Raw genomic sequence first — 72,089 nt, forward strand, 5'->3', positions numbered from 1 at the left:
TCGTGTGACCGGGTGACAACACACAGGATCCAGGCAGACGCCAGGTTAACCCTCTGAGCACCAGAACTTTATGCTCACACACTTCGTCAGCTCTGCTATGTCACTTGTAAAGCCTCGTTGCTCTGAGGGTTAAATACTGATGACTGATCCACAAGTTTCTCTTTGTTAATTTTCTATTCTATTTTCTGCACATTATTACTGGGGCGGCCATATTGCCTGAGTTGTCAGCAGCGTTCAGAGGTTTGCTTTACAGCAGCGGCAGGAACCTGCAGTGCGGAGATGACTCACTGATTTCTGGGAGTGTGTTGTGGGCATGCTCTGTGACCTGTGAAGAGGTCATTGTGCAGGGAGGGGGAGGAGGTGAGACAAGACATCATCTATTGTGCCTCTTGTGTTAGCTATAGATAGGTGTTATCCGTCATTGTAATCCTGTCTGTGCGAATAAAGAGATGATTGCTGAGCCAACATATCCTGGAAGATTTAATCCCTGCCCCCGATACAGTATAGCTCCACCCACTGGACTCTGGGGACAATTTGCACAAACCCTACCCCCATCCATCCTTCTTCATGATCAGTCTCCTCTTCCAGGACTGCGGATTCAAAAATGAGCCGTAAAGGATTAGAAAAACATGGTTTCTGACTTCCAAAACAGGGCCGTCCCTGTCCATGGCTTGTGTTTAGCCCTGCAGCCCCTGTCCAGTGAGTGAGTGTGGCAGGCGCAGCGCTATGAAGTGTCTTTGGCGCTGTGGCATTAGAAGAATTTGATATCTCTGACTTTTAGTCTAACCAGACTGTCTGTTACTCTGTAATTCCTCTAGCGCCGTTCTATGGAAACAGTAGGTGTAAAGAGCACAACAAATGCTTGAAATAACTTCTTTATTAACTTTAACTTTTCTTCATATATAACACTGCCGCCTCCGCAGCAGATAGTCCATGTACAAAACACGTGTTCAAAAGATATCACAAAGTGGCGGTATGTATAAAATGGTGGTTCAACTGTTCAATCTTGTCATTCAACATAAATGGTGGATATATTTCTCTCTTCAGTATCTGTACTCTCACTATAAGGCTACTTTCACACTCACGTTTGGTGCGGATCCGTACAGGTTATACAAACGTCTGCATCCTTTCAGAACTGATCCGTTTGTAGTAACTTTGACATAGCCAAGACGGATCCATCTTGAACACCATTGAAAGTCAATGGAGGACGGATCCGTTTTCTATTGCCATCCCGGCCTGGCATCCTGCTGACAGCAGGAGCGCACGGCGTCATTGGTTGCTATTAAACCGATAATGCTCGGTTTGTACGGTTTGCGATATGATTTGCGCAGTTTGGTGGAACTGTAAATGAACATATACAACTGGTCTCAGTATACAGCTCTGATCACAGTATTAACAATATGAACATCATATAACCGTTCTAAATACCTATTTGACCTCTTGTTCCGATAAAACGCAGCTCTGACTGGAAATGTCTGTCTATATTGACTCCAGGAGCAGGGGTCAGCAACCTTCCGCACTTCAGCTGTTGTGAAACTACAATTCCCAGCATGCTCCATTCATTCCTATGATATTTCATAGAAGAGCAGAGCAAGTATGCATGCTGGGAGTTGTAGTTTTACAATAGCTGGAGTGCTGGAGGTTGCCTACCCCTGTACTAAGGGATTTCCCACACAGGCTGTGTGTGAGACTGGCTGTGATTGGTCAAGACTCCTGCCCAGCAACAACAGTTTAACTCTATGCTTTCTGTTGCTAATTCTGCTGTGTCACTTAGTGAATCTTAAAGGGATATTATCTTTTCTGCTTCTGTGAACACAACATATAACTGTTATATGACGTCCAGAACATGAAGTCACTGCACATAACTCTTTCTGTCTCTAATATATAAACATAGGAACTGTATTAAAATTATTGCCAAGTCTAGCCATATAAACATGTAAGTCATATTAGCAGTCTAGGACAGGTCTTAGCTGGCAGCTACAGTGGGGCAGAGCTGCATTACCGCACACAGCCTGTGGACAGATGTGGCGCTGTTTATGGAGAAAGCAGCCAGGTTTTTGTAATCCTGTGCAGCAAGGGGTTAATTGTGTAGTGCACGACCAGAGGTACGTGGAGGGAGAGAAGCAGAGGAACTCGTCTTACTTTCACTTTCAGTTGAGAATATATAATAAGGGCGAGCCGGCAGGTGACGACCAGAGAGCTGAGCACGGAGCGGGCGACCTACCTGCACGGTGAGCACGGATTTTATTTGCAATCCATTTTATTTTTGAGAAAAGTCTCATTAGAATTTGCGTCGTGTAAAGTCACGTAAGTCACCGCATTCAGCCACGAGACATAACTCTGCAGCAGAGGCACCGCTTAACCCCTGGGCTGGGGCTTCTTACTTTACCCTTTAGGACTGAAGGAATTTCTTCAAAGAGAAATAACTTTTTTAATTTTTCCGTCGATTTTTCCACGCAGGTATTTTTGTGGGAATCAAGTTTGTAATAAGTTTGTAATCGTCCATTCATATAGTCACATGAGGGGACAAGTTAGATTTTTATGGCACCATTTCATTTACTGTGTCTTGTATTGGAAAATGGAAAAAAAATTCTTTATGGAGTGAAATTTTAAAAAAAAATCCACAATTCCGACAGTTTTTTGGGGTTTTGATTTTACAGTGCTCACTGTGCAGGAAGCCTGACATGACGTCCTTATAATGTGGCTCAATATGATTACGGCGATACCAAATTTGTATAGTATTTTTTTCTGCTTTACTATAAAAAAAAAATTTACATTTTGAAAAAAAAAAATCTTTGTATCGCCATTTTCTGACAGTCATACCTTTTTTATATTTCTGTGTGAGGGCTTGTTTTATTGCAGGACGGACAGTAGTGCTTATTGATACAATTTTTTGATCAGTGCACAACTCTGGGCTTGTTTACACGAACGTAAGGACGCCGTGCCCGTGCTGTGGACCGCAAATTGCTGTCTGCAATGCACGGGCAACAACTGTGGGGCAGATCGCAGACCCTTTCACTTGAATGGGGTCTGTGATCCGTCCGTTCCGCAAAAAGATAGAACAAGTTCTATCCTTTTTACGGAACGGAAGCACGGAAACGGAACACCACAGAAGCACTCCATAGAGCTTCTGTGCGGTTCTGTTCCGTGCTTCCGTTCCGCACCGCATTTCCGGATTTGCGTACCCATTCAAGTGATGCGGAATGCACACGGCTGGTGACCCGTTTATTGCGGAACCACGTATGCGGCTCGCAGCATGGGCACGGAGCCCTTACGTTCGTGTCAGCAATCCCTATCCCTGTTATTACATTTTTTTGGGGGGTGGATACGTTGACCAAAAAATGGTGAATCATGAGTTTTTATTTTTTTCTGTTACAACGTACACCATGCAGGAAAAATATTTTTATATTTTAATAGTTCCAACATATTTGGTTGCGGCGATACCTGATTTTTTTTAATTGTTTAATTTTTATATGTAATATTAAAAAGGGGAAATTATTTGAACTTTTAATATTTTTTTTTTTTTACTTTTCACACAATTACTTTTAGCCCCCTTATGGGGCAAGAACCTGGGATCTTTTAATCACTTGTCTCATAAATCATAACAATTATGGTGAATGGGATTCTGCGGCTGCGCAGTGCCTCATGCACAGCTTAGCAGGCATCTTACTGTGACAGACCTGGGAACCTTCAGCAGCAAACAGGTTGTCATGGTAACTGATTGGAGCCCCAGTATTTTACTAAGGGGGCTCCTATCAGAAGGCAGTGGGAGCCTTCTTCCTCTACCTAACTCCATAGATGCCGCAATTGCTATTAACCGCAGCATCTGAGGGATTAAATGACAAGGTTCGGCGTCATCACCGATCCCAGTCATTGTGGCCGGGTGCTTGCTGTATTATATAGCCAGCACCCGCTGCGTATGGAGCAGGCTCACCTCAGCAGCACGCTCCATATATTCCCACAGGTACGTTATGGTGGCTGAAAGGGTTAATGATTAAACTTTTTCAACTCTTTCTGGGGGGAAATGGAACAAAAACAGCAATTTCGCCCTTGTGTTTTAGAGTTTTAAATTCTGAGCTGTTCGCGGTGTGGCACTAATGATGGGGGTCATTTCTTATACCGACTGTTTTTTAGAGCGCGATTAGACCGGCGCAGTTGATTAGACTGTAGTATTTACAAGGAGTCGCGCAGCAAGTGATGAATGAGGCGTCTTTGTATCCGTCAGGGCGCCCGGGGGGGGGGTTAACGACTATGTGTTGGTGACTCATAAATTAGGTGCAAAACTGCAGAGAAAAAGTTGCAGCCATATCGCCATGGTTTCTGTTTGTGAAAAGGCGCTCGTCTCCCTGATAATAACACAAAGGGGATGGACAGAACTGCGCCACCGCTGGACAGGAGTCAAAATTACTATGTTTTTGCACCTAATTCATGGGTAAAAAAGGCGCAGCTACATAGATAGGCCGAAAAAAGGCACAAAAAACCAACGTCACCAAAATTAGCCTAAAACTGAAAATTGTGGAATGAGGTGCAAACGCTTCGGAAGCAGCAGCGCTTTCATCAAATGCGCCTAAAAAATGAGACCGTCTAAAATAGGAAAAATTATACTAAAACAGGGCAAAACACTATAATAAATGACCCCTAATGTGATTCCTTTACTCTATGGGTTGGTGCGAATGCAGCGATACCAAATATGTATAGTTTTTTTACGTTTTACTACTTTTACACAATGTAAACACTTTTTGTTTTTTGTGGTATTTGTTGTTTGTGTCCTCACATTCAAAGAGTAGTAACTTTATTATTTTCCCGTCGATGCAGCCGTATGAGGGCGTTTTTTGTGGGATCGATCATGTTTTTAATGCGACCATTTTGAGGGACATATAAATTATTAACCACTTTGTGTTTTTTGTTACTTTATTCGATACCCTGTATCGGCCGCACTGTCAGTACCTGAGATATGATAGGACGAGGGAGGGGAGTATACAGTATATACAGGGCAGTGGAGGACTTTTTTGCTGTTCTGGGGACCGCACTTGGGACATCTTGCGAGCTGCGCCCTGACCCCATTCAGTTCACTGGCTATGCTGCTACACAGAGATCTCTGGTCATGTGACAGGTGTCTGCGGACAAAGCCATCGGGTAGCCTCAGACCAACCGCTTCTGATCCTGGAGCCTAAAGCAATAACATCCCTGCAGCCATATCTGCACAGGATCCCCGAGATCACCAGGGGAGGGTAACACTATGGCAGTACTGAAGACTGGCGAATGCAAGCTGCCGCATTCCAGGAAGCACGACTCTGCTATACATCGGGGGCACGGCTCTGCTATACATCGGGGGCACGGCTCTGCTATATTCCAGAGGCACGGCCTTACTATATACTGGAGGCACGGCTCTGCTATACACCAGAAGCACGACTCTGCTATATACCGGAGGCACAGCTCTGCTATATACCGGAGGCACTGCCCTACTATATACTGGAGGCATGGCTCTGCTATATACCGGAGGCACGGACCTGCTATATACTGGAGGCACTGCTATAGTGGAGGCACGGCTCTGCTATACACCAGAAGCACGACTCTGCTGTATGCCGGAGGCACTGGCCTACTATATACCGGAGGCATGGCTCTGCTATATACTGGAGGCACGGACCTGCTATAGCGAAGGCACGGTCTGCTATATACTGGAGGCTCTGCTGTACACCGGAGTCACTGGTCTGCTGTATACCGGAGGCACGGCTCTTCAATATTGGAGGTAACTTCTATTTCCTTCATTCATAGATTTTCCGATAATGGAGCGTCTAGTGTGTCTGATAGAGAACCATGAGGATGGGACCATTCGGGTGAATCAGGAGGCCCTTCAAATCTTATCCTGCTTTACTCAGAAGGTGGTTGTTGTGTCCGTAGTCGGGAAATACCGGACCGGGAAGTCCTATCTGATGAACATACTGGCGGGATGTAAAAATGGTGAGAGGTGGAATGTGTGCTGGAGATTTCTATTCTGTCGAAAGACATAAAATGATAGGACCAGGTCCTGGGCCACCTCCTCATGGAGACAATGGAGCATTGGGGGAAGCGTCTACCACTAATGGCCTCCACCCTCCTTTGCTGACCATGGTCATCTCCATGTTGATGATGGGCACTGCCCTTTGTTTCTTCTTGTATAACCGTTCCTATTAACTCTGTGTGTTTGTCCATTCAGGCTTCTCCTTGGGCTCGACAGTCCAGTCCATGACTAAAGGTATCTGGATGTGGTGCGTTCCTCACCCTGTGAAACATGGGCACACCCTGGTGCTGCTGGACACAGAAGGCCTGGGTGACGTGGAGAAGGTCAGTGTGAACATTCCTGAAGCTGGAGTCATCGCTGCCGTATATACAGCATAGAGCTGGTGGTGTGAGGTCCATCTAGGGTGGCCACTTTCATAGGCCTTCTGTTGCATTGATTGGGCTGAGTGCCGGATGCTCCTCACGTGCTCAGTCAGGTTCTCCTGCTCTGTGCCTGGCCGAGTGGGATGATGCAAGCTGGGCACTCACCTCTGGACTGGTTCAGCAGACAGGGAATAGCTCACATCACTCCAGTCACAGAGCGGGATGTCCTGTTGGCCCCGGGCCTCTAATGACTAAGTGTGAGAGCCACAGAAAAGGAGGACTACAGATGGAGGGCAGGGAGCCAGGAAGCTGGACTGTTTGGCCTAAAACCAGACATCTGGCCAGCCTAGATCCATAATCTGTTATTATCTGTACAGGATCTCTGGTATAACTCCCAGCATCCTATCTGTCTGAGCGCAGTCATCCCTACAGCGGCCGCTATGAGCAGATGCTGCAGATGACTGGTGCTTCTGACCCTAAACCAGATACAACAATGCAGAGCTAGAGGAATCCATAGACTGACCACACTGCCACACTTCTAACACTGATACCGTGTGATCGGAGCACATGTGCATTAGAGGTCATACATTAGAGGTCGCACATTAGAGGTCACACATGTACTGTATTAGAGGTCACAGATTTATTAGATGTCACACATTAGAGGTCTCACATTTGTTACAGATCAGACATTTATTGGGGTCACACATTAGAGGTCATACTAGTGTTAGGGACTAGGGATGAGCGAACTCGAACTGTATAGTTCGGGTTCGTACCGAATTTTGGGGTGTCCGTGACACGGACCCGAACCCGGACATTTTCGTAAAAGTCCGGGTTCGGGTTCGGTGTTCGTCGCTTTCTTCGCGCTTTTGTGACGCTTTCTTGGCGCTTTTTGAAAGGCTGCAAAGCAGCCAATCAACAAGCGTCATACTACTTGCCCCAAGAGGCCATCACAGCCATGCCTACTATTGGCATGGCTGTGATTGGCCAGAGCACCATGTGACCCAGCCTCTATTTAAGCTGGAGTCACATAGCGCCGCCCGTCACTCTGCTCTGATTAGCGTAGGGAGAGGTTGCGGCTGCGACAGTAGGGCGAGATTAGGCAGATTAACTCCTCCAAAGGACTTGATTAACTGATCGATCTGCAGCTGTGGATCATTGAGCTGCTGATCCTCAATTGCTCACTGTTTTTAGGCTGCACAGACCGTTTGTCAGTCTCATTTTTCTGGGGTGATCGGCGGCCATTTTGTGTCTTGTGGTGCGCCAGCACAAGCTGCGACCAAGTGCATTTAACCCTCAATGGTGTGGTTGTTTTTTGGCTAAAGCCTACATCAGGGTGAAGCTGTCACACCAAGTGCATTTAACCAGCAATAGTCTGTTCATTTTTTGGCCATATACAAAATCAGGGGCAAGCTGCGCCTGTCACCAAGTGCATTTAACCCTCAATGGTGTGGTTGTTTTTTGGCTAAAGCCTACATCAGGGTGAAGCTGTCACACCAAGTGCATTTAACCAGCAATAGTCTGTTCATTTTTTGGCCATATACAAAATCAGGGGCAAGCTGCGCCTGTCACCAAGTGCATTTAACCCTCAATGGTGTGGTTGTTTTTTGGCTAAAGCCTACATCAGGGTGAAGCTGTCACACCAAGTGCATTTAACCAGCAATAGTCTGTTCATTTTTTGGCCATATACAAAATCAGGGGCAAGCTGCGCCTGTCACCAAGTGCATTTAACCCTCAATGGTGTGGTTGTTTTTTGGCTAAAGCCTACATCAGGGTGAAGCTGTCACACCAAGTGCATTTAACCAGCAATAGTCTGTTCATTTTTTGGCCATATACAAAATCAGGGGCAAGCTGCGCCTGTCACCAAGTGCATTTAACCCTCAATGGTGTGGTTGTTTTTTGGCTAAAGCCTACATCAGGGTGAAGCTGTCACACCAAGTGCATTTAACCAGCAATAGTCTGTTCATTTTTTGGCCATATCCCAGTCTAATTCTGTCACTAAATCCATACCGGTCACCCAGCGCCTAAATACTAGGCCTCAAATTTATATCCAGCTAAATCTGTCCCTAGTGCTGTAGCTGGGCGAGTTATTTAGTGTCCGTTCAAGCACATTTCTTGTTCTGGGTTGAAATACAATTCCCAATTTAGCAATTTCATAATTTAGTGGTTCCTGCTATATCAGAGCTATTTGAAATCTATCCCAAAAAGGGTATATAATATTGAAGGTGCACATTGGGTCATTCAGAATAACTTCACACACACCCGCTACTGTGTATTTCCAAGTCTAATTCTGTCACTAAACCCATACCTGTCACCCAGCGCCTAAATACTAGGCCTCAAATTTATATCCAGCTAAATCTGTCCCTAGTGCTGTAGCTGGGCGAGTTATTTAGTGTCCGTTCAAGCACATTTCTTGTTCTGGGTTGAAATACAATTCCCAATTTAGCAATTTCATAATTTAGTGGTTCCTGCTATATCAGAGCTATTTGAAATCTATCCCAAAAAGGGTATATAATATTGAAGGTGCACATTGGGTCATTCAGAATAACTTCACACACACCCGCTACTGTGTATTTCCAAGTCTAATTCTGTCACTAAACCCATACCTGTCACCCAGCGCCTAAATACTAGGCCTCAAATTTAAATCCCTCTAAATCTCTCGTTACCCACCGCTGTACTGTTGTTGCTGGGCAAGATATTTAGTGTCCGTCAAAGCACATTTTTTGTTCTGGGTTGAAGTACAATTCCCAATTTAGCAATTTCATAATTTAGTGGTTTCTGCTATATCAGAGCTATTTGAAATCTATCCCTAAAAGGGTATATAATATTGAAGGTGCACATAGGGTCATTCAGAATAACTTCACACACACCCGCTTCTGTGCATTTCCAAGTCTAATTCTGTCACTAAATCCATACCGGTGACCCAGCGCCTAAATACTAGGCCTCAAATTTAAATCCCTCTAAATCTCTCGTTACCCACCGCTGTACTGTTGTTGCTGGGCAAGATATTTAGTGTCTGTCAAAGCACATTTTTTGTTCTGGGTTGAAGTACAATTCCCAATTTAGCAATTTCATAATTTAGTGGTTTCTGCTATATCAGAGCTATTTGAAATCTATCCCTAAAAGGGTATATAATATTGAAGGTGCACATAGGGTCATTCAGAATAACTTCACACACACGCTTCTGTGCATTTCCAAGTCTAATTCTGTCACTAAACCCATACCTGTCACCCAGCGCCTAAATACTAGGCCTCAAATTTAAATCCCTCTAAATCTCTCGTTACCCACCGCTGTACTGTTGTTGCTGGGCAAGATATTTAGTGTCTGTCAAAGCACATTTTTTGTTCTGGGTTGAAGTACAATTCCCAATTTAGCAATTTCATAATTTAGTGGTTTCTGCTATATCAGAGCTATTTGAAATCTATCCCTAAAAGGGTATATAATATTGAAGGTGCACATAGGGTCATTCAGAATAACTTCACACACACCCGCTACTGTGTATTTCCAAGTCTAATTCTGTCACTAAACCCATACCTGTCACCCAGCGCCTAAATACTAGGCCTCAAATTTATATCCAGCTAAATCTGTCCCTAGTGCTGTAGCTGGGCGAGTTATTTAGTGTCCGTTCAAGCACATTTCTTGTTCTGGGTTGAAATACAATTCCCAATTTAGCAATTTCATAATTTAGTGGTTCCTGCTATATCAGAGCTATTTGAAATCTATCCCAAAAAGGGTATATAATATTGAAGGTGCACATTGGGTCATTCAGAATAACTTCACACACACCCGCTACTGTGTATTTCCAAGTCTAATTCTGTCACTAAACCCATACCTGTCACCCAGCGCCTAAATACTAGGCCTCAAATTTAAATCCCTCTAAATCTCTCGTTACCGTTGTCCTGTTGTAGCTGGGAAAGTTATTTAGTGTCCGTCAAAGCACATTTTTTGTTCTGGGTTGAAGTACAATTCCCAATTTAGCAATTTCATAATTTAGTGGTTCCTGCTATATCAGAGCTATTTGAAATCTATCCCTAAAAGGGTATATAATATTCAAGGTGCACATTGGGTCATTCAGAATAACTTCACACACACCCGCTACTGTGTATTTCCAAGTCTAATTCTGTCACTAAACCCATACCTGTCACCCAGCGCCTAAATACTAGGCCTCAAATTTATATCCTGCTAAATCTCTCGTTAGTGCTGTAGCTGGGCGAGTTATTTAGTGTCCGTTCAAGCACATTTCTTGTTCTGGGTTGAAATACAATTCCCAATTTAGCAATTTCATAATTTAGTGGTTTCTGCTATATCAGAGCTATTTGAAATCTATCCCTAAAAGGGTATATAATATTCAAGGTGCACATTGGGTCATTCAGAATAACTTCACACACACCCGCTACTGTGTATTTCCAAGTCTAATTCTGTCACTAAACCCATACCTGTCACCCAGCGCCTAAATACTAGGCCTCAAATTTATATCCTGCTAAATCTCTCGTTAACGCTGTCCTGTTGTGGCTGGGAAAGTTATTTAGTGTCCGTCAAAGCACATTTTTTGTTCTGGGTTGAAATACAATTCCCAATTTAGCAATTTCATAATTTAGTGGTTTCTGCTATATCAGAGCTATTTGAAATCTATCCCTAAAAGGGTATATAATATTCAAGGTGCACATTGGGTCATTCAGAATAACTTCACACACACCCGCTACTGTGTATTTCTAAGTCTAATTCTGTCACTAAACCCATACCTGTCACCCAGCGCCTAAATACTAGGCCTCAAATTTATATCCAGCTAAATCTGTCCTTAGTGCTGTAGCTGGGCGAGTTATTTAGTGTCCGTTCAAGCACATTTCTTGTTCTGGGTTGAAATACAATTCCCAATTTAGCAATTTCATAATTTAGTGGTTTCTGCTATATCAGAGCTATTTGAAATCTATCCCTAAAAGGGTATATAATATTCAAGGTGCACATTGGGTCATTCAGAATAACTTCACACACACACGCTTCTGTGCATTTCCAAGTCTAATTCTGTCACTAAATCCATACCGGTCACCCAGCGCCTAAATACTAGGCCTCAAATTTATATCCCGCTGAATTTGAATACAATACATTGGGCCAAATAATATATTTGTTGTTGTGGTGAACCATAACAATGAGAAAAACATCTAGTAAGGGACGCGGACGTGGACATGGTCGTGGTGGTGTTAGTGGACCCTCTGGTGCTGGGAGAGGACGTGGCCGTTCTGCCACATCCACACGTCCTAGTGTACCAACTACCTCAGGTCCCAGTAGCCGCCAGAATTTACAGCGATATATGGTGGGGCCCAATGCCGTTCTAAGGATGGTAAGGCCTGAGCAGGTACAGGCATTAGTCAATTGGGTGGCCGACAGTGGATCCAGCACGTTCACATTATCTCCCACCCAGTCTTCTGCAGAAAGCGCACAGATGGCGCCTGAAAACCAACCCCATCAGTCTGTCACATCACCCCCATGCATACCAGGGAAACTGTCTCAGCCTCAAGTTATGCAGCAGTCTCTTATGCTGTTTGAAGACTCCGCTGGCAGGGTTTCCCAAGGGCATCCACCTAGCCCTTCCCCAGCGGTGAAAGACATAGAATGCACTGACGCACAACCACTTATGTTTCCTGATGATGAGGACATGGGAATACCACCTCAGCATGTCTCTGATGATGACGAAACACAGGTGCCAACTGCTGCGTCTTTCTGCAGTGTGCAGACTGAACAGGAGGTCAGGGATCAAGACTGGGTGGAAGACGATGCAGGGGACGATGAGGTCCTAGACCCCACATGGAATGAAGGTCGTGCCACTGACTTTCACAGTTCGGAGGAAGAGGCAGTGGTGAGACCGAGCCAACAGCGTAGCAAAAGAGGGAGCAGTGGGCAAAAGCAGAACACCCGCCGCCAAGAGACTCCGCCTGCTACTGACCGCCGCCATCTGGGACCGAGCACCCCAAAGGCAGCTTCAAGGAGTTCCCTGGCATGGCACTTCTTCAAACAATGTGCTGACGACAAGACCCGAGTGGTTTGCACGCTGTGCCATCAGAGCCTGAAGCGAGGCATTAACGTTCTGAACCTGAGCACAACCTGCATGACCAGGCACCTGCATGCAAAGCATGAACTGCAGTGGAGTAAACACCTTAAAACCAAGGAAGTCACTCAGGCTCCCCCTGCTACCTCTTCTGCTGCTGCCGCCTCGGCCTATTCTGCTGCTGCCGCCTCGGCCTCTTCCTCCGCCTCTGGAGGAACGTTGGCACCTGCCGCCCAGCAAACAGGGGATGTACCACCAACACCACCACCACCACCTCCGTCACCAAGCGTCTCAACCATGTCACACGCCAGCGTTCAGCTCTCCATCTCACAAACATTTGATAGAAAGCGTAAATTCCCACCTAGCCACCCTCGATCCCTGGCCCTGAATGCCAGCATTTCGAAACTACTGGCCTATGAAATGCTGTCATTTAGGCTGGTGGACACAGACAGCTTCAAACAGCTCATGTCGCTTGCTGTCCCACAGTATGTTGTTCCCAGCCGCCACTACTTCTCCAAGAGAGCCGTGCCTTCCCTGCACAACCAAGTATCCCATAAAATCAAGTGTGCACTGCGCAACGCCATCTGTGGCAAGGTCCACCTAACCACAGATACGTGGACCAGTAAGCACGGCCAGGGACGCTATATCTCCCTAACTGCACACTGGGTAAATGTAGTGGCAGCTGGGCCCCAGGCGGAGAGCTGTTTGGCGCACGTCCTTCCGCCGCCAAGGATCGCAGGGCAACATTCTTTGCCTCCTGTTGCCACCTCCTCCTTCTCGGCTTCCTCCTCCTCTTCTTCCACCTGCTCATCCAGTCAGCCACACACCTTCACCACCAACTTCAGCACAGCCCGGGGTAAACGTCAGCAGGCCATTCTGAAACTCATATGTTTGGGGGACAGGCCCCACACCGCACAGGAGTTGTGGCGGGGTATAGAACAACAGACCGACGAGTGGTTGCTGCCGGTGAGCCTCAAGCCCGGCCTGGTGGTGTGTGATAATGGGCGAAATCTCGTTGCAGCTCTGGGACTAGCCAATTTGACGCACATCCCTTGCTTGGCGCATGTGCTGAATTTGGTGGTGCAGAAGTTCATTCACAACTACCCCGACATGTCAGAGCTGCTGCATAAAGTGCGGGCCGTCTGTTCGCGCTTCCGGCGTTCACATCCTGCTGCTGCTCGCCTGTCTGCGCTACAGCGTAACTTCGGCCTTCCCGCTCACCGCCTCATATGCGACGTGCCCACCAGGTGGAACTCCACCTTGCACATGCTGGACAGACTGTGCGAGCAGCAGCAGGCCATAGTGGAGTTTCAGCTGCAGCACGCACGGGTCAGTCGCACTACAGAACAGCACCACTTCACCACCAATGACTGGGCCTCCATGCGAGACCTGTGTGCCCTGTTGCGCTGTTTCGAGTACTCCACCAACATGGCCAGTGGCGATGACACCGTTATCAGCGTTACAATACCACTTCTATGTCTCCTTGAGAAAACACTTAGGGCGATGATGGAAGAGGAGGTGGCCCAGGAGGAGGAGGAGGAGGAGGAGGAGGAAGAGGGGTCATTTTTAGCACTTTCTGGCCAGTCTCTTCGAAGTGACTCAGAGGGAGGTTTTTGGCAACAGCAGAGGCCAGGTACAAATGTGGCCAGCCAGGGCCCACTACTGGAGGACGAGGAGGACGAGGATGAGGAGGAGGTGGAGGAGGATGAGGATGAAGCATGGTCACAGCGGGGTGGCACCCAACGCAGCTCGGGTCCATCACTGGTGCGTGGCTGGGGGGAAAGGCAGGACGATGACGATACGCCTCCCACAGAGGATAGCTTGTCCTTACCCCTGGGCAGCCTGGCACACATGAGCGACTACATGCTGCAGTGCCTGCGCAACGACAGCAGAGTTGCCCACATTTTAACCTGTGCGGACTACTGGGTTGCCACCCTGCTGGATCCACGCTACAAAGACAATGTGCCCACCTTACTTCCTGCACTGGAGCGTGATAGGAAGATGCGCGAGTACAAGCGCACGTTGGTAGACGCGCTACTGAGAGCATTCCCAAATGTCACAGGGGAACAAGTGGAAGCCCAAGGCCAAGGCAGAGGAGGAGCAAGAGGTCGCCAAGGCAGCTGTGTCACGGCCAGCTCCTCTGAGGGCAGGGTTAGCATGGCAGAGATGTGGAAAACTTTTGTCAACACGCCACAGCTAACTGCACCACCACCTGATACGCAACGTGTTAGCAGGAGGCAACATTTCACTAACATGGTGGAACAGTACGTGTGCACACCCCTCCACGTACTGACTGATGGTTCGGCCCCATTCAACTTCTGGGTCTCTAAATTGTCCACGTGGCCAGAGCTAGCCTTTTATGCCTTGGAGGTGCTGGCCTGCCCGGCAGCCAGCGTTTTGTCTGAACGTGTATTCAGCACGGCAGGGGGCGTCATTACAGACAAACGCAGCCGCCTGTCTACAGCCAATGTGGACAAGCTGACGTTCATAAAAATGAACCAGGCATGGATCCCACAGGACCTGTCCGTCCCTTGTCCAGATTAGACATTAACTACCTCCCCATAACCATATATTATTGGACTCCAGGGCACTTCCTCATTCAATCCTATTTTTATTTTCATTTTACCATTATATTGCGAGGCTACCCAAAGTTGAATGAACCTCTCCTCTGCCTGTGTGCTAGGCCTAAATATATGCCAATGGACTGTTGCAGTGGTGGCTGACGTGAAGCCTCATTCTCTGCTATGACATGCAGACTGATTCTCTGCTGTCATGAAGCCAGATTGTCTGTTACGGGACCTCTCTGCTCTGCCTGTGTGCTAGGCCTAAATATATGCCAATGGACTGTTGCAGTGGTGGGTGACGTGAAGCCTCATTCTCTGCTATGACATGCAGACTGATTCTCTGCTGACATGAAGCCAGATTGTCTGTTACGGGACCTCTCTGCTCTGCCTGTGTGCTAGGCCTAAATATATGCCAATGGACTGTTGCAGTGGTGGGTGACGTGAAGCCTCATTCTCTGCTATGACATGCAGACTGATTCTCTGCTGACATGAAGCCAGATCCTCTTTTACGGGAGCTCTCTCCTCTGCCTGGGTGCTGGGCCTAAATTTATGACAATGGACTGTTGCAGTGGTGGCTGACGTGAAGCCTGATTCTCTGCTATGACATGCAGACTGATTCTCTGCTGTCATGAAGCCAGATTGTCTGTTACGGGACCTCTCTGCTCTGCCTGTGTGCTAGGCCTAAATATATGCCAATGGACTGTTGCAGTGGTGGGTGACGTGAAGCCTGATTCTCTGCTATGATATGAAGACTGATTCTCTGCTGACATGAAGCCAGATTGTCTGTTACGGGACCTTTCTCCTCTGCCTGGGTTCTGGGCCTAAATTTATGAAAATTGACTGTTGCAGTGGTGGGTGACGTGAAGCCTGATTCTCTGCTATGATATGAAGACTGATTCTCTGCTGACATGAAGCCAGATTGTCTGTTACGGGACCTTTCTCCTCTGCCTGGGTTCTGGGCCTAAATTTATGAAAATTGACTCTTACAGTGGTGGGTGACGTGAAGCCTCATTCTCTGCTATGATATGAAGACTGATTCTCTGCTGACATGAAGCCAGATTCTCTGTTACGGGACCTCTCTCCTCTGCCTGGGTGCTGGGCCTAAATTTATGACAATGGACTGTTGCAGTGGTGGCTGACGTGAAGCCTGATTCTCTGCTATGACATGCAGACTGATTCTCTGCTGTCATGAAGCCAGATTGTCTGTTACGGGACCTCTCTGCTCTGCCTGTGTGCTAGGCCTAAATATATGCCAATGGACTGTTGCAGTGGTGGGTGACGTGAAGCCTCATTCTCTGCTATGATATGAAGACTGATTCTCTGCTGACATGAAGCCAGATTGTCTGTTACGGGACCTTTCTCCTCTGCCTGGGTTCTGGGCCTAAATTTATGAAAATTGACTCTTACAGTGGTGGGTGACGTGAAGCCTGATTCTCTGCTATGATATGAAGACTGATTCTCTGCTGACATGAAGCCAGATTGTCTGTTACGGGACCTCTCTCCTCTGCCTGGGTGCTGGGCCTAAATTTATGACAATGGACTGTTGCAGTGGTGGCTGACGTGAAGCCTGATTCTCTGCTATGACATGCAGACTGATTCTCTGCTGACATGAAGCCAGATCCTCTGTTACGGGACCTCTCTCCTCTGCCTGTGTGTGTGCTGGGCCTAAATATATGCCAATGGACTGTTGCAGTGGTGGGTGACGTGAAGCCTGATTCTCTGCTATGATATGAAGACTGATTCTCTGCTGACATGAAGCCAGATTCTCTGTTACGGGACCTCTCTCCTCTGCCTGGGTGCTGGGCCTAAATTTATGACAATGGACTGTTGCAGTGGTGGCTGACGTGAAGCCTGATTCTCTGCTATGACATGCAGACTGATTCTCTGCTGTCATGAAGCCAGATTGTCTGTTACGGGACCTCTCTGCTCTGCCTGTGTGCTAGGCCTAAATATATGCCAATGGACTGTTGCAGTGGTGGGTGACGTGAAGCCTGATTCTCTGCTATGATATGAAGACTGATTCTCTGCTGACATGAAGCCAGATTGTCTGTTACGGGACCTTTCTCCTCTGCCTGGGTTCTGGGCCTAAATTTATGAAAATTGACTCTTACAGTGGTGGGTGACGTGAAGCCTGATTCTCTGCTATGATATGAAGACTGATTCTCTGCTGACATGAAGCCAGATTGTCTGTTACGGGACCTCTCTCCTCTGCCTGGGTGCTGGGCCTAAATTTATGACAATGGACTGTTGCAGTGGTGGCTGACGTGAAGCCTGATTCTCTGCTATGACATGCAGACTGATTCTCTGCTGACATGAAGCCAGATCCTCTGTTACGGGACCTCTCTCCTCTGCCTGTGTGTGTGCTGGGCCTAAATATATGCCAATGGACTGTTGCAGTGGTGGCTGACGTGAAGCCTCATTCTCTGCTATGACATGCAGACTAATTCTCTGCTGACATGAAGACAGATTCTCTGTTACGGGACCTCCCTCCTCTGCCTGGGTGCTGGGCCTAAATATATGCCAATGGACTGTTGCAGTGGTGGCTGACGTGAAGCCTCATTCTCTGCTATGACATGCAGACTGATTCTCTGCTGACATGAAGCCAGATTCTCTGTTACGGGACCTCTCTCCTCTGCCTGTGTGTGTGCTGGGCCTAAATATATGCCAATGGACTGTTGCAGTGGTGGCTGACGTGAAGCCTCATTCTCTGCTATGACATGCAGACTAATTCTCTGCTGACATGAAGACAGATTCTCTGTTACGGGACCTCTCTCCTCTGCCTGGGTGCCGGGGCCTAAATATCTGAGAATGGACTGTTCCAGTGGTGGGTGACGGGAAGCCAGATTCTCTGCTATGGAACCTCTCTCCAATTGATTTTGGTTAATTTTTATTTATTTAATTTTTATTTTAATTCATTTCCCTATCCACATTTGTTTGCAGGGGATTTACCTACATGTTGCTGCCTTTTGCAGCCCTCTAGCTCTTTCCTGGGTTGTTTTACAGCCTTTTTAGTGCCGAAAAGTTCGGGTCCCCATTGACTTCAATGGGGTTCGGGTTCGGGACGAAGTTCGGATCGGGTTCGGATCCCGAACCCGAACATTTCCGGGATGTTCGGCCGAACTTCTCGAACCCGAACATCCAGGTGTTCGCTCAACTCTATTAGGGACCCATCTGCAGAAGCCACCTTGACGCCTGGTAGATGGGCCCGACACACGTTTGATCAAATATGTGCGCTAAGAGCTTCTATTAACTCATTTATAGTCGGTACGATACCACTTTTATTTAGAATGACCCCCATTTCTTAGCTCTATTGTTTGTATGTATAATGGTGTGCAGACTTTTTATTTTTTATAATCATGCTTGCTTCATGGATATGCACCTGTGATCCTGAAGGTTCTAGTCTAAATTTTCTTGTAGTACACATTAGGGGTCACACATTAGAGGTCACACATTTATTGGGGTCACACTGGGGTCACACAGAGGTCATACATTTATTGGGGTCACACATTTGTTGAGGTCACACAGAGATAATCACAGCCTGATGAACGTTTAAAATAAAAAACCAAAGCTTTATTTAAAGTCTGTTTAAAAAGAGGGTGGGGAAACCCATATGTCACAATCTGTGACCATCAGGCAACTAATCTTAGAAATGTATACAGAGAGGGGAGCAAATATCTCTGCACATTAGGAAGATTAGGGTAAGACCCGACTTGCTAGCTGGAATAGCTATGTATCTGCAGGTCGGGATAAATGGACACTAAAGTCAGTGTGAATGGATGCACTATGTGTGTATCATCGGTGATCCTGTAGGATGTATATACACAGATAAGGTTGTGCCACCTGGTATATGTAACCAGGAATGTTCAATACATTAGATCGCACTGCCTCTGTCATATAACAGTCTCAAAGGACTTGCAGCCACTAACTGTAGTGCAGATGACAGATCAGTCTTTAATGTGTATTGCTGATGGTAAATACCTAGGTCACAGCCTTATATCCGCAGCCAGTATTGGCTAGATACAACCACTCAGAGCCAATTGATTAAGCTCCATTCACACACATAAAAGCCAGTATATTTTGGCTCATCCATTCATCACATGCATACTCCAAGGCTGACTAAAGGGTTAAATGCATCTAGTGCAGTCCTGCCTAAAGGGCTGTATCCTGATACAATGTATTAGCTCTACGCGTTTCCACGTGACCTGTTATTATCACGCATCTTCAGGAGCTTATTGTTTGCTAATGTCAAAACAGTAGAGCCGCACTGTGGTGTGCTATGGCTAATGGCGCTGTAATGGCCGCACGCGGCCGATAGAACGCCGAGTTCATATGGACGAGGCCCCGCCCACCAGGAGGCGTGTCCCAGTACCGTATCCAATCAGAAGTAGGGGCGGGCTCTCTAGCTCCGCCCCCTGACCGGCCGATGCCGAAATTGATTCCAACACTTCCTGACATGAATTGCGTTATACGCAGTGACAGGGGGAGTGAGATTCGCAGCCCATATACTGTCATTCCAGACCGGAGCAAATCCACACAAGGGGTGCCCTCATGATTCATAACCAGAAAAAAGACAGGTACCGCTCACACCCATGTCGTGTGACATCAAAGGGGAGGGGTAAATTACAGCACTGATAGATTCAAAAGAAGCATCACTGTTGCACGCAGCTCAGGTTGGACATGCACATATACTATACATCCAGATTGTATAGATGCACATCGATATGTACATATACAGACCCTATTATACCAAAAATGGAACAAACAAGATGCAACTTACATCATGTTATGTTATATTTATTAAAGATTTTTTCTTCCTTTTGTTTCAAAGGGCAGCATATACATGTGTGCAGATCAACTCCACGGTTTAAATATAAAGGGCAGCATATAGGTATATGCGACTCCAAAATCAGACGTGCTCCAATATCAGACGTCCAGCTCTAATGTAGACCATCCCATGTATAATGGGGCTACTGTATTAGATGAAACTGGCGAAAGATATGGACTCGTTGAGCCCTAATGGTTGAACTGTCTGCAACTTGTATGTCCACATCGCTTCTTTTCGTAATAGGGGTATATCAATATCCCCTCCACGGACTGACATCTTTACTAATTCAATCCCTTGTACTTTTAACACATCAGGGTCACCGTCATGCATTTCACATACATGACGTGCCACTGATGTGTCCCGTTTGTTACGGATGTCCGACATGTGTTCGCCGAATCTGCGTCTCAACTCACGTCTTGTTTTGCCGACGTATTGTGACCCACATTGGCAACTGATTAAATACACAACACCCGCAGAAGTACACCTGATAAACGCCCGTATCTTGTACCTTTTATTTGTTATGTGGCTGGTAAAGAATTCTCCTCTCAGGATATTCCTGCAGATGATACACGAGCCACAGGGGAAGGTACCTTTGAGGGTATTTTTTAACCAGGTCTCAGGTTTGGGTTGTGTATATAAACTCTTCACCAAGTGGTCACGTAGATTTGAACTACGTCGGTACGTGATTGAGGGAAACTCTGGAATAAGCTTCCCAATATCTGGGTCAGATTGCAGAATAGACCAGTGATTTTGTAAAATGTCACAAACATTTTTGTGGGCCTTATCAAAAGTTGCGACAATTCTGGGCGTAGAGTCCGCAGTGTTTCTTGGTTTTGGAACCAGCAATTGGGTACGGTCTGTACTCATGGAGTGATGGAACGCTTGTTTCAAAGCATATTGTGGGTATCCCCGATTGATAAATCGGCCTCTAAGGTCAGATGCAGCAGCCCTAAAATCACCTAGGCCTGAACAGTTCCTCCTGGCCCTGAGGTATTGTCCCTTCGGGATACCTCTTTTCAGGGCCAGGGGATGACCACTCTGCCAGTGTAGAAGGCTGTTAGTCGAGGTTTTTTTCCTAAACAGATTTGTGGTTATCTTTCTGTCAGTGCCGATGGTGATCATCAGGTCCAGAAATGCTATCTGTTGTTCTTGTACCTCAGATGTAAAAAATAAACCCATCTGATTCACATTTAATGCTGCCACAAATGCCGCAAATTGTTCTTGTGTCCCCTTCCACAGGATCAGTACATCATCGATGTACCTGATCCATAGTTGCACCTTATTTTAAACGTTCATCAGGCTGTGATTATCTAAGTATTATAGGAACGTCTATCAATCCAATTGTTTTTGTGTGTTTTGAGGTCACACAGAGGTCACACATTTTGGGGTTCGGCTCTGTCGTGTAAACACTTCTCCTTTCTGACCCGGTTTGATTGGATAAAGAAGCCTCTTGTTGTATTTCAGGGGAACAGTCAGAATGACTCCTGGATTTTCGCCCTCGCCGTTCTTCTCAGCAGCACCCTGGTATTTAACAGCATAGGGACAATCGATCAGCAGGCCATGGATCAGCTCCAGTATCCTTTACATGAGCATGATGGGGGTTGTAGCATCTTACCAGTGGAAGCTGGAGAAATACTAGAAGACTGGCTCTTGGCATCGTGCACACTGCGGTGTCATTGTGGCGCCATACAACGTCATACATCTCCATATAAGTGATTAACCCTATGAGGTGCTTTCACACCAGGAGTGTGAAGAAGGGCACAGGACGGAGTACTGGACTAATTCTCGAGACAGGTGTGAGTCCCACAGGTGGGACCTGCAACTATCAGACGTTTATAGTATATCTTGTGGCTATGCCATACAGATTAAAGATGGGAATACCCCTTTAAAGGGGTTATCCGATTTCTGAAACACCCCCACCCCCCCATGTACCGGGCCCCTCAGAGATGATATACTTGCTCCACTCCTGGTCCCCGCACTGCCACTGCTGCTTCTCCCTGCAAACGGATGAGGACATCCGGTGTCGAAGGGGAGCAGCCAATGGCAGGCAGGGACAAGGATGAGCCTCTGTAGCATCGCAGAGCAGCCAATGGCAGGCAAGGACGGGGACGAGTCTCCCTAACATCGCAGAGCAGCTAATGGCAGGTGGGGACGAGGATGAGCCTCCCTAGCATCGCGGAGCAGCCAATGGCGGACAGGGATGAGCTGTCTCCGCCTGCCATTGGCTGCTCTTCACACCGGATGTTTTTATCCGTCTGCAGGGAGAAGCGGCAGCGGTGGTGCGGGGACCAGGAGCAGCGCCGGGAGCAGGGTAAGTATATTACCTGTGAGGGGCCCGGCACATGGGAGGCATGTTTCAGAAATCGAATAACCCCTTTAACTTAAAGGCTATGTACACCTTCGGAGGCATTATTTTGTATGATTGCATGTTACTCATTTTGGCTAAAAATCCTTTTTTTCAATTGGCCTTTATTAAAAATATTGAGCTGTTGGGTTTTCTAGCTGCGTGACTGATACTTTCACTTTCACTTTGTGCCATCTAACAACCCTCATCTCTAAACACTTATTTAAGCCACATTCTTATCAATATCAATAAGATAATAACTGAGCTATAACGAGTGTTTATAATGTCAGAGATAAGGAGCCCATCAGCCCCTGGTCTGACGGAAAAGAGAGAAAATCCAGAGGGTGTTACTAGAGCATCTCAGCTCTGTACAGAAAAAAGGATTCCATATTTTTAATGAAGACCAATTTAAAAAAATATTTTTGGCTCAAAATGTGTACAATGCAGCAATAAAAAAAAATGCCCCCAAAGGTGTACATAGCCTTTACAAATAAAGGTTGGTGTGACTTTTGTCCCTCCTGTTAGCATGTGTTAACCCTCAATTCACTGCTCAAAAGCATCTTCCGTGAAGATGGGCTGCCTGCTCACTGAAGGAACAGATTACATGGAAGTGTATTAGAGGTGAGGAGGAAGAGAAGGGACGGTCTTCTGGAGACAGAGAGGCTGACACATGGTTTGTAAGTGATTTACGTGTAAGCTGCTTAGCTCTGCTGCATAATGGCCTCTATTAATGCGGTTTTGGCCTCATGTGACAGCCGCCCTGTGTGAACGCAGACTGAGAAACAAAGGAAAGGGAGAATGGAGGGGAAATTACTTAGCGTTGTGCCCATTCATTGGACATCCTCTTTGGGTCCGGGGAGTAGATCTCCTAGAGAAACCATAGATACTGCAGATATTACTCCTTACCTTCTCCTAGTTATGTCACTGAACTGACTGAGAAAATAAAAGTGAAATCCACCGAGCAAGCAGAGTTAGAAGATGATTCATCAGAGTTCAAGAGATTTTTCCCGTCCTTCGTATGGTGTGTTCGAGATTTCAACCTTCAGCTGCAAATAGATGGCAATGACATCACCGAGGACGAGTATCTGAAAAATGCCTTGAAGCTGAAGCAAGGTACAAACCTTACACTGAAAATGTTTATTATGATGAAACCAAATTCTGCGGATTGCCATGGGAACCAGTCGACACTGCGCTGACAGACACTCCCCTAAAAGTAATGCCTTCTGTTGCACTGCATTTTGGAATACTTTACTGTAGTGCCCTGGAGCATAGGTACTTTAGAATATGGATGCTTGGGGACATCGGCAACTATCAACTCCCTACTTTATTACACTTAAAGAGGTTGTCCACTTTTTTTATATTGATGTCCTAGGATGGGTCATCAATATCAGATCGGCGGGAGTCTAACTCCCAGCACCCACACTGATCAGCTGTTTGAAGAGAAGGTCACGCTTAACGCTAACGCAGCTTTCTCTTCCTTGTTTACCTGCTTGTTGTTGCAACCTCCATGGTGAGAAGGTGACATTACAAGAAGCCGTCCCAATCACTTCTATGGGACGGCTTCCTCCTATTCTGTTCAAACAGCTGATCGGCGGTGTGGACGCCGATCCAGTGCAAGGAGTCATTAATAGGAAAAGGATAGGTCATCAATAGAAAAAAAGCGGACAACCCCTTTAAGGGTTAAAGTGTGATTTATGTTGTTCTTTATAACTATACTGTTTTATATTGTTGAACTGCACTTTATATGTTTATTGGTTTATTGTTATACAGTGGATATAAAAAGTTTACACACCCCTGTTAAAATGTCAGGTTTCTGTGCTGTAAAAAAATGAGACAAAGATAAATCATTTCAGAACTTTTTCCACCTTTTAATGTGACCCATAAACTGTACAACTCAATTGAAAAACAAACTGAAATCTTTTAGGTGGAGGGAAGAAAACAAAAAAAACTAAAATAATCTGGTTGCATAAGTGTGCACACCCTCTTATAACTGGGGATGTAGCTGTGTTCAGAATTAAGCAATCACATTCAGAATCCTGTTAGATAGCAGTCCTCATACACCGGCCACCATGTAAAGGGCCTCTGATTAACCCCAAATAAAGTGCAGCTGCTCTAGTTGGTCTTTCCTGAAATGTTCTTAGTCACCTCCCACAGCAGAAGCCACGGTCCACAGAGAGCTTCCAAAGCACCAGAGGGATCTCATTGTTAAAAAGTATCAGTCAGGAGAAGGGAACAAAAGAATTTCCAAGGCATTAGATCTACCATGGAACACAGTGAAGACCGTCATCATCAAGTGGAGGAAATATGGCCCAACAGTGACATCACCAAGAACTGGACGTCCCTCCAAAACTGATGAAAAGACGAGAAGAAAACTGGTCTGGGAGGCGACCAAGAGGCCTACAGCAACATTACAGGAGCTGCAGGAATATCTGGCAAGTCCTGGCTGTGGGGTTCATGTGAAACAATCTCCCGTATTCTTCATATGTCTGGGCTATGGAGTAGAGTGGCAAGACGAAAGCCTTTTCTAACAAAGAAAAACATAAAAAAAAAAAAATAAAAGCCAGGCTACATTTTGCAAAAACACATCTGAAGTCTCCCAAAAGCACATGGGAAAAGGTGTTATGGTCTGATGAAACCAAGGTGGAACTTTTTGGCCATAATTCCAAAAGATATGTTTGGCGCAAGAACAACCCTGCACATCACCAAAAGAACCCCATCCCCACAGTGAAGCATGGTGGTGGCAGCATCATGCCAAGGGGCTGTTCTTCTTTAGCTGGAACTGGGGCCTTAGTTAAGCTAGAGGGAATTATGACCAGTTCCAAATACCAGTCACTATTGGCCCAAAACCTTCAGGCTTCTGCTAGAAAGCTGAACATGAAGAGGAACTTCATATTTCAGCATGACAATGACCCAAAGCATACATCCAAATCAACAAAGGAATGGCTTCACCAAAAGAAGATTAACGTTATGGAATGGCCCGGTCAGAGCCCAGACCTGAATCCGATTGAAAATCTGTGGGGTGATCTGAAGAGAGCTGTGCCCAGGAGATGCCCTCACAATATGTGGGATGATCGGAAGAGGGCTGTGCCCAGGAGATGCCCTCGCAATCTGTGAGGTGATCTGAAGAGGGCTGTGCCCAGGAGATGCCCTCGCAATCTGTGGGGTGATCTGAAGAGGGCTGTGCCCAGGAGATGCCCTCGCAGTCTGTGGGGTGATCTGAAGAGGGCTGTGCCCAGGAGATGCCCTCGTAATCTGACAGATTTGGAGTGTTTTGCAAAGAAGAGTCAAAATGTGCCGTGCTGATAGACTCATACCCAAAAAGACTGAGTGCTGGAATAACATCAAAAGGTGCTTCAACAAAGTATTAGTGTAAGGGTGTGCACACTTATGCAACCATATTATTTTATTTTAATATTTCTTTCTTCCCTCCACCTAAAAGATTTCAGTTTGTTTTTTGAGTTGTACAGTTTATAGGTCACATTAAAGGTTGAAAAAGTTCTGAAATGATTTATCTTTGTCTAATTTTTTTTACATCACAGAAACCTGACATTTTAACAGGGGTGTGTAGACTTTTTATATCCTGTTCATTTGCACTGGCATTACACTGTATTTACACTGCAGTGTGGAAAGGGTTAATTCACAGCCAGCTAAGGCTAGTTTCACACTAACGTTAAAATCTTCTGGCAGGCTATTTCGGCAGAGTAACAGCCTATGGGAGTTCATTGTATCTAGCATAGCCAAAAAGGAGCGAAGCACAGCCAGGCCCTATTGACTATAATGAAATCTGTCCTGTTTCCGGCATTAGTGGCAGCATTCAGACGGATGAAAAACGTGATGCTTGCAGCATTTATTTTTTTGGCTGAACCCTGGCACTAATGCCACAAACAGGCCAGCTCCCTGCTGGGTCCCAATATACTCAATGGGCTCTGGCGGGGAAGGGCAGCATCCGGCTATGCTGATACAATGAAGTCGGGCGGGCTACTACTCCTATGGAACAGCCTGCCGGGAGATTTAAAAGCTAGTATAAAACTAGCCTAATACTGAGAGACTTTGGGAATTTCTAGTCTGTACACTGAGAAGCTAGTCATTTTCCACAGTTAAGATACATATTTATGCAGAGATGACTTTTGGAGGGGGAAAAAACAGACACAGTGATCTTTTGATTGTCTGTTTTAACTCTGTCAGAAGGATGTTTATGTCTGGAAACTACTTAGTTATTCACATTGACTTGTATTGAGGCACCGTACAAATCCATGGCAGCCGTGAACTGCAACATTGTATCTGTTTAGGCTGTAATTCTCCAGCTTCATCCCTCCCACCAGGAGGTTTCAGATCAGTTACAAACAGTAGAAAAGTAGAGCATTCAGAACCCCTAAAGTTCTGCAGAGAGGTATCAGTGATAGGAAAGACTCTGACAGAATGTACACCTCGAGGTGGATACTGAGACAGGGATACTCTGACACAGATCTTGGGTCACCATGTTGTGGCCAGGGTATCAGTCTTCTAAGAGAGAGAGGGACAGCTAGCTCAGGCATTTCCTCAGCACAGAACCTTCTTCTGTCTGGGAGGAGAGTGGAAAAGCCAGCCCAGTGCCTTGTCTGTATAGTTTTGCAGTTGAGTTCCTCCAGTAAGAAGCATACTGGTTCACTGCAGACCCTGACTTTCTGGACTTATTTCTCATTGGGGTGCACCATGCTTTACCATCCCCTCCGGAGAGCAGAATCATGTAGTGATGCCTCAACAGTGTCTGGTGGACCCAGCGTAGAGTTGGGGCCACCTCAAGTCTGATCACTACCATCACATTGCTTACATAATGGCTGGTGTAAGGACTGTCTGAGAACAAATTTTCTAAGTACAGTCTGTGTCACTGAACCAGCAGGGAGTTCCTATAAGATAGTTACATAGTTACCAAGGTTTAAAAAAGACATAAGTCCATCAAGTTCAACCAAGTGATAGGTGGGGACGCGAATCCCAGAAGGAAATGAAACTAAGATTTCTACACATTTTCATAAGCATTAATGTTGTTTACTTTCCAAAATTAATCTAAACCCTTTTTAAAACCGTCCACTGTTCCTGCTGCGACCACGTCCTGAGGTAGTCTATTCCACAGATTCACCATTCTTACAGTAAAGAAGATTTGACGCTTCTGGAGATTGAACTTTTTCCTCTCCAATCAGAGGAAGTGCCCCCTTGTCTTTTGGGGGCATTTTACATGGAACAGTTTTTCACTATATTTTTTGTACGGCCCATTTATATATTTGTATAGGTTAATCATGTCCCCCCTTAGACGTCTCTTCTCAAGACTAAATAAATTCAATTCTGTTAATCTTTCTTCATAACTAAGACCCTCCAGGCCCCTTATCAGTTTAGTCGCTCTTCTCTGTACTCTCACCAGCTCCAGGGCATCCTTTCTATGGACTGGTGCCCAGAACTGAACTGCATATTCCAGATGAGGCCGCACCAGCGCTTTTTAAAGTGATAGTATTACATCCCTGCCCCGCGACTCCATGCCTCCTTTAATGCATGACAATATCCTGGTGGCCTTAGAAGCAGCTGATTGACATTGTATGCTGTTATTCAATCTACCATCCACAAGGACACCCAAATCCTTCTCTATAAGTGACTCTCCCAGTGTCACATCCCCTAGGACATATAATGCACAGAGATTATTACTACCAAGATGTAGAACTTTACATTTATTCACATTGAACCTCATTTGCCAAGCTGATGTCCAATCACTCAGATTGTCCAAGTCAGCTTGTAGTTTATGGACATCTTCCATAGACTGCACAGTACTACACAGCTTAGTGTCATCTGCAAAAATGGAAATGATGCTATTAATCCCGTCCTCAATATCATTACTGAATAAATTAAATAATAGAGGACCCAGCACTGAACCTTGGGGTCACCACTTATAACCTGGGACCATTCTGAATAGGAATCATTGACCACAACTCTCTGGACACGGTCCTTCAGACAGTTTTCAATCCAATTACAAACTATACTTTCCAAACCTACAGACCTTACTTTACCTATTAAACGTCTATGAGAGACAGTATCAAAATCCTCTGCAAAATCCAGAAACACTACATCCACAGCCGCCCCTCTGTCCAGGCTTCTACTCACCTCACTACATCCACAGCCGCCCCTCTGTCCAGGCTACTACTTACCTCACTATATCCACAGCCGCCCCTCTGTCCAGGCTTCTACTCACCTTACTACATCCACAGCCACCCCTCTGTCCAGGCTTCTACTGACCTCACTACATCCACAGCCGCCCCTCTGTCCAGGCTTCTACTCATCTCACTACATCCACAGCCGCCCCTCTGTCCAGGCTACTACTCACCTCACTACATCCACAGCCGCCCCTCTGTCCAGGCTTCTACTGACCTCACTACATCCACAGGCGCCCCCTCTGTCCAGGCTACTACTCACCTCACTACATCCACAGCCGCCCCTCTGTCCAGGCTTCTACTCACCTCACTACATCCACAGCCGCCCCTCTGTCCAGGCTTCTACTCACCTCACTACATCCACAGCCGCCCCTCTGTCCAGGCTTCTACTCACCTCACTACATCCACAGCCGCCCCTCTGTCCAGGCTTCTACTGACCTCACTACATCCACAGCCGCCCCCTCTGTCCAGGCTACTACTCACCTCACTACATCCACAGCCGCCCCTCTGTCCAGGCTTCTACTCACCTCACTACATCCACAGCCGCCCCCTCTGTCCAGGCTACTACTCACCTCACTACATCCACAGCCGCCCCTCTGTCCAGGCTTCTACTCACCTCACTACATCCACAGCCGCCCCCTCTGTCCAGGCTTCTACTGACCTCACTACATCCACAGCCGCCCCTCTGTCCAGGCTTCTACTCGCCTCACTACATCCACAGCCGCCCCTCTGTCCAGGCTACTACTCGCCTCACTACATCCACAGCCGCCCCTCTGTCCAGGCTTCTACTCACCTCACTACATCCACAGCCGCCCCTCTGTCCAGGCTTCTACTCACCTCACTACATCCACAGCCGCCCCTCTGTCCAGGCTTCTACTCGCCTCACTACATCCACAGCCGCCCCTCTGTCCAGGCTTCTACTCGCCTCACTACATCCACAGCCGCCCCTCTGTCCAGGCTTCTACTTGCCTCACTACATCCACAGCCACCCCTCTGTCCAGGCTACTACTTACCTCACTACATCCACAGCTGCCCCTCTCTTCAGGCTTCTACTTGGCTCACTACATCCACGGCCGCCTCTCTGTCCAGGCTACCAATCAACTCCTCATAAAAACAAATCAGGTTAGTCTAACAACTTCTGTCCTTGGTAAACCCATGCTGGTTATCACCTATTATATTATTTATAGTCACATACTCCTGTATTAAGTCCCTTAAGAGTCCTTTAAACATTTTCCCACAACAGACGTTAAACTGGTCTATAATTACCTGTGGAGGACCTAGATCCTTTTTTCAATATGGGCACCACATTTGCGTTGCACCAATCACTTGGCTCTGTACCAGTACCAGTATAAACCAGGGCACAGCAATGACTGAACTGAGCTCTTTAAGCACTCTTGGGTGTAATCCATCTGGACCCGGAGCCTTGTTCACATTTACCTTATTTAACTTATCTTGGACCATATCTACAGTTAGCCAATTGAGTGTATAACTGGATGTACTAACAGCCTCAGCACCACAGATATCAGCTCCTTTCTCTTACGTATATACAGAGCTAAAAAAAAACATTTAATAACTCTGCCTTTTCCTTCTCTTTAGTTACTAACCCCCTTACCACTATTTAGGGGACCTACCTGCTCAGACCTTGTTTTTTTTTAGCATTTATATATTTAAACAATTTTTGGGGATTTGTTTTGCTCTCTTTTGCCACCTGCTGCTCGTTTTGTATTTTTGCTAATTTTATCTCCTTTTTACAGATTGTATTAAGCCCTTTGTAAACTTCAAACCCTACAGCTCACCCCTCAGATTTGTATTTTTTAAATTCATTTTTTCTTGTCATCTATTGCCCTTTTTACAGTAGCTGTAAGCCATGGGGGGGAGGGGGGGGGGGGGCATTTTAGAAACGAAAATAATACTCTTCTTCTGTGATGTAGCCTTGTTCCAAGAGGAGAGCAATGTCCTACATGATTTCTCAAGGACAAGCAGAATCTGTGAGGCCTACAGTAGGTAGGAGTCATTATAGTGATGAGGATCCCATCGCCATTGACTTGTATTTCACCAAATTCTGCCAAGGAACCTGATGATGAAGTGTCTGCAACCCTGATAAGTATCCATCTCTATAATCTATTTCCAGGAATGAGTGTCGCAGTGCGGAATTACAACCTACCCCGGGAGTGTATCCTCCATTACTTCCATTCACACAAATGTTTTGTGTTTGATCGTCCGGCATCTAAGCTGGATCTCCAGAACATGGATAAAGTGCAGGACTCTCAGCTGGACCCTGCCTTTATACAACAGACGAAGAAGTTCTGTGAGTACATTTATGAGAAGAGTCCAGTTAAAGCCCTATCAGGCGGGTACACGATAACCGGGAGAGGTAGGTCCTTGCTCTATTGTGTGACTTTCTCTACATCATCTTCTGCAGATGGTCTTATTCTTACACTTCTATATCATTAGGTCTTGGGGACGTCGCAGTCTCCTATGTAGAGGCGATCCGCAGCGGTTCCATTCCTTCTATGGAGAATGCAGTTATTGCTTTGGCGATGATTGAGAATTCTCGAGCCGTAGAAGACGCTTTATCTAAGTATGACGAGATGATGGCTCTCCATGTCAGCAGATTTCCAACTGAGACACAAGAGGAGTTTCTGAACCTGGACAAGGAATGTCACGCTGAAGCGGTGAAAGTCTTTATGAAACTCTCCTTCAATGATACAGATCAAGAATACCAGGCCAGGCTGATAGTAAGTGAGGTGGACGAAAAATATCCTTATTGCAAAAAGTTTTTGGAAAGAAAATGGCTGTGTTCTGCACATAACAAGAGTACTGTCTGTAAGAGCTCATGTGCAGTGGAGAACAGTCTGCATATGGACAGCTCCTGTAACAGACACTGTACACGGACTGACCCATCCTGTCCCTAATGATAAAACCTGACTTTCAATCGCGTCATTCAATCAACCTAACTAAATCTATCTTCACAATCCCTATGCTGTCCATAAACTTCCCTATGTCTGCATCTCCCCTGACCAGTTTCCCACACTTGTGTTCTTAATTAGAAATGTCAAATGGGGGGCAGCATTTTGCCCAAGTCGAATCGTCAAAATTTCGTATTAGTTTGGAATTCGATTTTGTTTTGAAATTTGTAACAAATTTGATACATTTTGAATAATTTTGCTTATCTCTACTGTCTATAACAATGGGCAATGATATTATGGGGGGGGGGGGTCGGTCTTTAACTATGCCATAGCTGAAAAACGTCCCCATAGATCTAATGTCTGTGAAGGTAAATGACAGAAAAGACGACTGGAACGTTCCAAGGAATGACCTGAATTTGCTATGGGAACCATTTATTAATGTTATTCTCTTGTAGGAAGCGTTGGGTAATAGAAAGGCAGAGTATCTGAAGAGAAATGAAGAGGCGTCTGAGAGGAGGTGCAGAGCTATACTGCAGGAGCTGAGCGCGGGGCTGGAGAAAGGAATCAAGGAAGGAAGGTTCTCTGTGCCCGGGGGATATAAGATGTTCACTGATGAGAAGAGATCTCTGGAGACGGAGTATCTGAAGGTCAAAGCCAAGGGGGTAAAGGTAAGCTGCTCCTAACTACCTTTGTAATCTTTAATATGTCCTATAGGGGGGGCATTTACATGACAATCTCCCACTTCTGTCACTCTGGGCTTGACTTATTAGGAGGGAAGATTCCCTCCGGCTGATGCCCTACACCCCCCAGCCATACAGAACACACAGAGACTCTTTCTTTGGTGTAAGGCCGTAGCAGCCAAGTTTATTAACAAAGTAAACCATTATGAAATATATTAAATTGCAACAACTTGTATATCTATATATTATATATTAGAGATAGAGCCGTAATATTCCAATCCAACATTGCCAAACCTAAATGTTATAACCCACAATAGTGGGGAAGGATCCAAGAAGGCATTCCAACCAAATATTGCAGTCTCCACTCGCAACCTCCACTTGTATTCCAAACCTTACTCTTGGCCGCACTTACTGACCCAAGGGCACCAAATCATCAAATACATACCCGTGCAGTCCAAACAAGAGCCCCAGCCTTCAACTTATCAAACCTCATGCCCCTAACCCTCACCTTTTCTAAATAGTTTTGCCTCTCGGGATCCCCCCTTTTAACAAACGAACATCGGTCACACCACACCTATGTTTGTCCTGCCATACCTTCAGGGCTTTCTCTAAACCTCCCTGAAGCTCCTAGGACCACAAATCCATACCCACATCATTAAGGTGCGCGCCGTCCACCCACAAGAATTGAGCTGGCGCCACTTCCAGCTCCCTTTGATGTACCACAAACCCCCCATGGTGCCACACAAAACGCCCCATCTCCTTGTTCAACTTTGCCTGAGCCTTATTAAGACAATCAACAGAACTGAAGAACCGACATGACCCCCGAGCCACCACATCGGACCAGATAAGTAACAAAGCTGCAAAGTCCACCCATAAGTGCAATAAGTCCAATTTAACATCCCTTATGACATACCCTGACCGATGGATCCCAATATAATTGCCACCTATGTGGATCAACAAGATATCAGGGGGCCTATCCAGGGGTAGATCGGCCATAGACATTACAGGGAAATTTCCCAGTGGGCCGATGCCCAGAGGACCACCCAAGCCCTCCTCTCTGCCGCTGGCCGGGTACATAATGAACTCTCAGCGGTAATTAAAGCTGTGAGAATCAGGTACTCATGTACCAGGTCAGCAACCGCAGGTGCCCTCCTGAATTCAACTGCTAAAGCCTGAATCTGACCTCTCAAGCCTCCTGCTCTTTATTTTAATTAGAACTGGAGGAGGAAGACAGAAGATGGCATTTATTGATGGCCACCACAGAAGAACAGTTTTTGGGGCAATATATGGTGCTGCACTGTGGTATATGTTTCTGATGGGACAGTATTTTGCACTATTGTACTGCTGACCCCCACCTGCTTCTGTTGCCCCACCTTCCATCAATTTGGATCTGCCAACAACATGGGGCCACTTTTAGTTTTTTTTTTCCAGGGCCACTCTAGGCCTATCCCAAGAGGCATAGATCCGAAACTCGGGTAGCAACCCACCCCATAACGAACCACGCAGGCCAATCCAACAAACCTGTTAAACACTGTTGTCAAAAACCAATTTTCGTCTATTCCCACCAAACATCAGCTAACAGGGACCCCCAGTGCATTAGAAGGACTCTGAAAACAGAAAAAATAAATAAATATCGGCATCACAAATCATGCAAAAAAGGATCCCACCTACTACTCCTAAAACACCCCAGTGCAACAACCCGGAACAAACCTCACAGCAAATTAAGATGAATATAAGAAAGAAAACATGTGGACTCCCATCATCCAATGCGCATGATTGCCACATCACCCAAACCCTACCGAGCTGCCTCCACTAGTAGGAATTCAAAGCAAACTCCCCAGCAAGCAAACCTGCTGCCACCAAAGACTTAGGAAACACTGCCACAAACTGAAAACAAGACAGAGCAGTGCCATCCCGATGTATTAACAAAGGCACAGCCTCCACTGGGCGATGCTGCACAAAAACTCTTCCACACACCGAATCGGACATACCACGGTGCCAGCCAAAGGATGTCTAACCCCTTTACCCTCCAGATCAGTCTTCGACCTCCGCGCTAAAAACTGCAAACCTTCCGGACCAACGACCACACCTTCCTGAAGCAAACCCCGAACCTGTGAATGACTACTAACCACCAACTCCGAAACCCTAAATGCTCTGTAAAATGCTAGAGAAAAAGCTGCCAGACAAGCCTCATACCACCTCATAACATCGAAACGGAAACTGGGTGACAAGTGTCCCTCCACCGTTATGCCTTCAATGTCTAGGCCAGTAAAAAACATTTAGACACATAAGCCAACCCCCGCAAATGCAACCAAATGGCAAACGCAGCAACCCTCTTGGAGACAGCCAAAAAAGACACACCAGAGTTAAAGGGCAACCCCACAAAATAAACCAACAACATCTGAATATCATTCAGAGAACCCAACCCCCAACTAACTCACTAACCGCTTGCACCGAGACCACACTGAAGCATAAGCCGACCACATACTGCTACTCACAGACGGTGTAATCAAATCCCATGAGATCCCAAAACCACACTACAGAGCCACTGAGGACAAGGCCGTCCCTGTTCATCTGCCCCCGGCACCAATCGGGCAAAAAACGACCCCACTCAACACAAGAAAGGGAATCGGCCACCGAATTGTCCATACCCGGCATATGAACAGCCACAAAACAAGCATTCAACACGAAACCCCGGAGGACCAAATGGGGGAGCAAGCACAGCAGCGGAGGAGAGACGATTGTCCATTAATGGCCTGCACGATGCCTAAATTGTTGAACGGAAACTTATACTTTGTTCCTCAACCAGTCTCGCCAGAACAATTGGAAACCGTTCCAACAGGGCCAAGTTAGGAAACCCGACTAGTCCCAGACGTGCACACCAGTAAGGGGGGTGGGGCTACAAACACTCCCCAGATGGCTACCAGCCCTCCTCAGCAGGCACCGGCTGCATTCGTCCAGACACAGGACAGCTGACCAGGCTCCCTCCAGTAGAAGGAGAAGCCGCTCCTGCTGCTTCCAGATGACCCGTCCGCTGTGCACCATAGGTGGCCTGCATCTCGCTCCCCGCTCAAGACTCACATGGGGAGAATCCCGCCAACTGCCAGGACCCACTCCACCGACCAGGAGAACCAGAAAGGGGGCTCCCACTCATCTCTCCCATGGTTTCCTATCGCGGTACAGGATTCCTTCCGCTGCGGCTGTGTCCTGCTGAGGTACCACTTACCGCAACAAAAGCTTCCTAAACAACGCCGAACCCTGGGGGTCAATTCAAGACTCGGATGAGTCAAGGGGGCCACCACTGAAGACTCCTCTGGTCCCCTCAAGGCAGCCTACAAGGTCTGTTATAGCCACTCTGGGCCATGCTGCACCTCCGCGGCCCTAACCGCTGCCAACAACTCATCCAGGGAGGAAACTGTACTAACGTCTGACATTGGTCCCTTGGCAAGTGAGGGGCCACTGCCTTTACACCAGTTAAATATTGCCCCTCAAACCCATAACCTGCTTCACCCCCTCTACGACACTAAACCATATCCACCTCCCAGTTTAAACCACTTAATCCTTTCTTGCCTACCAACTTTCCGCTAAGTCAGGCTGCATTTTGCTATGTCCGCGCCCCGCTCCATTGCTATTCTTACTGAAGGCCAGAGAGAAGTTTCCAGGCCGTAGCTTCTGCTGGGTTCTGCAGATCAGTCATTCTGTCTGTAACGTATCTGTATCATTGTCTGATTTCTCCGTAGTCTCTGGAGATATTACAAGAGTTCCTCAAAGAGAAGGAGACCGTGGAATCCACCATCTTGATGGCTGATAAAACTCTAGAAGAAAAAGAAAAGAAGTTGGCTGGTAAGATGTCAGCGCGGCTGCGGGGACAGGAGATACAGACTCCACAATCCGGCGCATAAACCTGTAATTATACAATGTAACAGGGAATCTCTCCGCGTATGAGAACCAATCAACCACCTGTCTGGTAGAAATGTCCATATTTCAGAAGATGCCATCTAGATAATGACCCCTGTAACCTCTGAAATCAAACCAGGCCAAGACCTTGTGTCACCCGTGGTCTTGCAGCTTAGGCAGGGTCCTGGCTCTCCTTAAAGAGACCAGCTGTGTATGGAGACTTGTAGGCAATGCTCCATGGGAAAATAATATGCAAAGAGGTGTCTCCCAGGGAAGGAGAACCATCTCATCTTGTGGAAGTGGCTCCCTGTGAGTCAAAGTCTGACTGTTTAACAAGCCTTGTTAACATTGCACTGATGGGGCGAACACCCCGAAACAGCTGTCTACGGATGAATATTCAGCTTGACTATTCCCTTGTCCTGATGGGTTATCAAAAAGTCAGACTCTAACTCGAAGGAAAACACTTCCAAAAGGTTCGCTAGTGAGATGTCATTATATACAGAGGTCTAGAGTTATCCTTTATTATATACAGAGGTCTAGAGTTATCCTTTATTATATACAGGGATCTAGAGTTATTCTTTATTATATGCAGAGATCTAGAGTTATCCTTTATTATATACAGAGGTCTAGAGTTATCCTTTATAATATACAGGGATCTAGAGTTATCCTTTATTATATACTGAGGTCTAGAGTTACCATTTATCTAAATATTCTAACATCAGCCGTCTCCATTTATTTCTCCAGAGCAGCAATCACAGACTGAAGCCGCAGCAAGAGAGAAGGAGATCCTGGAAAAGGCTAACATGGAGCTGAAGAGGAACCAAGAGAATGAGCAGGAGAATTACAAGCTTCACATGGAAATGCTGGAGAAGAAAATGCTGGATGAAAGAGAGAAGATGAAGGAACAGAATGAGTGGCTGATAGGAGAGAAACTGAAGGTAACAGATCTAATGTCCTCCTCCTGGGACGGCCCGACCTCCACATATTCCATGAGGAGCAGTTCACTCTTCTGCTCTCTGCCGCCCCCTCCAGGCCGTGTAATCTACACTCTATGATGTTCCTAAGTCAGTGGGGGATGGGGGGTGACAACTGCTCCGAGCACAGAAAAGTAGTTGTCACTGATTATACCCATGATAAACATAGGTAATAGGACAGCACGAGGTGAACCAACCCCATAATGTGGCCCCTGCAGACAGTAATGTGTTGGGGCCCTAATTAGGACAGCCAGCCAGGAATTGATATTCTGGAGATTGGTTCCCTCTCTGTTCACCACTGTATCTGTGTGTTTAGGACGCAGATACAGTTGAAAGTTGTGGGCCGGGCCGATTCTACCTCTTCTACTGCCTGAGGTGAATACTGAAATAGCGCCCCCACCTGGTGCCAAATTCTCTGTCTAACCCATACCCCCAGCCCTACTGCTGAAGGTATATTCGTATTGGACATTATGTATGCATTACATACCTCTTCCATCCAGTGATGTCTCTTCTCATGTAGACGTTCTCTTCCCTCATCTTCTCCATTCGGACCAGACCACCATGACAAAGTATTCCAGCCACAGCTCGTCTCCATAGTGTTTACCGCACAGACATGTTAGATTCCTCACTTTTCTATAATTCTTCTCCTCCTGGTGCACCAACTGTGCTACTTACTGCTGCTACCTCTAATACTGCGCCCGCTGTGCCACCAGTGCCCCCACTATACTGCAGAAATAACAGTGCCATACAGATAGTCTCTAAAGTGCTCCTAGAAGTCCCACCAATAGTGATAATGCTATCCCAGCAGTGCCCCTTTATTTAAAATGCTCTCCCCTCTGTAGAGCCCCCTGTTTTATGTTCCCCCAGAGTGCACTATTTATTTATAATGCCCCTGGTAGAGCCCCCTGTTTTATCCCCCCCCCCCCCCCGCAGTGCACTCTTTATTTATAATGCTCTCCCCTTTGTAGTGCCCCCTGTTTATGTCCCCCCTCAGTGCACTCTTTATTTATAATGCTCTCCCCTCTGTAGTGCCCCCAGTGGTGCCCCCTATTATTCCCTATACCTACATCTATCATGCAGTCATCATTTCCATTCTGCCTCTGCAGGAACAACAAGACATGCTGGCCGGGGGCTTCAAAAGGCAATGTCAATCGCTGGAGGACGAGATCAAGAGACTACAAGAGCAGAACAACGAGCCCGGGTCATTATTAGGAGAAATCATCAGCACCATAATACCAGGGAATTTAGGGAAATTTGTGAAAAGGGTGCTTCTATAGGAGGAATACAGTCAGGTCCATAAATATTGGGACATGGACACAATTCTAACATTTTTGGCTCTATACACCACCACAATGGATTTGAAATGAAACGGACAAGATGTGCTTTACCTGCAGACTGTCAGCTTTACCTGCAGACTGTCTGCTTTACCTGCAGACTGTCAGCTTTACCTGCAGACTGTCAGCTTTACCTGCAGACTGTCAGCTTTACCTGCAGACTGTCAGCTTTACCTGCAGACTGTCAGCTCTACCTGCAGACTGTCGGCTTTACCTGCAGACTGTCGGCTTTACCTTCAGACTGTCAGCTTTACCCGCAGACTGTCAGCTTTACCTGCAGACTGTCAGCTTTACCTGCAGACTGTCAGCTTTACCTGCAGACTGTCTGCTTTACCTGCAGACTGTCAGCTTTACCTGCAGACTGTCAGCTTTACCTGCAGACTGTCTGCTTTACCTGCAGACTGTCAGCTTTACCTGCAGACTGTCAGCTTTACCTGCAGACTGTCAGCTTTACCTGCAGACTGTCAGCTCTACCTGCAGACTGTCAGCTTTACCTGCAGACTGTCGGCTTTACCTTCAGACTGTCAGCTTTACCCGCAGACTGTCAGCTTTACCTGCAGACTGTCAGCTTTACCTGCAGACTGTCAGCTTTACCTGCAGACTGTCGGCTTTACCTTCAGACTGTCAGCTTTACCTGCAGACTGTCAGCTTTACCTGCAGACTGTCAGCTTTACCGGCAGACTGTCAGCTGTAATTTGAGGCATTTACATCCAAATAAAGTGAACGGTGCAGGAATTACAGCAGTTTGCATCTGTGCCTCCCAGTTGTTAAGGAACCAAAAGTAATGGGACAGAATAATAATCATAAATCAAACTGTCACTTTTTAATACTTGGTTGCAAATCTTTTGCAGTCAGTTACAGCCTGAAGTCTGGAACGCATAGACATCCCCAGACGCTGGTCTCATCCCTGGTGACGCTCTGCCCGGCCTCTATCGCAACTGTCTTCAGTTCCTGCTTGTTCTTGGGGCATTTTCCTTTCAGTTTTGTCTTCAGCAAGTGAAATGCTCAATCGGATTCAGGTCCGGTGATTGACTCGGCCATTGCAGAACATTCCACTGCTTTCCCTTATAAAACTCTTAGGTTGCTTTTGCAGTATGCTTTGGGTCATTGTCCATCTGCACTGTGAAGCGCCGTCCAATGAGTTCTGAAGCATTTGGCTGAATATGAGCAGATAATATTGCCCAAAACACTTCAGAATTCATCCTGCTGCTTTTGTCAGCAGTCACATCATCAATAAATACAAGAGAACCAGTTGGCAGCCATACATGCCCACGCCATGACACTACCACCACCATGCTTCACTGATGAGGTGGTATGCTTAGGACCATGAGCAGTTCCTTTCCTTCTCCATACTCTTCTCTTCCCATCACTCTGGTACAAGTTGATCTTGGTCTCATCCGTCCATAGGATGTTGTTCCAGAACTGTGAAGGCTTTTTTAGATGTCGTTTGACAAACTCTAATCTGGCCTTCCTGTGTTTGAGGCTCACCAATGGTTTCCATCTTTTGGTGAACCCCATGTATTCACTCTGGTGAAGTCTTCTGTTGATTTTTGACTTTGACTCACATACACCTACCTCCTGGAGAGTGTTCGTGATCTGACCAACTGTTGTGAAGGGGGTTTTCTTCACCAGGGAAATAATTCTTCGCTCATCCACCACAGTTGTTTTCCATGGTCTTCCGGGTCTTTTGGTGTTGCTGAGCTCACCGGTGCGTTCCTTCTTTTTAAGAATGTTTTTGCTATCTCTCTGATGGGTTTGTTGTGTTTTTTCAGCCTAATGATGGCTTCCCTGATAGTGACAGCTCTTTGGATCTCATCTTGAGAGTTGACAGCAACAGATTCCAAATGCAGATAGCAGACTGGAGATGACCTCTGGACCTTTTATCTGCTCATTGTAATTGGGATAATGAGGGAATAACACACACCGGCCATGGGACAGCTGAGAAGCCAATTGTCCCATTACTTCTGGTCCTGTAACAAGTGGGAGGCACAGATGCAAACTGCTGTAATTCCTGCACCGTTCACCTGATTTGGATGTAAATACCCTCAAATTACAGCTGACAGTCTGCAGGTAAAGCTGACAGTCTGCAGGTAAAGCTGACAGTCTGCAGGTAAAGCACATCTTGTTTGTTTCATTTCACATCCATTGTGGTGGTGTATAGAGCCCAAAATGTTAGAATTATGTCCATGTCCCAATATTTATGGACCTGACTGTATAAAGTATATGCCGTAGGCCTGGTGCAGGGCCTGAGAGGGCAAGGAATGACCCGAGGATTTGAAGATCTTCAAGTCGTGGCACCTACCTCAGACCCTGCGCTATACAGAGTGCTCCTTTACACATATCTTGTAGCCTAGTATTATAAATGACACTATATTACTATCTAATACACTGACTATCTCCCACTAACTTTCTGTATTAAATATATATATATATATATATATATATATATATATATATATAAGAAAAAAGAAAAAGAAAAATGTATGGCAGCACCAATATGTACCAAAAAAAGGAGAATAGGGTGCTAGGTCCAGGGAATTCACTGCTTACCCTTGTATTTAGACGAAAACGGACAGCAACTCCAGGTAGTACAAAAATGTATAATTTATTGGGCCACAGTGGCACAGAGGCGACGTTTCGGCTCAAAATCCAGAGCCTTTCTCAAGCGTCACAATACAAAGGTGAGTGCACATATAAATAGGTGTACACAATTATAGCATCACAATCAATTAGATTTCACAATTAATATCAAAAATAACAAATACATCAACAAATAGTGTTAAAAAATATAATGACATACAGAGATGAATCTAGTAATACATGGTAGTGGATGTGATTCATAATAAATACATGGAAAAAATATAATTCATAGTGTAAACATAAGTGGCTCCAATGTAAATCATCTGTTTCACATCTTCTTTAATGAACTATAATTAAAAACAAGGAGGTGCCAGAAAGATAAGGGTGACGTACCACAAAGTTCGCTTATATCCACATCCTGATAATGGCCACACTTGGCGTCTAGCTGAATGAAGTGCGCAGGCGCCAGTATCCGTCCCTACAATATCGCGTCATGTCATGTTACGTCCTGCTACGGCGCGCCCGCATCACACCTTACGTCATCAACTGCACGTCACTAGCTCAACATCAGTGCGCATGCTCAAGGCGTTCTATGCCGCGCCATATTTGGTTCTGGACGGGTTGCCCATAGTTCCTAAATCTATACTTGAGATGGCTAATGGGAAGTGAGAGTAGGGAAACCATAACCCTCTGTCAGGGGATCATGGTAATCCCATGCAGGGCATGCTTTATGGTCCCGACCGGCACCCCAGTATCGGTCGTGTACCAAGTGCCGCCTCTATCTCATCACTCATAACCACTCATAAGGGTTCTCCTTGATGTTGCATATTCCTAAAGGAAACAGGTATATATAATATGTCGGAACATAATCCGACACCAACACGCAATCCAATCCAGATCAGCCCAACAATGTGGATATCATCGGACGTAGGATATAGCACACTTCTATGTGGAAAAACGACACCCAAAGCTTCATGGCTCCTTTCTCTCTATGTTCATTGATCATCTGTAATATAATGACAATGACAATTAATAATATTCAATTGAGAAAGAACAAAGAAAGTTAAATCTCATAATAACCTTTGTATAGGATCGCCACCCACAATTAGATGAAAGACATGTAACAAATAACACAAGATCTGCCAGGGGCAAACCACCTCTTCAAGTGCATACCCCTAAATTAAAATCTACATTAAGACCATTTGGTCTTAAGGTATTTAACCTATGTATCCATAATAATTCTCTCCTTTTTAATAATAAATTCCTATTGCCCCCCCGTCTGGGCATGGGAATGTGATCAATAATCCAGCATTTAAGTTGGTATTCCGTATGATCCATCTCAACAAAATGTTTAGGGATGGGTAAATCCCGACGTTTTTTTCTTATGGTGGAGCGGTGATTGTTTAGTCTGGTTTTCAGATCAGTGGAAGTCTCACCTATATATAATAATTACAAGGGCAACTCAAAATGTAAATCACATAGTTGGAATTACAGGTGAGGTAAAAAGGAATAGGGATATTTCACATTGGTCACCGGGTGTATGAAGGTTTTTCCTTTGCAGATATATTTACAATTCACACAGCAGAGACATGGGAAACATCCCGTGCTCTGCTGTGTCAATGTTCTCTGTGTTAGACCAGGTCCTGCACCTATATCCGCATGTACCAATTGGTCACGTAAATTTTTAGATCTTTTGTAAGAAAACAATGGGGGGGATTTAAATTCAGGTATTTGACTGAGGCATCCCCCCAAGATGCCCCAGTGTTTGACAATAATACGGTTGATATTACTACTATGTTCTGTGTATTTTGTGATAAAAGGGATTCTATTGTGAGGACCCTTTCTTATCTTCCTCACCAAAGTGTCATCTCTATTTAAGTCATGGACCCGGTCTATCTGGGATACTAATAGTTCAGTCGGATAACCCCTATGTTTAAATTTGTCTACCATAGTATCCAATGTTTTCTCTAGTACATCAGGGTCAGAGGTAATCCTCTTGGCCCTGAGGAACTGCGAATAAGGAAGAAATTTCACCATGTTACGTGGATGGCTACTCTGGTAGTGTAAAAGGGTATTCTTATCCGTAGGTTTGGTGAATAACCTAGTTGCTAGACCTCCTTCATCAAACATAACAGTGGTGTCCAAAAATTGGATTTCAGTGTTAGAGTGCACAAGGGTAAATTGTAGTTCTTTATTAACACTGTTCAGATACTCCTGAAACTCCAACAGTTCCAGGCGGTCACCAGTCCATATGAGGAAGATGTCGTCGATGTATCTCCACCACCTCAAGATTTTGTTGCTGTGGTGGGATACATGGACGGCATCTTCCTCAAAACACCTCATAAAAATATTTGCGTATGTGGGGGCCACATGGGACCCCATCGCTACACCTCTGATTTGTTTATAGAATGTATCCTGAAACAGAAAATAGTTCTGTCTCAGGATGACATTCAAAAGATCAATCACGAATTCACATGCCTCTATAGTGAGAGATGACTTCTCCAACATGTGTCTAACTGCTCTAATCCCTAGGTCATGATTGATTGAAGTATAAAGCGATGTCACATCAAACGACGCCAATATCAGATTGTCATATCCCTCACATTCCACCTCTCGCAGTTTACACAGAAAATCTGTGGTATCCTGGATATAGGATTTCGCTCCACAGGCATAGCTATTCAAAAGTTTGTCTAGAAAGATGGAAATGTTGCTGAATATGGAATCTGAGCCTGACACTATTGGACGACCAGGAGGGTCGACCAAAGATTTGTGTACTTTAGGCAGTACGTAAAGTACCGGTGTTACCGGATGATTCACAGTACAGAAGTCAGCAAGATCACTGTCAATGATGCCAGCCATAACAGCATTATTTAAACACTTTTGGATGATCCTGGCAATATCAAACTTTGGATCAGATTGAAGTGCTAGATACACTTCAGTATCGCTCAGTTGTCGTCTGATCTCCGCAATGTATTTAGCGGTATCTAAGACGACTATACCACCCCCCTTGTCTGCAGGTTTTACTGTAAGGAGGGGGTCATCCCTCAATTGTTCAATCGCCTCAATCTCCAAGCGAGTGAGATTGGGGTTCTTGAACACATTCACATTACATGATTGTTTATATTGTAGTATTTCAGATTTTACAGCTGTTATATATGCATCAACGGCAGACTCGCCAATCACAGGGGTAAAATTACTCTTGAGGTGCAGATCAAAACTACCCAGCGCAAGCTCACTATGCTGGGCAGTGTTGGTCTGCATCCTCTCACTAAACCATGCTTTAAGTTTGATCCTGCGAAAAAAAGCAGCCAGATCGACATCTAAATCAAACATATTCAATTTTGTCGACGAACAATTTTGTCGACGAATCGTAGACATCGACGAACCGCCAAAACTACGAAACAACAAAATTCGTGTACAAGGCAACAAAATACAGACACAGAAGAAGAAATAACTGTTATTAACTTGTCTTCTAAAATACTTACCCCCATGCAAGTAAGTGTCCTGAATAAGGGTCTTACTTTTTGTCCGTCGACAAAATTGAATATGTTTGATTTAGATGTCGATCTGGCTGCTTTTTTTCGCAGGATCAAACTTAAAGCATGGTTTAGTGAGAGGATGCAGACCAACACTGCCCAGCATAGTGAGCTTGCGCTGGGTAGTTTTGATCTGCACCTCAAGAGTAATTTTACCCCTGTGATTGGCGAGTCTGCCGTTGATGCATATATAACAGCTGTAAAATCTGAAATACTACAATATAAACAATCATGTAATGTGAATGTGTTCAAGAACCCCAATCTCACTCGCTTGGAGATTGAGGCGATTGAACAATTGAGGGATGACCCCCTCCTTACAGTAAAACCTGCAGACAAGGGGGGTGGTATAGTCGTCTTAGATACCGCTAAATACATTGCGGAGATCAGACGACAACTGAGCGATACTGAAGTGTATCTAGCACTTCAATCTGATCCAAAGTTTGATATTGCCAGGATCATCCAAAAGTGTTTAAATAATGCTGTTATGGCTGGCATCATTGACAGTGATCTTGCTGACTTCTGTACTGTGAATCATCCGGTAACACCGGTACTTTACGTACTGCCTAAAGTACACAAATCTTTGGTCGACCCTCCTGGTCGTCCAATAGTGTCAGGCTCAGATTCCATATTCAGCAACATTTCCATCTTTCTAGACAAACTTTTGAATAGCTATGCCTGTGGAGCGAAATCCTATATCCAGGATACCACAGATTTTCTGTGTAAACTGCGAGAGGTGGAATGTGAGGGATATGACAATCTGATATTGGCGTCGTTTGATGTGACATCGCTTTATACTTCAATCAATCATGACCTAGGGATTAGAGCAGTTAGACACATGTTGGAGAAGTCATCTCTCACTATAGAGGCATGTGAATTCGTGATTGATCTTTTGAATGTCATCCTGAGACAGAACTATTTTCTGTTTCAGGATACATTCTATAAACAAATCAGAGGCGTAGCGATGGGGTCCCATGTGGCCCCCACATACGCAAATATTTTTATGAGGTGTTTTGAGGAAGATGCCGTCCATGTATCCCACCACAGCAACAAAATCTTGAGGTGGTGGAGATACATCGACGACATCTTCCTCATATGGACTGGTGACCGCCTGGAACTGTTGGAGTTTCAGGAGTATCTGAACAGTGTTAATAAAGAACTACAATTTACCCTTGTGCACTCTAACACTGAAATCCAATTTTTGGACACCACTGTTATGTTTGATGAAGGAGGTCTAGCAACTAGGTTATTCACCAAACCTACGGATAAGAATACCCTTTTACACTACCAGAGTAGCCATCCACGTAACATGGTGAAATTTCTTCCTTATTCGCAGTTCCTCAGGGCCAAGAGGATTACCTCTGACCCTGATGTACTAGAGAAAACATTGGATACTATGGTAGACAAATTTAAACATAGGGGTTATCCGACTGAACTATTAGTATCCCAGATAGACCGGGTCCATGACTTAAATAGAGATGACACTTTGGTGAGGAAGATAAGAAAGGGTCCTCACAATAGAATCCCTTTTATCACAAAATACACAGAACATAGTAGTAACATCAACCGTATTATTGTCAAACACTGGGGCATTTTGGGGGGATGCCTCAGTCAAATACCTGAATTTAAATCCCCCCCATTGTTTTCTTACAAAAGATCTAAAAATTTACGTGACCAATTGGTACATGCGGATATAGGTGCAGGACCTGGTCTAACACAGAGAACATTGACACAGCAGAGCACAGGATGTTTCCCATGTCTCTGCTGTGTGAATTGTAAATATATCTGCAAAGGAAAAACTTTCATACACCCGGTGACCAATGTGAAATATCCTATTCCTTTTTACCTTACCTGTAATTCCAACTATGTGATTTACATTTTGAGTTGCCCTTGTAACTTATTATATATAGGTGAGACTTCCACTGATCTGAAAACCAGACTAAACAATCACCGCTCCACCATAAGAAAAAAACGTCGGGATTTACCCATCCCTAAACATTTTGTTGAGATGGATCATACGGAATACCAACTTAAATGCTGGATTATTGATCACATTCCCATGCCCAGACGGGGGGGCAATAGGAATTTATTATTAAAAAGGAGAGAATTATTATGGATACATAGGTTAAATACCTTAAGACCAAATGGTCTTAATGTAGATTTTAATTTAGGGGTATGCACTTGAAGAGGTGGTTTGCCCCTGGCAGATCTTGTGTTATTTGTCACATGTCTTTCATCTAATTGTGGGTGGCGATCCTATACAAAGGTTATTATGAGATTTAACTTTCTTTGTTCTTTCTCAATTGAATATTATTAATTGTCATTGTCATTATATTACAGATGATCAATGAACATAGAGAGAAAGGAGCCATGAAGCTTTGGGTGTCGTTTTTCCACATAGAAGTGTGCTATATCCTACGTCCGATGATATCCACATTGTTGGGCTGATCTGGATTGGATTGCGTGTTGGTGTCGGATTATGTTCCGACATATTATATATACCTGTTTCCTTTAGGAATATGCAACATCAAGGAGAACCCTTATGAGTGGTTATGAGTGATGAGATAGAGGCGGCACTTGGTACACGACCGATACTGGGGTGCCGGTCGGGACCATAAAGCATGCCCTGCATGGGATTACCATGATCCCCTGACAGAGGGTTATGGTTTCCCTACTCTCACCTCCCATTAGCCATCTCAAGTATAGATTTAGGAACTATGGGCAATCCGTCCAGAACCAAATATGGCGCGGCATAGAACGCCTTGAGCATGCGCACTGATGTTGAGCTAGTGACGTGCAGTTGATGACGTAAGGTGTGATGCGGGCGCGCCGTAGCAGGACGTAACATGACGCGATATTGTAGGGACGGATACTGGCGCCTGCGCACTTCATTCAGCTAGACGCCAAGTGTGGCCATTATCAGGATGTGGATACAAGCGAACTTTGTGGTACGTCACCCTTATCTTTCTGGCACCTCCTTGTTTTTAATTATAGTTCATTAAAGAAGATGTGAAACAGATGATTTACATTGGAGCCACTTATGTTTACACTATGAATTATATTTTTTCCATGTATTTATTATGAATCACATCCACTACCATGTATTACTAGATTCATCTCTGTATGTCATTATATTTTTTAACACTATTTGTTGATGTATTTGTTATTTTTGATATTAATTGTGAAATCTAATTGATTGTGATGCTATAATTGTGTACACCTATTTATATGTGCACTCACCTTTGTATTGTGATGCTTGAGAAAGGCTCTGGATTTTGAGCCGAAACGTCGCCTCTGTGCCACTGTGGCCCAATAAATTATACATTTTTGTACTACCTGGAGTTGCTGTCCGTTTTCGTCTATATATATATATATATACATAATATTTTTCGCTTTATAAGACGCACCTGATGATAAGACGCACCTGATGATAAGACGCACCTATGTTTTTGAGGAGGAAAATAAGAAAAAAATATTTTGAACCAAAAGGTGTGCTTTTGGCAGGTTTTTAACTAATGGTGGTCTGTGGATGACGCACTGTTATGGGGGGATCTGTGGATGACACTGATGGGGGATCTGTGGATGACACTTATGGGGCTCTGTGGATGACACTGAGGGGGGATCTGTGGATGACACTAATAGGGGCTCTGTGGATGACACTGATGGGGGATCTGTGGATGACACTGATGGGGGCTCTGGATGACACTGAGGGGGGCTCTGTGGATGACACTGAGGGGGGCTCTGTGGATGACACTGAGGGGGGCTCTGTGGATGACACTGATGGGGGCTCTGTGGATGACACTGATGGGGGATCTGTGGATGACACTGATGGGGGATCTGTGGATGACACTTATGGGGCTCTGTGGATGACACTGAGGGGGGCTCTGTGGATGACACTGAGGGGGGCTCTGTGGATGACACTGAGGGGGGCTCTGTGGATGACACTGATGGGGGCTCTGTGGATGACACTGATGGGGGATCTGTGGATGACACTGATGGGGGATCTGTGGATGACACTTATGGGGCTCTGTGGATGACACTGATGGGGGCTCTGTGGATGACACTGAGGGGGGCTCTGTGGATGACACTGATGGGGGCTCTGTGGATGACACTGATGGGGATCTGTGGATGACACTGAGGGGGGCTCTGTGGATGACACTGAGGGGGGCTCTGTGGATGACACTGAGGGGGGCTCTGTGGATGACACTGATGGGGGCTCTGTGGATGACACTGAGGGGGATCTGTGGATGACATTGATGGGGGCTCTGTGGATGACACTGAGGGGGGCTCTGTGGATGACGCTGAGGGGGCTCTGTGGATGACACTGATGGGGGGCTATGTGGATGACACTGATGGGGGATCTGTGGATGACACTGATGGGGGATCTGTGGATGACACTTATGGGGCTCTGTGGATGACACTGAGGGGGGCTCTGTGGATGACACTGATGGGGGCTCTGTGGATGACACTAAGGGGGGCTCTGTGGAGGACAATGATGGGGGCTCTGTGGATGACACTGATGGGGGCTCTGTGGAGGACAATGATGGGGGCTCTGTGGATGACACTGATGGGGGATCTGTGGATGACACTTATGGGGCTCTGTGGATGACACTGAGGGGGATCTGTGCATTACACTGATGGGGGATCTGTGGATGACACTTATGGGGCTCTGTGGATGACACTTATGTCATCCACAGATCCCCATAAGTGTCATCTACAGATCCCCCATCAGATGGATCAGTGTGGAGGGAGGAGGCAGGGACACTCATGGCGAAGCCCGGTGCAGTGACTCTACTCTAATAAACCGGCCCCGCAACTTTTAAACATTCAATCTGATCTCTATATCAAATTGTATACGCGCTGTACGGTACTTACTGTAGTACCGGAAGTATAACATTAAGGCGGTGCAGACCGGCATCTCCCTCGGTCATGCGCCGCCTGTCGCAGCTCCCTCCTGATGCGCCGCCTGCCCCAGCTCCCTCGGTCATGAATGGGGTTAGTAGTGGCCTTTGACAAGGACCGAGGCTTCGGTTTTATTAAAGACTACACTACCGGCAGGGATCTATACGTAAATCGCAGATCCGTCAAAAGGAGCTACCTCCCAGAACATTTACTTAATCTCCGCAAGGGAGAGGAGGTAGAGTTTACCCCTGCCGAGTGCCTGCGTGGCCCCTACGCTACCGCTGTGACCCGTCCTAAGCCAAAATCGGAGGATTGGAAAGAGGACGAAGAATTTGCCAGCCCAGGAAGCGAACCGGAGCGTTCCCCAGCGCCGGCCCATACCACCTTCCAGGAGCAGGGCTCTTTCATTGGCTTGGAAAAGTGGGTAAGCCCATACCCGTCACCCGAGCTGCCCCGCCGGGAGAAGACTATCAAGGAACTTGAAAATCTGGAGTGGTTCCATGCAGCATTGAGCAATATCAGAAAAGGAAGGAGTGCGGATGCGACACTCGAACCTGCGGCGGCCGCGCAGGACAAACCGGATCCCTTACCTGTACCTGTTGAGATTGCGAAGGATTCCTGCAGTGATGCGACGTCTGAAAGATTGGAGGACCAGATTGTGTAGCTGGAACTTCAGCTTTGTGGCCTGCGCCAGCTTGCCACCTCCAGGGTACCGTCTCCGCCACTTGAAAGAAAAGGTACAACTAAGAACTCAGACGTCTCTGAGCCAGAGGTAAAGGTGCCTACCCCTAGCAGCCGGCCGTCTATAGTAGCTGCAGCCGCGATTGCGCCCCCAAGAACACTTACTTATGCCAGGAGCCGCCGTGCAGTCCATAACCCCTGAGGCCACAGGGCTCCTTGCTGAGAATATGCCCAGAGCCAGCACTTCTCTTGAGGCATTGAGGCCTCCCGCGGCATATACCCCTAGGCCTATGGGGCCCATACCTATAAGGGGACCCTTCATGTTGCAACTGCCGCCGAATACAATTTTGTGGGCCCAGCCATATGTGGATCCTAGAATCAGGCCCAATATACAAGCAGAGCCAGGATGTACCACTGATGCTCAAAGTGAGACTGATACACACCTGTGAGTAGGCCTGCCAGGCCACGTTGGATTTATTTTGCTGAAGGACCCTAATTGCTGAGGATTTAACCCTTTCAGGACAGGAGTCCTTTGTTTTGGTCCCATGTTGCTGCTGCCAGTTCACCCACGGCTCAGTGGTAGTGGTGTGCCACTGAAATTACCAATTGCTACAGGGCCATACGGTTTACAGGACCTCCTGCCTGCTTCAAGAACTACAAGCCAAGTTGTGCCTATTTTATTTGCACCTTTAACCCTTTAACCCCCTTTTCAGGTTGATTAAGGGACATTACAGCACTTATTTTATATGCCATTTTATATGATGTGGACTTTGTGTGACTTTTTATGTGCAATCTGGAACATAAAAGTAATGTGCCCAGAGATTACCCTAATTCATGTGGGCCTCTGAGATGCTGTTTTATTATGGACTATTGTATTTTATTATGGACTATCCTGGTATCCCTGATAGGCTGCACCAGGTCAGCGCCCCCTGTTCCCTTATACTATCCTGAGAGAAGAGAACGACTCCCCTTTTCACCGTACTTGTTCCTTAGCCAGCGGAACTGCCTGATATATGTATGTGTATTTGCAAATGTAGATGTATTTTCCTGCTTTGCATTATTTTTGTCTTTCAGGTGCAGTTTCCAGCTGGGCAGGACCCCTTTTATGTTGCGCCGAGGACGGCCAACGTCATAGCATGGGGGTATGTAGTGTCCCACTAGGTAAAGGTGGGCACTACAGCAAGGGTCAATTGGGCCACGTTGTCCTCCTACTCCTAAGGGACAGTGGCAGTATATTTAACCGTCCATTTTAATGTATCTTATATATGCTTTTATATGTACTTGTTCCCCTGTGATATGTATAGCAGGCCTATTAGGGTGTAGTGTAGCATCCTAGACACTAGAGGGAGATAGAGAGCCCCTAGTATAAATGTTCAGGTCCAGACAGGGAGGAGGGAGTCTGTAGTCAGGAGTCTGTGGAGACAGAAGTGAGAGGGCACCAGCCAGAGACAAGCTGTGGGCCTCCTCCTGACATGCAGCTAGACAGTCCAGGCTTCTAGTTGCTACCAGGAGGCTAGTGGAAGGATCCTAGCCTGCCTGAGGATAAAGAGCCAGAGTTAGCTCAGAAGAGTCATCCCATGAGAAGAGTTTGCCTCCTGGGAGAAACCTGCAGTTCCCAGAAGCCAAGCAGAGCCAGTGTTTCCAGCTAAAACAAGTAAGTTGAAGGGCAGAAGGATTATAAGTGTAAAGCAAGGATAAATATGGGAGGAAGATTTCTACCAAGGATAAAGTCCAGTATTAGGGCATCCGGGCCTTGGGATAAAACCAGACAGGAGTTCTAAGGAACAGTGTACACTATTTTTGAGGAGAAGGTACAGCCTGATCTGAGTGTGTTGTTGTTTACCCTCTGAGTATCTTGCAAGGAACAGTATACCTGCCATGATTGTGAAAGCCTGCTTGTGAAGGGAACCTGCTATATGGAACTGTATTGACACCCAATTGTACAAAGTTGAACTGTTTCACCAGTAAAGCAAAGTTTGGTTCACCATATCAACCTGTGTTCCTTACTTATTACAACTATAAAAAGGTGTGCCACCGTCACAGGCACTGGCGTCACGTTTCTTAAAGGGACTTTGCCCCAGGCACATTAAACACCTGCAACATCCAGGGCACCTCATCCACCATCAGGCCTGGTCCCTATATACAGAGTGTGCCCCAGAGGACCCCTGTGCCAGCCTCTCCTTCACTGCTGTACGCCTGCCCAGGGTTTTCCTACAGAACTGTGAGTAACCCTTGCTTGCCCATAAACCGTGACCTCACAATCGCAATACCCTGCAGGTCTGGCGTGCTGCATACCCCAGAGCAGGGGGTTCATGCAAGTTGTTTCCTGTTTAATGCTTATCATGTTCTTTAATGTCATTTTATGATCTTTATACCCAGTATGGTAATGTCTGGAAAGGACAGAGTTAATCAGAGCTGGCACTACCCCTACAGGAAGCTTGGGTGAAGATCATGCATCTGCCCCTAGCTCAGTTTAGAGTCAGTGGCGAATCAGCAGAGAAAGGGAGGGAGCATCTCTATGTGCTCCTTCCTCACAGGATTGGATCAAGGTTCCAGAGAACCACCTTCTCTGAGGATTGTCCACTGAGTGAAAGCATTTTCCTACAGTACTCAGGAAGGAAAAAGAGAAGGACACAAGAAGGTTCAGAAATCTGCATGGCTGAGCATTGGAGTCAGTAAGGTATCCTGCTACCTAAGCTATATAGACTTTACTGCAGTGAGGTGAAAACTTCACACTTGGACACAACTTGGCTGGCTGTATAGTGTAGCGGATTGCGTTTGGCTACTATCCACCATCCTTAATTTTGGCTGTCCTTAACGGTTTATTGTTGCAATATTATGTTCAATTCCCTATGGTTCGTTACTTGTAAGACAAAAAGTAATCAGTGACCTGCTGAGCATTCGTCTGGTTGTTCGGTAGAAACACAATGGCTACAATGGATGTTTAAACTATAATGTTGATTGGATTACTTCTCAGGCTGAGGGGAAGGGATGTGTGGGCTGTAACCAGTCTGTAATTGAAGAATGTATAATTTTCTGTGGGTGTCTCCCTTGCATGGGAGAGTTGCATAAAAGTAGGGTATGTGGCATTAAACAGTGTTCTGCTCCTGATACTGTGTGTCATCCAGTTATTGGGAAGAGTGATGGGATATTCATGGATGGTTTTATTTACTACTGATGCTGTGCTTCCTGTGCTAACTACCTGATCCCGAAATAAACCTTGGAATACCGGCGGAGAAAGCCTATGTCACACTAGCGCTCCGCTACATTTGGTGGCAGCAGTGGGATCCAGAACTGACAAGGGAACAAGTAACAGGGAAGGCAGCAGTACCAATGGATTGAGGATGGAGAATGATTATTCTACACTTAAGCGGTCCATGTTAAAGGATCTCCTGGAAGCAGAGTTCCAAAGGGAGCTACAATTCAGGCTGTCATTTTATGGTGAAAACCCACCAACAGATATAATCTCCCGAACCATGACAGAAGTTCAGGAGTTTGTACTGAGACAGAGGAATCGGCACACCCCAGAAAGAGGCCAAACAGTGACAATGATACAGGAGGGTAAGCCTAACATACCTTACCAGGCTTTTAAAACATATGTAGAGGAAGATATAGATGCATTCCTCTAGGATTTTGAGAGACTGTGTGCCCTATATAAAATAAATATGGAAGATTGGGTCCCCATCCTAGCAGGTCGGCTGCCAGGGAGAGCAGCGGAGGCGTACCGCACGGTCCCCGATGAGGAAACCCGGAACTACAGCCGGGTAAAGGAAGTAATACTTGCCCGGTATGCCATAACACCAGAGGCGTACCAGAGGCGGTTCAGAGAGCTTAAAAAGACCGAGAAGGACTCTCACACTGAATGGGACTGCCAACTACACCGAGCAGCCCTAGGATGGGTACAAGCTCACAAAGCGCGGTCCATGGAGGACCTACTACAGATGCTGTTGCTGGAACAATTCTATGACGAGCTAGCAACAGATATCCAAGAGTGGGTAAGGGACCGCAACCCTACATCACTCCCCGAAGCGGCCAGGAAAGCAGACAAATATATGAATTTCCACAGGCAACAGAAACCTATACCAGCCAGGACATTAGTAAGACCCATCGTGGGGACTACCTACCTCACCGGCCCAGCAGCACCACCTCGGCAGCTCCCCCCCCCAGCTACCCCACAACAGCGGTTCCGGAAACCCAACCCCGGACAGTGCCACCAGTGCCAGCGAGACTGCCCGCAACTCCAAGACCGAACACTATGGATCCGGCCAGGCCCACAACACCACCACACCGAGCAGCAACACACTATTACCAGAAGGAGACACCAGCCCCAACCGTAGAACAGTGGGAAGTGCTACATGAAGCTGATCCACTCCAGGCAGACGCAGATAATCACCAACACCATCAGCAGATGGTTTTCTCTGGAGGAAAAAGCAGTACAAGGGTCCGCGACTCAGGAGCCACCATAACACTGGTAAAGAGCCACCTAGTGGCCAACAACGCCAGAATCAACAAAACCATGGCCGTAAGGGTATCCGGGGGAGCAGTATACCGCTACCCACAGCAAGGGTACATTTGCATTGGGGAAATGTAGAAGTGGGGTTAATGCCGCAACTACCAGCAGAGTTTTTGTTGGGGAACGATCTGGGGAAGCTCACCTCTGCTTTAGAGCCCCAGACCACTGCCATTGGAGAAGCACGCCCAGTTGTCACCCGTCAACAGGCCCGCACCCAGGACCACAACTCACACCCGGAGGTTCAGGTAAGAGATCCTTCCCCTGAAGGAGAGTGTGTCACCTGGGCTCCCCCTAGTGAATTTGAGGCAGTGGTGATCACTGACCCCACGTTACAAGTATATAGACATAAGGTCACCTCTGACCAACCCGGGGCGGAGGGGGAGAGATTTGTATGGGACAAGAAATTGTTAAACAGGGAGTCTGAGAAAAGAGTAGGCGGGTCAGACCCGATTATCATTAGACAGCTGGTGATAACGCAGCGGTACCGATCAGAGTTGCTCTGGATAGCACATGATATTCCGCTATCTGGACATTTAGGGGTCAGTCACACCCGGTATGGATTAACCCAGAGTTTTTTTCTGGCCAGGAATCAGTCAAGAAGTCAGGAAGCACTGCAATACCTGTGACACGTGCCAGAGAGTGGGGAAGAGGGGGGACCGCCGCAAAGCCAAGTTACACCCCTTACCCATAGTCGAGGAACCGTTCAGTCGAATAGCGGTGGATATAGTGGGTCCCTTAACCAAGCCTAGCCCCTCTGGCAAGAAATTTATCTTGACAGTGGTGGACTACGCCACCAGATATCCAGAGGCAGTGGCTCTAACTAATATCCACGCTGAAACGGTAGCAGAGGCTCTCATGCAAATTTTCTCACGGATTGGGTTACCCAAGGAGATAATCTCGGATCGGGGTACTCAGTTCACCAGCAGAAGTGAACCAGCACCTCTGGAAATTCTGTGGCATTAAGCCAATAGTTAGTGCCCCCTACCATCCCTAGACCAATGGGCTATGCAAATGATTTAACGGAAAGCTGAAACAGATGCTCTGAACTTTCGCCAAGACCCACCGGGACCGGGAACAATTCCTGCCCCATCTCCTCTTTGCATACCGAGAGGTGCCGCAGGAATTCAAGGGTTCTCCCCATTTGAGTTGTTATTTGGGAGGTGGGTGCTAGGTCCCCTAGATCTTATCAAGGAACATTGGGAGGGAGGCCATAGCACAGACGGTACCCTCATCATACCATATGTGCTGGAGTTCCGGGACCGACTGGAGGAATTAACCAGGTCGGTATGGGAAAACCTTCAGGCAGCCCAGACTCGTTAGTGCACTTGGTATGATCAGGGAGCCAGGGACCGTAGCTCTCAGGTCGGGCAGAAAGTTTTAGTTTTAAAACCGGTCCGACATGATAGGCTTCTAGCTGCCTAGGTAAGGCCCTTATAAAGTGTTGGAACAGAGCTGTGACACCACATATATAATCGGCCCATGTGCAGGGTCAGGGGGGCGACGCATGCTCCATGTGAACATGATGAAGTCCTACCAGGAGCGCTCCGAGGAGGTGACTGCTATATGCACACCCACCTCTGAGGAGTTTGACAGCCTTTTCCTTCCAGACCTCCTGGGGGAATGGAAGTTTGTCTAGTGACAAAGAGGAGGTCAAATTAGGAGATCGGTTGAGTCCACAGGAGCGTATTGAGGTACAACAACTGTTAAGAGAGAAGCAAGACACCTTCTCTAATGCACCTGGATACACTCCTCTGGCCACTCACTGAGTAGAGATGCCAGGTCAACTCCAACTGCGGCAGACCCCATACCTGTCATCGTCCCTCAGGTGACTGATGTCAGGAAATCAAGGAGATTGGCTGAGCTGGTGTTTGTCTCTGGTGTTCCTGCTCGTCCGTCTCTACAGAAGTTAAGCGTCGCGTTTGATTGTGTTTGTTATATTCCCTGTTGTTTGTATCTGGGCCTGAGACAGGGACTTCCATTCATCGATCTGGGGAGGAATGGGTTCTCTCTGGTCCTAACCTTTTCCAGGGCCTAATAGGGATATAAAGGCCTAGGTATCCTGCATATGAATATTCCTACCTTCAGGGTCTATTCCTGCAGCTGCAGGGACTGTCTTTGGAGGTAGCCGACCTCTGCACGACAGTCTTACAGATTCAGAGACCACAGGCGGCTGGTTCCAATGGTGGGTACCAGGCCTGCCCTGAACCTTTAAGCTGCGTCCATACTCTTCTGGGGATGAGTGTCAACGTGTGGGTATGATAATTTCTTTGCTTAAGGATGATGCACAGTCTTGGGCTTTTTCTCTGCTGACCGGATCACCGTCCCTCCACACCTGTGGTTACGCCTTGTGAGGAGCCTATGCAGTTGGGAGAGCTACTCCTAGGACTGCTGGTAAGAGCTCTGGTCATATGAAGGGAGTCTGTTTTTGTTGTGGACAGAAGGGACATTTTGTAAATATTTGTCCGTACATTCAGCATCAAGGTGTAAACAAAAAAAACTTACGCGTAATCCCCAAATTACTATTGGTGGTGTGGGTGGGAGCAAGAAAAACTTACTTTTGTTATTTATTGGTAGTACCCGATTTCTCCTGTCTGCCGAGGTGGAGGTAGAGTCCAAAACTGTGGAAATCGAGGTATTTATCGACAGTGGGGCAGGGGTTAACCTGATTGATGGACAGTTTGTTCGTATTCACGGGTTGACTACTAGTGCACTAGAGAAAAGCATTTCTGTCTTTGCAATTGATTCTGCACCTCTTACCCAAAAATGCCTGTCGAAGGTGGTAAATGACATCCATTTAAGAGTGGGTGATTTCCATCAGGAATCTGTCTCGTGTTATGTGTTGGGGGTCTGCCTGCTCCCGTGGTTTTGGGCTTACCATGGTTAAGCAAACATTACCCTACCATCGACTGGCAAGCGAGACAGATTCTCGATTGGAGTGATTTTTGCATGGACAACTGTCTTAATGCGTCTTCCTCTGTGGTCACCACTAAAACTGTTCCCTTGTTCATTTCCAAATTTTCTGATGTGTTTTCTGAGAGTGGTAACCAGGAGTTATCCCCGCATCTGGAGTATGATTGTCCCGTCAATCTTATTCCTGGAGCAAAACTGCCCAAATCTCGGTTGTATAATCTTTCGGAGCCCGAAAGAAAGGCTATGAGAGAGTATATCACGAGAGCTTGGCGAAGGGTCATATCAGACCATCCAGGTCCCCAGTGGCTGCTGGGTTGTTCTTTGTAAAAAAAAAAAAATGGTACCCTTAGACCATGTCTGGACTTCCGTGAGCTCAACAGTATTTTCGTCCGTGATCCTTAACCCCTTCCTTTGATTCCGGATTTGTTCAGTCAGATTGTCGGTGCCAAGGTGTTCTCTAAATTGCATCTGAGGGGGGCATATAATCTGGTAAGGATCAAGGAGGAGGATGAGTGGAAGACTGCATTTAATACCCCTGAGGGTCATTTTGAAAACCTGGTCATGCCCTTTGGGTTAAACAACACTCCAGCGGTTTTTCAAAACTTTATCAATGACATCTTTCATCACCTGGTGGGGAGATTTGTCGTTGTATACCTTGATGACATACTAATTTATTCTCCAGACATGGAGACTCATTGGGATCATGTGAGACTAGGTGTTACAGATCCTAAGAGAGAATAAGTTGCATGCAAAGATGGAAAAATTTGTTTTTGCTGTACTGGAAGTGCAATTCCTGTGTTACCTGCTCTCACCCTCAGGTTTTTGTATGGATCCCGAGAAAGTCCGTGCGATGTTGGACTGGATTCCAACAGTAGAAAAGGATAATGAGGCAGCACTAACCCAGCAGTAATTCGTAAAATAATTCCTTAATTTATCCGGGATGCGAGTAACAATAACCAGCAGAATTAACAGGGGCAGGACAGCGAATCTTCCATACATATGAGCTTCCTCAGGCCGCTGACGTAAGCGAGTATAAAGGTACTGACTTTTAACACACTATCACCCTTCTGGTCGCCAATAAAATAAAAGACAAATTGTCTACAATAAAAGCAAACAGTGCAGCAATGAATCTAGGGCAACCTTTACCTGATTGTGTGGAATTATATGTTCGCTGAGTCTCTCAAAAAGGCTTTTAATGGTTTTATTACCTATATAGAAATGGCCACAGTCGCATGAGATCATATATACTACAAAAGTAGTCCTACAGGCGATGAGATCTGTAACCCTATGGTGTATACCTCCAATATTAGGAATTGTCTTTTGGGAATTGTACCTGCAAAAGGAGCAATTGCCACATTTATAATTGCCTTTAGGTCTTCTCTCATGTAACCAACTGTGGCTAGTGTCCTGGGTGAAGCGGCTTCTCACTATTCTGTCCCTAATAGTGTGACTTTTTCTGAAAGTGACCAAAGGTCTCTCTACATCTTCTGTGAGTACATTGTCCCTTTTTAGAATCTCCCAGTGTCTGTACATTGTCTTTCTTATAAACTCAGCCATCGGGCTAAATTTAAAGGAAAAAACCAAACTCTTTTTCTGTCCTTCATTACAGACCCTATTTTCATGTGAGGATTTTTTTCTTCTGTGGGTCAGGAGATCATTTTGGGAAAATGTCCTCGCCCTATCAAGGGCCACATCCAACATCTCTTGAGGATAACCCCTCTTACTAGAGCGTTCCTTCAATTCAATAGCTTGCTTCTCAAAGCCTTCCCTAGTGCTGGTAATTAGTCTAATAAATTGTCCGTAAGGGACCGATTGTTTTTCACCACATATGGGTGGAAGCTGTCGTGGTGGAGCAAGGAGTTTGTCGATGTGGGCTTACAATACCCACTAGTGACCAACTCATCACCCACCACCCCGACAGCCAAATCCAGAAACTCAAGTTCAGATCCTCCAAAATTCAAAGTAAAAACGGGTGTACCCATCGCCGTGCCTACTTTTTGTCTGTACCAGTTATTCCCAAACATAAACACATTGTTGGTAAGTATAAAACACAAAGCCTCGCTTACAAAATCGCAAAATACGGTGCTCTTACCTACATTATTGAGGACGTCCAGAACTTCCCCCACTGCCAAATCATGGAGTTTTCGGGTGTAGAGGCTCTTGGCGTCCAGGGAGACCAACTGATAACCCTCCTGCCATAGAAAAATCATTCAGCACCAAGAGGAAATGGCTGGTGTCCCACAAATAAGCAGGGGCACTGGTAAGCACCGGTCTAATTAGCCAATCTACATACTTTGATAAAGGCTCAGTCACTGAGCCGATCCCCGCCACAATTGGGCGTCCAGGGGTCGGCTCAGTGACTTGTGCACTTTAGGCAAGAAATACCAGCAAGGTTTAGTTGGAAAAAGTGGCACCAGGCTCTCAGCCTGCTTGCTAGATATAAAATCCAGCATCACATATTTTTGCAGCAAGATTCTAAGTTGTTGCTGTATAGTAGGCAAAGGGTTCCCTCGCAAAGGTATATACACTGATTTATCTTGTAGCTGCCTGAGGGCTTCAGATACGTAGTGCTCTTTGGTCATAAGCACCACCTTGTCCCCTTTATCGGCAGGTTTCACCACCATGTCGCTCAGAGACCTGAGCCAGCCTAACGCTGATTTCTCCTCCTGCTAATGTTCTCGGAACCGCAGGGTAAATGAGAGCTTTTACGTCTCTAAGGACATGGTGGAGAAAAATGTTGGCAGAGCTGCCAGTAGGCATAGGGGGACAGAACGTAGATTTGACACCACCATCAAATCTGATATCACTTTCTTCAGATTGGGAAACTTCAGTAAGGTCACTATTAGTAAGAAATTCCAAACTGGACACTTCTATATCACTGAAGGAAAAAGGATTAGGTGTGACACGGGGCTCTCCTTGTTTTACAGCACAAGGATTTCTGGTGAATCTTTAAACATCTTATAGAGATATAATTTGCGTATTGCCTTGAACATATCTATCTCAGAGGTGACAGGGTCGAATTGCTCAACAAGGCTGTATCCGAGGCCCCGAGAGAGGACCCAGATACATCCTGGAGGCAATTCGCGACCTGTAAGGTTAATCACCAGGTTTTCAGTCCCAGAGGAATATTCTGTCTCTGAGGCAGGAGTCTTCTTAACCGTAGTGAGACCTCAGCACACGTCTAGTTGGATGGCTTTTGTGGGTGCTCGTCTCCTGATAGCCTCCTTCCACCCGCGGAGTGAAATAGTAGCTTTAAATAAGTGTTTCAGAGACAGCACACCAATGTAGCTTTATATTCAACCTTTATTTACCAGTGGTATAATTTCAGTATATTCTTAAGACATTTATTGCTATTTGCAACGTTTTGGGCCCATTCGGTGCCCTTTGTCAAGCTATAAATGCAAAGATAAACACAGAACAGTACAATTAAAAAGAGGGAAATTCATATACACATCAATTCACATGAAATATTTCATATTATGACTCCTTAACAGGTGAGAATTCTTCCGTGATTCAACTGTTATTTCAATAACTAAATAATTCATGTCATCCAAGGGAGCCATAGCTAACATGTAAGTACTGGTCCTATATCAATTAAATACATGATTTATATTGAATAAGATACATGATTTGATGGTAGACACCGCTGTGGACATTAGTTCCTCTATGGACCAACATACGCATGAGGCCCTGGCGTCAGTCAATTCTTTCATTTGAAAAAGAGAGCGGTTGTGTACTAGCATCAAAAGTAGCATGACTGGGGTATCATTGGGGAGACATGTTTAAAGCATATCACTTAGACACATGATTTTATATCGATTTAGACACATGGTTTGATGGTGGGCACCGCCGTGGACATCAGTTTCTCTATGGTTAAAGCACTGGCGTCAGTCAATTAATTCATTGGGAGGGGGAGTGGTTGTGCGCCAGCATCAAAAGTAGCAGGATTGGGGTATCATTGAGGAGACATGTTCAAAGTATAGTTCAGGAGAAATATAAGTTAAGACATGATTTAGAGAAAACATGATTAGAACAGAGGGCCGAGGAGCCAGAGCCTGATGAGGGTAGAGAACTCAACATAAAAACTGCAGTGGCAGGTTCAGTACATAATTATGGGAAGCGACCTGAGGGTCCATGATTATGGGGGTTGCCCAAGTTATATTGTCACACGATGCACCCTTGTGTTCACCCTGGGGAGGGAGGTGGCGTTCAAATGTCATGTGAGAAAGCAAGAACCCGTGGCACGTATGAGGGCTATAGAGACATATAGTAGCAGCGTATAATAAACACAATATGAGTCTACCTGTCGGTGCATTATTTCATACCTGGATGGCCGGTCTGCGTGTTTCCACGGCGTGCGGTGCATGTGGTGCACGCCGTGGTGTTTTATTTAGAGCCTAGGCCGGACATCCAGCGGTTGCCGGTGTGTGTGGGGGGCGGGTCTGCGCTGCGTAGCCGGCACGTGTGGGGGGGGGCGGAGCTGCGGAGCGCAAGGACTTGGCGCATGCGCATTACTCTTGTGTGTCCGCGGCGCCATCTTATTTCCTGGCATTCAAAAGGAGGAAGGACTGGCGCCTACCAAGTGATGTCTTGGGGTCCCCTGCGGCTATTTAAGGTCCTGGCATAAGAGAGTGTTGTATACACTACAGTAGGGATGTGATCAAGTGTATGTGCATTGCAAATACGGATCTGGATTTTCTGGACATCATTCTGATGCATAGTCTCAAAGGTGCTACGGGTTTTTGCATATCAAACATATACAATTGTCATCTCTATAGCTCTAACTACATCTATAGGCATACTATACCCAATGGCAGCGGTACATTAATTGGACTATAGAGGTTTGGTGAAGGGTGGTCTATAGTGAACGTTCTACGTGGGCTCATAGGGATACGTTGTGAAGGTAGAACCTATTGGAGAGAAATGTGGAAAAAACGTATAAGTTAAACATTCGTGGAAATAGGCAAATTTAGGCATATTTATAATCCTTATTTAGGCCTCCCGGGCCCAAAGTCCCCAGGCAGCGGATCCATTGCATTTCTCTCGAATGTAACATGTCATCACGACTTCCCCCTCTCCGGGGGTTGGGGACCCAATCGATCACCTGAAAGCGTAATTGGCTAGGCGTGTGTTTGTATTCCTGGAAATGTTGTACTAAAGGGGCTTCCTTTTTATTGGTGCGGATATTGGACTTATGCTGGCTAATCCTGTCCTTTATTTTTTGTGTGGTTTCACTCACATATCCCAAGGCACAAGGGCATTTGATGAGATAGATGACATAGTTTGTCATACATGAAAAATGGCCCCTCATGTAGTACTTTTTCCCTGAGGAGGGGTGCGTGAAGGAATTTCCTTTTGTGACATTGCCACACTGTGCACACGCCAAGCATGGTAAGTACCCAAGTTGGGGGATCCCGTGATGGTGCGTTGTGCATCAATTTTTATAGATCCAAGGTCGGATCTCACTAGCTGGTCACGGATAATCGGTGGACGTTTATAGGACATCAGGGGTCTGGAGTGGAAAATGCTGGGGATGCTTCTCTGCAGGATCTGCCAGTGTTTGTACACAATTCTTTTAATAGAAGTACTCCAGGTGGAGTAGGTCGTTACACAGGGACTTCTGCTGTCCTGTTTTGTGCCAGATTTTATTTGGGTTTTAAGAGGTCATCTCCACTTGTGTTGCTAACACGTTGTGCGTCATCCTTCAGTATTTTGGGTGGGAAACCGCGAGCTGCGAACTTGTCTCCATGAGACCTGTTTTCTCCTGCGTAATGACTTTCTTATGTCTCTTTTTCTTACCCCTTCCCCTTCTGATCCTCCTTCTACAGGGTCCTGGGTATGGGTCATTTCTGCAGGTGCAGCCTGATTGACTCCTCTGAGAGACTAGAATCTGAGTCTGTTGTCCAGAAATCACTCCTACTACGGCGTTGATATCTCTTTTTACCACGTTGTTTCTTCTTGTTCCAATCGAACACTCTACCAGTGTCATAGTCCTGTTTATCTCTGAGGAACTTATCTTTTTTCCTTTCTTTCACCTCTGCTTGGGTAATTACAAGTTTTCTGTAACCAACTGTGGCTGTCGGGGTGGTGGGTGATGAGTTGGTCACTTGTGGGTATCGTAAGCCCACAGCGACAAACTCCTTGTTCCACCTGTATGCAGTGAAAAAAATCGGTCCCTTGAGGACAGTTTATTAGACTTAGATGCATTAACAGCACTATGGAAGGCTTTGAGAAGCAAGCTATTGAATTGAAAGAACGATTGAGCAAGAGGGGTTATCCTCAAGAGATGTTGGATGTGGCCCTTAATAGGGTGAGGAAATTTTCCCAAAATTATTTCCTACCCCATAGAAGAAAAAAATCCTCACATGAAAATACCGTCAGCAATGAAGGACAGAAAAAGAGGTTTGTTTTTTTCCTTTAAATTTAGCCCGATGGCTGAGTTTATAAGAAAGACAATGTACAGACACTGGGAGATTCTAAAACGGGACAATGTACTCACAGAAGATGTAGAGAGACCTTTGGTCACTTTCAGAAAAAGTCACTCTATTAGTGTCACCGCCACTTCTGTGAGAAGGTCTGTTAGATGTTCTTCTCTACCTGCATGACGTTCTTTGTTTTGGTTTCACTTTGTCATCTCCTTTCCTTCTCCCAGCTGTCACCTATTTACACTAATTGTCTCCCTTTATATTCCCTCCCATACTGCCTCACTTTGCGGTTTATACTTCTTCCTGGATTGTGTTCACTGCTGGAGGCTGCTTCTGCTGATTCCTCAGATAAGTCTGTTTCTTTTATTTGTGTTTCCTTGCTGGCTTGATTCTAGGTGACCCTGACTCCGTCCATATTAAGTGCAGGGAGCCAGTTGTCGTGTCCCCTCACTATTATAGGATTTTCAGGTGTCACATAGTATTAGGTACATGGACATGCAATCGTCTACCATAAAGACCTTTGCATGGGCATAGCAGTCAGGGAGAGCTCTAGGGGTTTTATAGGGCTCACCCATATGCTCCTTAGTTTGGGATCAAGCCAATTGGATGTTTATTTATAAGTTCCAGCTTTCTGCAACACCATCCATGACATTATAAACCACCATAACCGTCTTAAGCATGGATCCGGTTTCAGCCTTGATTGACCGCATACAGGGTCTTTCGCTGGAGGTAGTAGATCTCCGTAAAACTGTGTCTCAGTTTCAGATGACTGGTTCTGCTGGCGTTCATGGAGTTTGTTCGGAGCCTAAGATCTTGCTTCTGGATACGTTCTTTCGGAGATGGGCAGCTGATACTGGTTGGAATGATGCTGCACTCCGAAGTCAATTTTGCCATGGTCTTTCGGAAAGATTGAAAGATGCATTTGCTTTTTATGAGAGACCAGCCTCGTTAGAATCTGCCATGTCTCTAGCTGTTCATATTGACAGGCATCTTAGAGAGAGAGAGGAGACTACTCCTTCCTGTCATACTCAGTCCAAGGACAGTGGGGCTGTCTCATTCAGTGCGCAGAGGTCTCAGTCGGTCTCAATTCCCTCTGAGGGGGGAGGCCATGCAGCTGGGTTTGCTTGCCTCTGATAGTAGAGGATTCAGCTCTTAGAAGAGGGTTTGTTTCTGTTGTGTGGGTATAAATCATTTGGCAAATGTTTGCCCCTCTAGGAGATTTATGGAGTTTTCTGAGGGTAATAAAAGAAAATAAAAAATAAAAAAAACCCTCTAAAAACTTTCCATTTGCTACTATTGGCAAGGTTGACGTGGAAATTGAAGGTTTGCCATTTACTTGTAGTTCCCGTTTTCTCCTACCTGCCAGGGTGGCGCTAGACAGCAAGAACATTTTTGTGAGATTTTTGTAGATAGTGGAGCAGCTGTCAATCTCATTGATAATCAATTTGCAATAACGCATGGTTTCCAGGTATGCACTTTGGAAAAGGATATACCTGTTTTTGCTATCGATTCCGCTCCACTTTCTCAAAGATCATTAAAGGGCATAGTTCACAATATCCATTTGACTGTGGGTGACGCTCATGTTGAGGATATTGCATGTTACGTCTTAAGCGGATTACCTACTCCTCTAGTGTTGGGGCTACCCTGGCTCACTAAACATAACCCTACCATTGATTGGCAAGCAAGGCAAATAAATGGTTGGAGTGAGTTTTGCAGAGAGAATTGCCTCACGGCGTCTCTTTCAGAGGTTTCTACCAAGACTGTGCCATCTTTTCTCTCAGAATTTTCGGATGTGTTTTCCGAGAGTGGTGTCCAGGAGTTGCCCCCGCAACGTGAGTACGACTGCCCTATTAATCTCATCCCAGGCGCCAAACTTCCAAAATCACGTTTATACAATCTCTCCCAACCTGAAAGAGTCGCTATGCGTACTTATATCTCTGAGAGCCTGAGAAAGGGACACATCCGACCCTCGAAGTCACCTGTTGCCGCTGTTTTGTTTTTTTTGTTAATAAAAAAGATGGTTCTTTAAGACCTTGTCTGGATTTCAGGGAGCTGGACCGTATCACGATTCGTGACCCATATCCGCTTCCTCTGATCCCGGACCTGTTTAACCAGATTGTTGGGGCTAAGGTTTTTTCTAAGTTGGATTTAAGAGGGGCATACAACCTAGTCAGGGTCAGGGAAGGGGACGAATGGAAGACGGCCTTCAATACCCCTGAGGGTCATTTCGAGAATTTGGTTATGCCTTTTGGTTTGATGAATGCTCCGGCCGTCTTCCAATATTTTGTGAACAGCATTTTTTATCATTTAATGGGGAAATTTGTACTGGTGTATCTGGATGACATTTTGATTTTTTCTCCTGATTTCAAGACTCATCGAGACCACCTACGTCAGGTCTTGCTGTTTCTGCGGGATAATAAATTGTACGCTAAACTGGAAAAATGTGTGTTTGCGGTTCTGGAGATTCAATTTCTTGGTTTTCTTCTCTCCGCTTCTGGTTTTCGCATGGACCCTGAGAAGGTCCGCGCTGTGCTTGATTGGGAGCTTCCTGAGAATCAGAAGGCGCTGATGCGGTTTTTGGGTTTTGCCAATTATTACAGAAAGTTCATTTTGAATTATTCCTCTGTTGTTAAGCCACTCACTGATATGACTAGAAAGGGGGTAGATTTTTCTTCGTGGTCGGTAGATGCGCTTAAAGCCTTTTCTAGTATCAAAGAGAGTTTTGCTTCCGCTCCCATTTTAGTACAACCTGATGTCTCTCTACCTTTTATTGTTGAGGTGGACGCTTCTGAGGTGGGTGTGGGTGCAGTCTTATCTCAGGGTCCCTCTCCTGCCAAATGGCGACCGTGTGCCTTTTTCTCAAGGAAACTCTCCTCTGCAGAGAGAAATTATGATGTGAGAGATAGGGAGTTGTTGGCCATCAAATTAGCTTTTGAGGAATGGCGCCATTGGTTAGAGAGAGCCAGACACCCTATTACCGTGTTTACAGACCATAAGAATCTGGCCTACTTGGAATCGGCCAAGCGTCTGAACCCGAGACAGGCCAGATGGTCTTTGTTCTTTTCTAGGTTTAATTTTGTTGTTACGTTCCGCCCTGGGGTTAAAAATGTGAAGGCGGATGCCCTGTCACGTTGTTTACCGGGAGGGGGAAACTTTGAAGACCCGGGTCCCATTTTGGCTGAAGGGGTGGTCGTCTCTGCTCTTTATCCTGATTTGGAGGCAGAGGTTCCTGATCTTTGTCCCCCTGGGAGGTTGTTTGTGCCTCTCGCTTTACGACACATGGTTTTTAAGGAGCACCACGATACAGTCCTTGCTGGGCACCTGGGGAGCAGAGCCACAGTGGATCTCATTGCTCGGAGATTCTGGTGGCCGGCTCTTCGTAAGATGGTTGAGCGTTTTGTGGCAGCCTGCGAGACCTGCGCTCATGCCAAGGTCCCTCATTCATGGCCATCGGGTTCTCTCCTCCCGTTACCCATTCCTTCCCGTCCTTGGATGCATCTGTCCATGGACTTCATTACGGACCTGCCTCGTTCCTCGGGGAAGACTGTGATTCTGGTAGCAGTGGACCGTTTTAGCAAAATGGCGCATTTCATTCCCTTTCCTGGGTTACCCAATGCTAAGACACTGGCGCAAGGATTTGTTTCCAGATTCTAGAAGGCCTTCTGTTCTCACTTGGGGGTTCGGTTGTCGTTCTCTTCTGCTTTTCACCCGCAGTCGAATGGTCAGACCGAACGCGTCAATCAGAATCTGGAGACATATCTGCGCTGTTTTGTGGAGGAGAATCAGGAGGATTGGTGTTCTTTTTTGTCCCTTGCTGAGTTTGCTTTAAATAACTGTCACCAGGAATCCTCTGATAAGTCACCAGTTTTTGGTGCATATGGCTTTCATCCGCAGTTTGGGACATTCTCTGGAGAGGGGTCTTCTGGTTTACCTGATGAGGAGAGATTTTCCTCGCGTTTGTCATTTATTTGGCAAAAGATTCAGGGTAATCTGAAGAGGATGAGTGAGAGATATAAGCGTGTGGCGGATAAGAGATGTGTGCCTGGTCCGGACCTGAATGTGGGTGATCTGGTGTGGTTGTCTACAAAGAATTTCAAACTAAAGGTTCCCTCCTGGAAGTTGGGTCCTAAGTTTATTGGGCCTTACAAGATCTTGTCCGTCATCAATCCTGTTGCCTTCGTCTTGATCTTCCTCAGACTTGGAAGATCCATAATGTTTTTCACAGGTCCCTATTAAAACCTTATGTCCAACCCACTGTACCCTCCTCTTTGCCTCCTCCTCCGATTGTTGTTGATGGTAATCTTGAATTTCAGGTCTCTAGGATTGTGGATTCTCGTATTATCCGCAGTTCTCTCCAGTACCTCGTTCATTGGGAGGGTTATGGTCCTGAGCAGGGCCGGTGCTACCATAAGGCAGACCAAGCGGCTGCCTTAGGGCGCACCCTGGGGGAACGCCCTAAAAATGTGACATGGAGGGGGAGAAATGTGACATGGAGGGCTGATGTGACATAGGGGGGTGATTTGACATGGAGTGGGAGAAATGTGACATGGGGCTGATAGCTGACATAGGGGCATGATGGCTTACATGGGGGCATAATGGCTTACATGGGGGCATAATGGATTACATGGGGGGCTGATGGATAGGGGCTGATGGCTGACATGGGGGGCTAATGGCTGACATGGCGGCATGAAGGCTGACATGGGGGGCTGATGTCTGACATGGGGGTCTGATCTGAGGTCTGATTAACATTGGGGGTCTGATTGAGGCTGTGAGCTTAGGGTCTGATTAACATTGGGGGGCTGATTGCTGGTCTGACCTGAGGTGTAATGGAAATTTTTTTATTTTTATTATCCTCCTCTAAAACCTAGGTGTGTCTTAGAGGGCGAAAAATACGGTCCTCAAACCAGCGATTGTCTGAAGCTTAGAGAAGATACCAGGACCACACAGAGGAGAAGCCAGCTTCTGTAGACGGGACCAGGGCCAGGTGAGCTGCGAGGGGGGGGGGGGGGGCGCCAAAATGGAGCTTCGCTTGTGTTGGCAAAAATCCTTGCACCGGCCCTGGTCCTGAGGAGAGGATGTGGGTCCCAGTGGCGGACATTAAGGCCACTCGTCTTATCAGGGCTTTCCATAGGCCTTATCCTGAGAAGGTGGGCTCTGAGTGACCTTTGCATGGGCATAGCAGTCAGGGAGAGCTCTAGGGGTTTTATAGGGCTCACCCATATGCTCCTTAGTTTGGGATCAAGCCAGTCGGATGTTTATTTATAAGTTCCAGCTTTCTGCAACACCATCCGTGACAATTAGGGACAGATTAGTGAGAAGCCGCTTCACCCAGGACACTAGCCACAGTTGGTTACATGAGAGAAGACCTAAAGGCAATTATAAATGTGGCAATTGCTCCTTTTGCAGGTACAATTCCCAAAAGACAATTCTTAATATTGGAGGTATACACCATAGGGTTACAGATTTCATCACCTGTAGGAGTACTTTTGTAGTTTATATGATCTCATGCGACTGTGGCCATTTCTATATAGGTAATAAAACCATTAAAAGCCTTTTTGAGAGACTCAGGGAACATATAAATTCCACACAATCAGATAAAGGTTGTCCTAGATACATTAAACACATGAGAGAGACACATAATGGCAATTGCAAAACTCTTGAATTTGCTGGCATTTAACTAGTTCCCAGCCCCTCTGCAGGGGGAGATAGGCACAGATTATTGCTACAAAGGGAAGCCAGATGGATTCTGCGTGCGGATACCGTGGGCAATCTAGGGTTAAATGACCGCAATGATCTTAGTGTGTTTCTGTAAATGTTCTCATTGCTGCACTGTTTGCTTTTATTGTAGACAATCTGTCTTTTATTTTATTGGCCACCAGAAGGGTGATAGTGTGTCATATGTTGGCATGACACACTGGCATGTGTATTAAAAGTCAGCATGTTCATACGCGCTTACGTAAGCGGCCTGAGGAAGCGCATTTTTGCGCGAAACGGCTGTCGCCGCTATGCATGGAAGATTCGCTGTCGGTGCAGCGTCCCACTAGTGTATGTGGTCACTGCAAAAGCTTATTGTGTCACATGTTATATACTGCTATATTGCATTCTTATGTAAATTCCCTGTTACCAGGCTGTCAGGTGCACTACACACATTCCACCACTAGATGGGGATAGCACCACAGTATATATAGCTCAGTTCAGGCCTAGTTAGGAAGTTTAGTTTAGAGTGTAGAGGAAGAAGGAGATGGCGTGAGGAGCAAGGGGGTAGGAGAGGTCCCCCCTCCTCTCAGCTCTCTCTTGGGCTCCATGGCCCAGAGGAGCCAATTTAGATCTCTTTGTCAAGCCAGGAAAATAGGCAGAGGTGAAGTCTGTATTCTACCATTCACTCTTCCAGAGTGTCAAGTGGATTTTGTTAAGTTGATTGTGGAAAGACAAAGGAAGGACAATAGCCATTATTCTGGGCTCTAGGCGCCTTTGTATCAAGGTGAAGGAGTTATTAGCTTCTGACAGCCTCACCGTTATTTCAAGGACAGATAATATTTCTGTTGCATTACTTGTGTGTAGAAGACTAAGACTTGAACTACCTCAACGGAGACAGAACCAGGCAGAGAGCTGAATATCAGGGAGTACACAACTACCTACGATAGCCTGAGACATAACCACATGTACAGCCTGTTACTGGGATTCACCACATCCAAACTGCATGTGTATCAGAGACTGTTATATAACTGGATGTAAATTGCTGTCAAGATCCTGGTTACAGTAAAGTTCTCAGTTGGATTTAAACCTGCCTGATTCTTCTATCTCTATACTACAACCACTCTCATCATTTTGCACCATCAAGGTGTGGCGTCATGACATTACTTTATTCAGGGGCCCAGCTGCACAAGCACTCAGCAACCCAATCACCATCAAGGGCACCTCGATCACCACCTGGCCGGTGTCCCCTGTAATATAGTGTGCCCCGGAGAATCCAGTGCTGTTCTCCCCTTCACTGCACTGCTGGCACAGGGAGGCGTCTGCTAACCGCGAGCACCCGATGAACTGTTGCACCCGTCGGCCCACCGTGAACCTTATGTGTTCTCCCCTGTGGATCGGCACGTTGCAAAATAAATTTGGCGTCACGAACAGGATACATATCCTCTGTTTTATGTAAATGAGCCCCATTTGTTTGACTGTTTTATTGGGCTAAAGAACTGTTTAAATTATTTAAAAACTGCATAAATATACTGTGCCAATTGTCTACTTTAAAATCACACTGTTAAAACTGGAAAAATCACAGATTTTTGTGTCACTAAAACTGCTTGTTGTGACTGAATTGACTTTGACCTTGAACATAAAATGGCTGCCGGGGGCCTTCTTGTCTAATCTATGGCACCATCACTCTGCAAAACACCCTGTTAGGCAGGAAAAATAGAATGCTACCCCTTTAAAAGTGCGGGAAAAATTGAGTGCCACCCCTTGAAAAGTGCAGTAAAATAATTTCTGCTGCGCCACCATAGACTTGTCATTATGCCACCTGGTGGTACCGCCCCCATAATACAAGTGAACCTAGGGGGAGGTCCTGAATAGGAGATGAGTGCCATCCCTACGGAGGAAGCGAATATGCTCGGCTGTGAGAGAGGAAGATTTGTGAACATGGCAGCAAATGTACCCGCGGTGTCAGAAAATGAGCTGGAATCACTTACCACTCCAGCAGAGGCAATACAGAAGCCACCTAAGGCCGCCCTGGTAGCAGCGGAGATAAGTCGTGGCCCGCAGCCATCACAATGGTTGTCGGAGGGCAATCTTTTCCTGGCGGGGGAGCGAAGTGATTTTTATGAGCTCATGAACAAGGCATGGGCCTTCCGCTATGGCTCGAATTATACAGCGGGTCCACCGTTGAGGCCAGCGGAGCCCCTTCAGGCTCAATGTGAGCCATTCACCTCCAACGCCGCCGAAGAAGGGGACCGGACACAAGCTCCACCCACGAGAGGTAAACCTCGGCACAGCCGGAGTCAGAGGAAAATAAAGAAAGGAGCCACGGAGGATTTCCGTATCCCTGAGTGGCCGAGTCATCCGCAAAAGTCATCGACAGCTCCAGTGCAGTAACTGTACGCAATGGGAACAGCAAGCACTAATGCGTTGTGGCAGCCCACGATCGTTTCCACACCTTGGGGTCCTCGGCTCAAACCCCGGAGAAGGCGTCTTAAAAAGAAGACCACACCGGCCTGTAAGCTGGACGCTGAGGAAGGGTGTGTTCAGAGGCTGCAGAGTTTGTCCCTTCAGGAGCCGACGCATGCGATAAGCAAGCTGGCAACTCGAGAGAGGGTGACTATATTTAATAAGAACCGGAGCCAACTGAAACTACCATCCCTACCTGCTCAGTGCTTGATCGAAGCTGTCCCTGATGGTTCATCTCCAGACGAGTGGGATTCCAGAAGCCCACTATTCACCGACGTGCCC

The 72,089-nt window shown here is 46.2% G+C and overlaps 1 protein-coding gene across 1 annotated transcript; it reads left to right on the top strand.

The window, feature by feature from the left end:
- The first annotated feature begins 2,087 nt into the window (after positions 1–2,087).
- On the top strand, positions 2,088–38,064 carry LOC122928899 (guanylate-binding protein 1-like). The gene is made up of 11 exons (XM_044282207.1): positions 2,088–2,231; positions 5,776–5,961; positions 6,197–6,324; positions 21,257–21,366; positions 23,053–23,249; positions 30,441–30,683; positions 30,764–31,047; positions 31,674–31,886; positions 35,639–35,741; positions 36,540–36,733; positions 37,876–38,064. The coding sequence occupies exons 2-11, from the start codon at positions 5,787–5,789 to the stop codon at positions 38,044–38,046; spliced, it is 1,818 nt and encodes a 605-aa protein (XP_044138142.1). The 5' UTR covers positions 2,088–2,231; positions 5,776–5,786; the 3' UTR covers positions 38,047–38,064.
- Positions 38,065–72,089: the final 34,025 nt, after the last annotated feature.

The sequence above is a fragment of the Bufo gargarizans genome, chromosome 2 (genome assembly GCF_014858855.1).
Source record: "Bufo gargarizans isolate SCDJY-AF-19 chromosome 2, ASM1485885v1, whole genome shotgun sequence".
NCBI lineage: Eukaryota > Metazoa > Chordata > Amphibia > Anura > Bufonidae > Bufo > Bufo gargarizans.

Bases quoted from the DNA above. Each gene is read 5' to 3' on its own strand.
- LOC122928899 (XM_044282207.1), top strand. From the start codon at position 5,787: ATGGAGCGTCTAGTGTGTCTGATAGAGAACCATGAGGATGGGACCATT. The intron at 6,325-21,256 runs GTCAGTGTGAAC...GTTGTATTTCAG, and splicing joins GCCTGGGTGACGTGGAGAAG to GGGAACAGTCAGAATGACTC. The intron at 21,367-23,052 runs GTATCCTTTACA...ACCTTCTCCTAG, and splicing joins CAGGCCATGGATCAGCTCCA to TTATGTCACTGAACTGACTG.